Source organism: Hylobates moloch, unplaced genomic scaffold (genome assembly GCF_009828535.3).
Source record: "Hylobates moloch isolate HMO894 unplaced genomic scaffold, HMol_V3 SCAFFOLD_20, whole genome shotgun sequence".
NCBI classification, from domain to species: Eukaryota; Metazoa; Chordata; class Mammalia; order Primates; family Hylobatidae; genus Hylobates; species Hylobates moloch.
The window spans coordinates 11593910-11665998 of NW_026652295.1; the positions used below are offsets into that span (position 1 = coordinate 11593910).

At 39.2% G+C, this 72089-nt stretch overlaps 1 protein-coding gene across 2 annotated transcripts; it reads left to right on the plus strand.

The window, feature by feature from the left end:
* Nucleotides 1-17892: 17892 nt before the first annotated feature.
* On the plus strand, nucleotides 17893-48481 carry EDN1 (endothelin 1). Of its 2 annotated transcripts, XM_058432357.1 has the most exons (6): nucleotides 17893-18044; nucleotides 18718-18871; nucleotides 44208-44376; nucleotides 45808-45963; nucleotides 46127-46267; nucleotides 47808-48481. In XM_058432357.1, exons 2-6 carry the CDS (start codon nucleotides 18775-18777, stop codon nucleotides 47911-47913), a joined length of 669 nt encoding a protein of 222 aa, XP_058288340.1. In that variant the 5' UTR covers nucleotides 17893-18044; nucleotides 18718-18774; the 3' UTR covers nucleotides 47914-48481. The 2 variants fall into 2 exon arrangements, with proteins under 2 accessions (XP_058288340.1, XP_031996995.1); XM_032141104.2 differs by lacking the exons at nucleotides 17893-18044; nucleotides 18718-18871 and adding an exon at nucleotides 42229-42572.
* Nucleotides 48482-72089: the final 23608 nt, after the last annotated feature.

A 72089-nucleotide genomic window follows, 5' to 3' on the forward strand; every position in this document is an offset into this window, starting at 1 on the left:
CAAGATTTCTAAAGTTAGTTTGGATAAATTGATTTTGTTTACACCACTGCTGTTGCTAGTTGGGTGTATTAATTGATATTATAGCATACATGCAAAGGGAAATGATAATTTGGGACAGTGAAAAAAACTGTATATACAATGTGATGATAGAACAAGTGTGAAGGCTGAGTTTGGCAATTTTGGGTTTGATCCTCAACCTCTAATTTTTGCAGGTTTGGAGCCATGATCTTCTAATTATTTAGCACAAATGTTGAAGAAGTTAGACATAAATGAGTCAACGTTAATCTATCACATTCATTTTTAAACTTTGTGTTTCTACGAATCACCTGAAGAGCTTAAGAGCCAGTGAGTTTTGGGGTGAGCCCCAGGTTTTGTATTTCTAACAAGTTTCAGCTCATATCAACGCTGCTGGTCCATGAACCGCACTTGGAGTAGCAAGGGTCTAGAATACCGCGTGTTAGATGGAAAGATGAGACGTTTAGTTTTTCTCCATGAATAAAATATGTGAGATTCAGCTGTTGCTTTATTTTGCGATACTATGGGATTCCTCTCTAAAAATTGTTCAAAATCTCATGCTTTGAAGAACTACATTATATGGATTGTAAAATGACTTAGGCAGGAAGTACTTGACATGAATATGTGCTTAATCAATATTGATCGATTGGTTGATTTCTGAAATGTAGGTCTTCAGAGATGTAAGGCAAATGTCTTCAGTAATATAAAATGATACATCCCTACTTAGGGGATGTAGGATGCTATGCATTTAGAGACAAGACAAAGTTTACAGTGTCAGAGCCAGAGAGAAAGCAAGGGTGATCTGAGCCCAGAAACACAGCTCTATTGTAAATAGCTGCTCACCTGGGGCAAACAAGTGCTATAGGATAGGATAAGGAAGGTTCATTTCATCATTTTATGGCTGTGTACATCCTGGAGTGAAGGAAAGGCATTAACGAGTTTGGTAAGAGCTGGCAAAGCCAGAGTCCTTATTTGCAAGGCATGGTAAGCCTATGGGTGTGTTATCATTTACTTCATTGTGATTTACCACAGTCCTACTGCTGATGATACCTCTCTGACCCCCTCAGGGTTGGTTTTAAGTTCTTTAGATCCTACCTTTTTCTCTCCAGACACCAGAGACTGCCAGAACCACACTCATCTGTGAGTGAAACAAGCAAATTCCCTGGCATCAAGGGGAAGCTAAAACTTCTATTTCAAACAACTTTTTGAACACTTTTGGCATATGTGGAAATGTACATATACACACACACATATGTATGTGGATTATGTAAGGGGTTATGATAAAGTAAAATTAAGATTCAAGAGCATTTTTGACTTTAAGAAAAGTGTTCCTGACCCATGCACTCTTATGTAACCTGATCCCTGAGAAGTATACATGATAAATCAAATTTACAGAGTTACAAAAAAGTGTTCACTGACTGCTGGAAAAAATATGATGTCATATTTGTGGTTAATGGCCTAAGTTAGATTAAAGAGGTGCACTTTTTTGTATTTTGATGATTTGTCCTTTTTTTTTTCTTTTTTAGTTAGACTTGACCATGGAATTGATACTCTATCAATAAATTCTTTATCTTTCACTGTTGCCACTGGTAAAAACAGCTAAAAGTTTTGCAGGATAATTGCCTTGAAGCAGGTATCTTCACAATCCATTTATTTCAATTATTTGCCAATATTATTAAAAATTTCTTGTCTTCTTATCACTATCAATGAGTAGAAATTTTCAGGATTGCTAAAAGTTTGTTATGCTTCGTGGGAGAAATTTTGTGTAAGATTGAGTTTTGAAAAAATTCCATGTTGCATAATCTGGGGAAATGCCTGTTCATGCCTATATCTGAGCAAACTTTGTAACTTGTTTATAAAGGAAAAAAGATTTGAAATTTAAAATTTGGTAATTAGGAGCACATTAACTCTCCTTGTCTACAATTTTTATCTCACCATAAAAATACACTTTCAAGAAAAAAAAAAAGCATTCCTTTTAAAGGTTTCTTTCAAAAGATATCCCTTTAGGAGATGGGAGTTAAATAATAAAATCAACTGCTCTCTTTGTTGGGTAAGTCAAGGATTCCCTAAGCCCAAATTTTGAGAGCCTCTTGGCATCTTTGTATATAACAACTGGAGGTTATGCACACATTAATTGCCTCTAATACTATTCAAATGCATAATCGAATCCAACAAGTCATTTCTGCTTAACTGATGCAACACAGATGATGCCATGCTTCCTGAGACTGAAAGGTTTGCTAATGAAATTGCCTCTAAAATTATGGCAAGTATGAAATAAAGGACTATTAGAGGAGATACCACCTTAGCTGCTGTACCTAGGGATACTGATAAAGGATATATCACAACACTCATTCATAACTGAAAAGATATTAAAATCCAAATAAAGCAAAAGACCACTCAAAGATAACTTCAGCCATACCCCAAAAAGCGAATTAACTAATAAGTTATTTTACTGCTTAATAGAATGAAGAGATTAGTGGTAGACACCTCTTTAGCTGGAATATTGGGAAGACTGACACAATGAAAGCAAAATGACATAGATCTTGCTAAAAATCAATAAAGCAAGTAAAGCCAGTTGGCACACTATTTAATGTGGATCAATGTGAATGATATCTCATCAAACTTGAGGTGTCATTCAAGAAGGAATACTTGCTATTTCTGTCTCCTAAATTTCCAAGAAGACATTAGAAGTGTCTAAAATGAGCACACTCTTAGGTGACCCTGATAGAAGTGCATTTTATATTTACTTGTGAAACGTGCCCCAAAAGTTAAAGAAACCAATAACTCATATAAATTCTTGAGTTTGCAGGATGTCAGATTAAAAACAAGAAAGAGCTTCTGAAACACTAAAACTCCCTCCACTTGTAAGATAACAAAACTGGTTGAAATCTCTTCGAACTGAAATGGCCAACTGGAGTTTGCACAGAACAAGCTTGCTGATGTCACAGCCTGGATTTCCACTGCACGTTTTATATTAACTCCTCCCCAAATTTGCACATGGGACCTATAAGGAAGCACAAAGAGATAACTGTGCATGCCTGAGGGTCTTTCAGACCTCTCCTTTCCTTCCACCAATTACCTGCTAATCTCAGAATCCACCCTCTTAAACCTTTTCTAGTAAAAGTACTGCCTTAAAACCAGCACAGAGAGATGGATCTGAGCTTGACCCATATCTCCTTGTAAGTCAACTTGCAATAAATAGCTTTTCTTTCTCAAAAACTTGGTGTCATATTATTGGATTCTAGCACATTGGGCAGCAAGTTCCTTTTGCTTGATAGCACTTTTGTATAAATGTGTGTGTGTAGGCATGCAATTAACAGTATCCTTTTAGGTTTCTGCATTTATATTAGGCCAAATCGATATACGTTTTAGGTACTGTTTGACTTGGATTCAATTTGCTTTGTTCTCCATTTCATTTACTAAAATCTGGGTCTAATATAAGAGCTCTTGGTATATTACATAAACATAAATCATTGCTGCTGAAATTCTAATAGGACTCTGTTGCTACTTGCAGAAACCAGCTTCGAGGTAGTCAAGGAAAGAGGATAAAGAAAAGAACAAAACTGAGGTTTTAATTTCATACATGATTTGTGTCTTTGACAGTGCTTTTGTTTCATACAAAACACAAACGAAATAAAAATTTAGGTTCCATTTCTGTCCCTTGCCATGTTAACTGTTCAATATAAAAAAAATTGAGCACTATGAAGTAGGGTTCTGCAGCTTGCTAGATAATAAAGATATTGAAAGAAGCGTTCAATTTGGGTTGGATTCCAATAGTGGTGAAGCGTCCTGCATGTTCACGTTGGCTCTCCAGAACTTTCAGGACTTGATAATTCTGCAGGAATGCAAGGTGGGGACCTGACTTCTCTTAAGCCACACCAATGCCAGTTAAATTTGGGATTGACAGAAAAGTAGAGAAAGAATAGTTAAGTTTGCATGAACTTCATTTAGGTCTTTTTTTTCATGCATGTATTCATGCAGTGTTCACTCCCTACTCACTATAAGCTATGTGCTCTGCAAGATACTAGGTATACAAAGATGAATAAATTTGTCCTTGAGGAGCAAGTAATTATAAAGTTAGAAGATAAAGAAAAAATATCCAACCTGTATTGAAAAAGAAGAAAAAGAAGAAGAGGAAGAGGAGAGGTGGAGGAAATCACCTATGAAGAAACAAATCCAACTAACCTCAGAGGAGTTCTTTAAAACTACATGCCAAAGACAATGAAGCAACTAACAGAAATATAGGGGAAAAGTTTGTGAACAAACTATAATCTATGTTTATTCTTTGTGGCGAGGACCATAAAATATAACCCCACACACTCTTTCAACAGAAAAAATGCTTGAACACATTCTATAGCCTACCAAGATTTGCATAAAATGAAGAGCTTAAATTGAGTTGGAAACAGACTCCCAATGAGCAATGATATTAGCAATTTGAAATCTGCATGCAACTGTCAAAAAAGGGAGAGAGAAGATACATAATGAAAAAATAATCACTTTTTCAGTAATATTTATCGGACCTCCTCCTATATGCTAGACACCATTCTAGTAAATGAGATTACAACAGTAAATTAAACAGACAAAAATTAAACAGAATGCAAAGTCTGCCTTTATAAAGCCTATATTCTACAGGAGAATCAGAAAATAAACAAGATACAAAAAATGCATAGTATGAAATCACATAATACCTCAGATATTAATAGCAAAAACTAGCATACGGATATAAAAGTATAGAAAAAGTGCGTAAAAAAGGGATAAATTTTTTAGCTTATGTAGAAGAGGAAGAAAAGACTTTAATTTCCAGGAATTTACACACACATGTGCACATGCAGAATGTAGGGTAGAAAAATTATTGCTTAGACAAAATAGAAGTCAAGGGGAACAGCATTAAATAGGACAAAAAGAATAACTCATACTACTACTACTACTACTACTACTACTACTACTACTACTACTACTACTACTACTAAAAGTCAACACATTCAAAGTCCATCTTCTTATTCTTCATCTGACTCAGTTTCTGCTCTTGCCTCTCTAAGTGAGGATATTGCCCTACTGCCCCCAAAGCCAGGCCAAAAACCTGGGCATCATTCTTTACTCCTCTCTCCCTGCACACACCCAATCTACCGCCCATGACTTTTTGTTTTTCCACCTCCTAAATACATCTCAATCCGTCTCCTTCCCTTTGTGCTTTCTGACATTTTGCTCATTTAGAACACCATCATCTCTTACCTGGCCTTCTACCACCACCCTCTAACTGGTTCCCTTGCCTCCTGCTTGTTTTCATCAAATCTACTATCTATGGGGAGCTCAAAACTATCTTTCAGTCTACCAATCTGATTATAACATTATTCTGTGTAAAACACCCTTGCCATCCCATTGTCCAGACTCCTTAATGTCACCCTCTGTAGTTTAATTGTTGATGATCTCTCCAGGCTGGTATCTCATTTGTTGCTTTTTATATCCAGCCGTGTGAGCATTTGCAATTCCCGAATACTGGGTCAGCCTCTTTCTCACCTTGAGGCTGTTTCCCTCTGCCTGGTACCCTCTCTTCTTCCATCTCCCTTTGCCTGGCCAATTCCTATTGAGGTTAGACACCACTTCTCCTTGTAAACCTTTCCTCACTCCCCACTCTGCCAAATCTGGTCGAGTTCCTACTCTGAGTGTTCCAAAAGAACCTTGAACTTCCCCCATCACAGTACCTTTCCCACTTGATTATAACAGCCTGTTGATATGTCTGGAGTCCACACCAGATTGTAAACCCCATAAAGCTGTGGACCATATCCTCAGGACAAAGATCTATCCAGAAGGGGTTTTAATATTAAATGAGAAATATTATTTAAAAAGAAGTAAGAATGTAACCTAAGATTTGGAAAAGAGAAAAATTAGCTAAAGGAAATCATCAGAAGGATTTGACCAAGATTAAAAGAAAATAAATCAGAAAGTAGAAAAATTGTATTTCTTTGAAAGAAAACATGCACATAATAAAGTGCATAAATCTGTAGCACATATAATCGAGAGAAGTTGTACACACTCAATCGAAAAATTTATGAGAAAGCACAACAGATATCGAGGATATTACAAATTACACTTATGATTTAGAATAATTTTTAAAACATCAAATTTCCTATCTAAACATAAATGATCAAAATTGTCTTAATAATTAAGAAATCTGAAATCTCCAGTAACTCAGAAAGAATTTGAAAAAGCACTCAAATAATTATTTCAAAAAATGGATACTAACCTGGGCAACTTTACAGCTTTCACGTTTTCAAGAAGCAGGTAATTTCTTTCAGATAAATTGTTCCATGGGATAAAACAAGATCAAAGAAATTATCAAATTCATTTTACGAAGATGAAATGATTCTGTTTCAAAAAGCCAAGTAAATAACAAACACAAAACTCTTGAATTGACTAGTAATCTTATTTTTGAATACAACTGCAGAAATCCTTAAAAGAATTACAATTTCAAAACAATAGCACCTTCATAAATTATCCACCACATCCAAGTAGGGTTATTCCTGGAATTCAAGAATAGCTCAATCAGAGAGAAATAGGTTAGCATACTACATCAATGGATCTAAAAAGAAAAAAAATTATAAAGCTCATAAAGTCATTTCAATGCCATTTGGAATGATAATTCTTAGAAAACTTAAACACAAATGGCATTTATTCAAATTGCCAGTGATATCTGATGGCTAAAGAGTAGAGGTACTCTCATTAAAAGCAGGAACAAGACCAGGAAGTCTAATATCACCGTGACTATTTATAAGAATGCTCTGAACATCAGTTTGGGCTTATATTTGACCAAAGCCTGCCAATGTTTGCTTTGATTTTGGCTGTGGAAGTCTGAAGAGACAAATGCCTGCTTCAACCGGCTTTCCAGCGTCCCTGAGATAGTTCCTGGTCAAGGATCATGTGACTATTTAGGTTACCATCACATCTAATCATTAATGATTGGGAGTTCCAATATTAACTGACAGACCAATAGTCTAAGCCCTATAACATCTTCATTTTTATAGGTCAAAACAATTGAATATCAGCTATTTCTTATGACTTAGTCTAAAACAAATATTGAGAGAGAGTGTGTTTGCTAAGTAGCTTTAAAGAGGACAGTAAATCTCTCTAAAGATAGGTTGGAATGTCTCACAAATAAGCCAGATTGTTACAAGGTACACAATAAAGAGGGATCTGCTCCTAAATTCAACTTTTCTTATTCAACCTGGATAAGGTTCTTAGGAACCACTGTAACCCACTGTAACCACTCCTCTAAAAAGCTGCCACGGGAAACAAGACTGCTTGGCCAGTGCAGTAGCTCACGCCTGTAATCCCAGCATTTTGAGAGCCCAAGGCAGGAGGATCATTTTAGCTCAGGAGTTTGAGACCAGCTTAGGCAACAAAGCGAGAGTCCCATCTCTACAGAAAAATAAAATAAAATAAATAGCCAGACATGGTGGTGCACATCTACAGTCCCAGCTACTTGGGAGGCTGAGGCGGGAGGATTGCCTGAGCCCAGGAGGTCAAGGCTGCAGTGAGCTATGATTGCACCACTGCGCTCCAGCGTGGGCCACAGAGTGAGATCCTGTCAAACAAAACAAAACCACAAAACAAACAACAGACCCCCCGCCCCCTAAAACCCAAAAAAAGACCATTTGGCACCTGAACTCAAAATGTTTAAAAAGTTCTTCCTCACCCCCGACCTCTACCCTCCACAGTGAGCCATCAACCTAATAACAACAGAGAGCAACAAGGCCTGGGGTCCCTTTGCTGGAGCACAGTCCCAAGGTGCATCCGTCTATGACCCAGGTAAGCAAGTGTCTTCCCAAGAGGCCAAAAGCATGGAAACCAAACTGCGGACTTTCTCCCTATGAGCTCCCGCAGGCACCAAGTGATGCTGGCTGAGCTTTTCTTGGGTCTGTGACACGACAATATCCATTTGAACCATCCAAGGTTTATAAAAAACATTGATAACAATATAATAGAAGGATAGAATTAGATTGTATAGTAGTAGTAATCTTTGCAGAATTGTTTGCATACTAGTACTCATTGTCAAATAAAATAATCATTAAGAATCATATTTAATTTTCAGTTAATGAACTTTACTTAAGCTGTGACAATTTCAGGAGTAATGGTCCTGCTTGGAAATTCTTCACATTCTGTAAAGACGTATTAAAGGCAGAATAGCAACATTATCACCTCAAATTTTCATGAGGAGGTAAAACTAAAATAATGCACAAAAATCTCAATGACTTATATCGATATAATGAAGAGTATGAAAAAGAGAGTAAGAGAAAAATGAGGAACCAAAAACACATTTGATGTTGCTGATCTAATTTTAAAATAGCAGACTTAACAAGCATGCTTTAAGAAATTAATCCTATATATCTCTGAGTCTTCAAGGCCAGATATATTTAAAAGCCTGTTGAAATGATTTATTTAAACTGACAATTGAAGCAGTTGAAGATGAAGGATTATTCAGATTTTCACAGTCTACGATGCCTAGGTACAAATCTCTTTGCATGCATTTTACTAGAAAAATTTCCTAAATCCCATTTTGCTGGGCACAAAAAGTTATTGACAAATTAAATGTGCCCTTTCTGCATCTTGTGTATCAGTTGTTGGGACAAGCAGGACCCACCAGAAGTCCTTTTAAATTTAACAGGATTCATGGGGAGTTTATGCTGAATTCGCTAAATTTCTCTTTTACATGCTTAATGAGGGATTTGGGGGACGCAAGCTAACAAAATAATGAGTCTGGCTGTGGAAATATCTGTAGAATGGAAAATCAGTAAAGACAATTACAATCAACAATGAGTACACACGATGAAGACCTCAAGTGATTTAGGAATTGTAAATATACACTATTTTAATCATAGTTTCCAGTTGTGTTTGGAAAATAATTATGACACAGCGTATTTTAACAGAATTACCTATCTTAAGAAAGATTACAGGACTCTTCAAATCTTACTCTTTGATTGAAGACAAACTATACGGAGTATAAGAGGTTTTGGAACTGGTTTGTCATGCTTATAAAAGATAAGAAAACCCCTCTCACATGTAAAAAGGCTGCTTGAACAAAATAAAGCCTCAATATTGCATGCCGCACATAATAGTCCCAGTCTAGCAGGGCGTATTACCCACCAACTATTTTTTCAGAGAAAGTGGTTTGTTCTTTGCAACCTGCTCAAGAAATAATCAAACTGAGGAGTGCAAAATAATTCTGACATATTTGCACGAGGAGTGCAAATAATTCTGACACCATTACTACTATTAAAATACTCCTATCACCCTGCTTTGTAAGAAATGCTGCAATTAGTATTCAGACAGTGTATACTAATTAGTATAATTGCAAGTGGAGGTGCAGAGGGAAAATCGGACATTATTCTTTTATTTGAAAAGCTGGCTGGGTGTGGCGGCTCATGCCTGTAATCCCAGCACTGAGAGGCCAAAGCCGGCAGATCATCTGAGGTCAGGAGTTCGAGACCAGACTGGGCAATATAGTGAGACCTCCATCTTAAAAAACAAAAAAATTAGCTGGTGTGGCGGTACATGCCTATAGTCCCAGCTACTCAGGAGACTGAGCAGGGAGGATGGCTTGAGCCTGGGAGGTCGAGGCTGCCAGTGAGCTGTGATTGTACCACTGCATTCCAGCCTGGGTTTCGGAGTGAAATCATGCCTCAAAAAAAAAAAAAAAAAAAGCCAATTACATTCAGTTGCAACATTTCTAGATCAAAGGTGTGAGGACATATTTTCATCAAATGATTCATTTAAATGTGAAATATACTAGACATCAAAGTATAAGTGAAGGTAAAAATCCGAAGCGTGATTCTGAAAGTATTCGGAAAGCATCTCCTTTCAACTGTGTGTGAACCTTACACTGGTGAGGCTGTATCAGTGGAACTGCATCATCACCATTGGCCAAATCTTCAAGGCTAGGAGTTTAAAACAAAGTGTCTTTCCCTTCTTTGGTACTGCTAGAGAGAAAGGAAAGCTCACTGACAACATCTCTATCTCTATCAGCAGTGCCTATCTTGATAGAGCTAGACAAGATAGCTCCCTTTCACCATGATGAAACTGAGCATTCATTCAACATCATCTGTGTGCAGCATGGTACCCACAGGAGCTATCTAGTGACTAACAGGGCCATGGAATTGCCTGTCCTCAGCCATAACATCAAATTTAAAAAATTAAACTACTAAAAATGTTAATAACATTTATAATGATCATTATAATTCATAATATAATTATGGTAAATTTTGGGTTAATTATATATTCCTGTTATTTATTTTATGTTGATAATACATGGTGTTGGCCAAATATTAATTCTTAACATTTGGCCTTTCTGTATTTCTTTAAAATGTATGGTCACTATCCTTCTACTTAATAGTATCCTGAAAATACTGGCTAATGCATTAAATCATGAAATAGAAATGAAGTATAATTCCTGAAGGAGAGGAGATAAAATTAATAATATTTACAGATGACATAAATATAATGCTAGGAAACCTATGAGCATCAACTGGAATAGTTTTAGAGTTAATAAGCATTCATTAGCAACCTAAAATGTTATCACCATAGAGATGTAAAGTAAGATTTAAATAATTCATAATATTAAATAATAAAAAATAAGATTTAAATAATTAGAAAGATTATTACAAAAAGAAAACTTTTACTAGTGAAAAAAATTGACACTGTAAAGATGTAAATACTTCTTAATTAATTTGTTGGTTTAACAAAACTCCTGGTCAGATTTCCAGCAGAATTTATTTTAGAGCTTAAATATCAAAATATCATCCAGAGAAATAAGTGGGTAAAAGTGGCTAATTTTTAAAAATTAAAGTGATGGAAAGAGAATTAATCTTTCAGATAGATACTATATTACAAAGTAACATTAAGTAAGATGGTATGATTTTACTGAAAGAAAAGGAAAGACAGCTCTGAAACAAAATAGATAGAAATATATTACAAACCTATGGAGAAGGGAAGGAATTTGTTGTAAATACCTTAAGGATAATTAGTTCTTTAGGGAGAAACAATCAAGAACCTCCTCTCTTTCATATACCATTAGTTAATATTTAATAAGAGCTTGTAGTAGTGCCTAACACAAATATGCTTTATATAGGTATTTATTAAATAAATAAAACAAATAAGATACCAAGATAAATCTAAAAACTTTAAAGTAAAATAATTAACCCTATAGAAATAAATACTGGTGATTTGAGAATTTCTCTACAAAAAAAGGTAAAAATTGATTTATTTAGTACATTTGTTCCATGCCGGAAACAAAATACAAAGCAAACAAACATCTGGGTAAAGTATTTCTTAGCAAACATGGTAGACAAATATATAAAAAGCTCTTACAAATCAATAAGAAAATTAGTAAGAGTTCTTGTTAAGAACACAAACAGACAAGTGACAAAAATATGACATTCTGATAGATTTATGATAATAATACTTATTCAAGGTCATACAGTTTTTAAAAATTGGTAAAGACTTCAAATAACCTCCATATTTTAGAATATTGTTAAAATTTTAAAATCAAAAATAAGGAGCTCATGGTTAAAAGGATCTCATAATGAAAATCAAGTTTCTTGCCTTCTCCTCCCTACTCTGAGTTCAATTCTCTGAAAGCAAGCACTTAACTTTGTTGCTTCTTATATTTACCTTCATGTCTGTGAGTGGTAAATATGAACTGCTTTTCGTATTTTATCAGTTTTGTACCTTAGATATTGATTTCTGCAGTAACAAATGAAATTTCAGCTCTCAGCTCATACCTTCCTCTTTTTCCCATTCTACCCATGTAATTATATCACTTTCAAATCACTGATGTCATATGACCATGTAAATATCGTTCCCTGCGAAACTCACTAATGTTTTATGATTATATGCCTTTTACTGTCTTTTGCCCCCCTGTCCCTCTGGAGTTTCTGATTGCCTTTATTTTTTTATAGCACTAATTGCCTTTATCATATTGTTTTTTTCAAACTCTTGATTATATCAGGTGTGTTAGCAAATTATCTCCTGGACTTAGACCACTGTTCCATAAACCTAGATCTTTTTGCACCAATCTTGGCTACTTGCTCTGCAAAGATTTGTTGAAGTGTTATAAGAAAAGAGGGTGTGGTGAGACACTCAAACAGTGCTGGTAGAGTATAAATTGTTACAACCACCCTAGAAAGCAAGTTGTCACTATATGACAAAAGCTATAAACATTCAAAGACTTTGACCCTACTTTTCACTCTAGAAATTGCTTCTAAGAAAATAGTCAGAAATGTCATTCAGATTTATGTGTAAAGATGATAACTGTAGTGATGTTTATGTGAAAAAGTGGAAGTAACTTGAGTGCCCAGTTATTTGTGAGTTGTTAATAGATTGTGGAGTATGCTGGATTCATTAAAATTCATTGGTAGAGCACTTTTTGAAATCTGCTTCAGGGAAACACCTCGAAGAGAAAAGTAGCTATCTTCAAGCAACTAAAACTGAAGTATAATAAGAGAACCATGTGATTCAAGCAAGTCCTCAACAGAGCCAACAGAGTCGGCTTTCAAAGGAATCTGCAAATTGAAGGATACAAACGGGTATGCTCCGAAATCTCAAGTGTGGAATTAATTGCTGTAGTGTGGCTGTGCACATGGGCAACCCTATGTAGCATGCATGTTCCAGATGGGTAACACGTGCTTGATTTTTTAACGTAATGATGGTTGTGCTGCTCCCAAGCAATGAGAAAGAGGGCAGCTATGGATGAACGGGCGAGAGGATAGGTAAGGATGTGAAACTGACAAGGAAGGGAAGAGGTGTTACTAAATAAAAGCTGAATATTCACACAGGGGATACAGAACACTTCCCCTAATGCTAAGGTGCTGAGGAAAGGCTGTGTGGGAGATGAGTAGACGCACCTTGAGAAATACAAGGGGAATTATGTCATCAGGGGAAATCCAGGTTTCACCTGGGATGAGGCGGCGGAGGATGTATTTAGAGAACAGATTGCAAATTTCCGAGCTCCTTGGCAGCAGAACAGGGTTTCCAGAAGACATATGGTTAGAGTTAAGGAAGGGTCAAAAGGGGAAGGATGTGTCACAGAAAGGTCAGGCTGCTCTCAATGGAATGGAGACTTATAATATAGACAGGGAGAGAGGGGTCCCCAGAATTAGTCCCTTAGATAACTAGGGAGGAGAAATTCTGGGAGTTGAGGGGTACAGAGCAAAGGCATCAACAGAACAAATGGGACAGAACTGGCAGCCCCAGCATTTCAAATGAAACTTTGGAATGAACTTGGGAAGATGCCTCCACAAACTATTGTTTCAAATATCTCAGGTACACCTAATTGCCATAGGCCTATCAGCATTTTTGAGGTTGACTTCATGCACAAATATTTTGGGGAAAACCTGATGGCTAAGTAATTTGAATAAATGCCTTGAAGGGAATGAAGTGGTAGGGAAGATGGATTTGGAATTATCTGTTCCTTTTTTGTAAAAGCATAGATGAGAGAGGCTTTGGGGTACACCAACAAAATATAGAAAATGCAGTATTAGCTCCAGAAACCTGGGCCAGGTTGTTTGCCTTGAGGGAGCAAGAGGCTTGTGTGGGAGCCTTCTGGGGCTGTGTGAAATCTTGGCTGAGTTTTGAGTCAAGGTCTACCAGATGCAGGTCTGGCTTCCCAGAGAGTAGATCTCACTCCCTTGCTGAAGCACAAATCTGCTGGGAGTGGCTCTGACTTTGGACTCAAGGAAGAGTGAGAGTAAATTAGTAAACAAACTAAAACGGGAAATAAAAGTGATTTATGGTTTGTAAGTAGACACATAAAAATTTTCAAGGCCAGGCACAGCGGCTCATGCCTGTAATCCCAGCACTTTGGGAGGCCAAGGCGGGCGGATCACTGGAGATCAGGAGGTCGAAACCAGCCTGACCAACACGGTGAAACCCTGTCTCTACTAAAAATATAAAAATTAGCCGGGCGTGATTGTGGGCACCTGTAATCCCAGTTACTCGGGAAGCTGAGGTGACAGAATCGCTTAAACCTGGGAGGGGGAGGTTGCAGTGAGCCGAGATTGTGCCATTGCACTCCAGTCTGGGTGATAAAAGCAAAATCCTGTCTAACAACAACAACAAAAAAATTCAATTAACCACTTGACAGTGTTTTGCTCTCCCAGTTCTCCAAATGTTTATGTTTAACCTAGGGCACAATTTCAAAGTGGGTGGGGTTGTGGGAGCTCAGTGTTTACATGTGCTTCCTTATTTCTGGGTAATTATAAGGAGTCAATGTGCACATTTTCTTTAGAGCAGAACACATAACTGTGAAGACAGCCCTATCATCTTAAAAATATTTGCATTTTAAATATTTTATTGGCTCAAATTTTGAGAAATGGAACACACAGATAAAAGAAAATCTACTGCATATTCTGACAGACAAAGAAGATTCAGGTAATCTCAAATACTTTTAAGCCAGCTTGTGATCTCATTCCAGATTTCTAGGTAGATGCAAGCTGCACTTGAGTTTCCAAATTTCACCTGCTAAATGTACAATTTTGAGTAAATCTAGGGAACACTGTCCAGTCTTCAAAAGCAGTAGAAGCAACTTCTTTGAGGAATTAGGATAAAAAGGATCTGTTACAAAAAGTGGGTGTACAAATGCAAATTTTTGATGGAGAACAAAAATTCACCCAAGATCTGGTTTTTAGCTCGGCTTTCACACAGGGTACTAGGCATTCACAAACCAGCCTCATTTTTCATTCCTTTGACACAGTCCAGCCCCACCAGTTTGGGTTTGTAGAGAGACTTCTATCTTCCTAATACTCATTTATGGACTTCTATCATCAGAATTCTCACGGAAAAACCTTTCACCACCATAAATCAACTTGGATGTTATTGATACTTGGCCTGGAGTTACACAAACACAATGAGATCGTGGAAGAGAGGGTTAAATGGATTATTCTGGACATCTTTCATGAAAATTGAGGCTCCTCACATTTCTCTCCTGTGTTTTCTTTTTCTGAGTGGCTTCTTAATTTCAGTATCATTTTCTTTAACCTTTCCAGTTCCTTGTTAAAAAAAAAAAAAGGAATATGTTTCCTAGAAACTGTCTTTGTCAACTAACCTTTGCATTTTAAGTGATACTTCTGTTGTCTTGATTTCTAAAGCTCATGAAGGTCTAGCTTTCCTAAAACTTGTATGAGTTCATGAATTGTTATTTTGAACCTCATTGAAATGTTCAAAATTATTTCCATTGAGAAAAAAAATTTCATTCTACCAATACAACTATTTTTATCTGTAACACTTAAGGAGTTTTATTGAGTGAACAATGAAGAGTACTTCCTAATATAAAATTAATAGGCACGTAAGCTTTCATAATAGTACAAATATTCTCATTTTTCCTGTGGGTAGGTCTTTGCTCATCAAGATCCCAATGGCTCTAGTAAGAGAAGAAACCCAGGCACCTGAAGCAGTACAGACGGTAGCAAGGGCTTGTGACTAGGAGCTTGGAGTCTAAGAGAGAGCAACTCTGGCTTGAATCTTTAGCTCCAATAACTGTATAGACACGAAAAAAATTCTTAACCTCTCTGATCTTCAGTGTTTATGGGTGACTAAAGTAGGTATGGAAAAGTGGGTTTCAGATAATGGTTCTGAAGGATAGAATAATCATTTTTCCAAAAATAATAGGAGCAGATATATAAGAGAATATTATTTGAATTTCTTGTTTAAATCTAGTAAGTGGGTTGGAAGGGAAAGAATTGAAGAGAGAGTGCTCTAGACCAGGGGAGTCCAATCTTTTGGCTTCCTTCAGCCACATAGGAAGAAGAAGAATTGTTTTGGGCCACACATAAAACGCACTAACACTAACGATAGCTGATGAGCTAAAAAAAAAATTGCAAAAAAACTCAGTGTTTTAAGAAAGTCTATGAATTTGTGTTGGGCCGCATTCAAAGCCATCCTGGACCGCTTGCTGCCCACGGGTCATGGGTTGAACAAGCTTGCTCTAGACAGAAGGCATGGCATGAAGATATTCTCAGAGCCAGAAGATGGGGAGAACTAGAGAAGATGAGCTGGGCAGTAGGAGGAGATGAAGAAAGCAAAAGATGACTAAGACAGTCCTCTCTGCCCACAAGTTCATAATACTAATAATGAATCTTTTTTACTAGAATTTGATATCACAGGTCACTTGATTTCTTAATTGGGGATTTCTTTTATGAGCCATATCCTCAACTTTGCTGTTTCCTCTCTATTTCTTTGAAGAGACAAGTCCAACACATAAAAGAGAATAAAGGGCTATACCATTTAGCCTAATGTTAAGTGCAAAAGGATTGCAGAGTCAGAGATGAATATGGGATGGGGTATGGCTGCAGGCTCCAAGGAAGAAATCAGGGTTTGAAGAAGTTTCCGAAATGCCAGCAGCAAGTGGAGGTCTTGTTGTTAGCTTTGACCAGGTTGTAGACAGCTTTGTACTATACCTGTCCAATGCCAAGTGATATGTGCCTGATATGTAATAATTTCTGAATTTGTTAAGGGAATGAAAATAAGAATCTACCTGCCATGGGCTGTACTGTGTCCCTTTCCTCCTCAAATTCATTTGTTGAAGCGTTAACTCCCAGCACCTCAGAATGCCACTATATTTGAGATAGGGTGTTTAAAGAAGTAATTAAGGTAAAATGGGGTTACTAAGGTGTGGTCTAACCCAGTGACCAGTGTCCTCATAATAAGAGGAGTTTATGACACAGACAGAAAGACACTAGACATATGCATGCACCGAGGGTTGCCCCTGTGAAGACAGAGGGAGATGGTGGCCATCTACAAGCTAAGGAAGGAGGCTTCAGAAAAATAACCCTGCTGGCATTTTGATCTTGGGCTTCTATGCTCTAGAATTGTGAGAAAGTTCATTCTGTTGTTGAAGCCACCCAGTCTGTAATTATTTGTTACGGCAGCCCTAATAAACTCACACACTATCCATTTTGTTTTACTTTCACTTCAAATAACAATGGTGTCTTAGTTATACGTGTTGTTTAGTCCTATGGTAGTAACTCATTTTTTACCAGCCCTAAATGACTTATTTAGGGAGAGAGGAGAAAATAAATTTGGAGAAATGCAGAACATAAATGAATGGGGAACAGAAACAAAAGTATACATGAAAAAGTCTACAGTTGCGATGGTGCAAGGCTACCCTGGTTAAGTTGAGGGAACCCTTCCCTTCTTTCCCAGTTGGGAATTTAGAGACTGGTCACTGCTTGACAAAGTTTCTCCCTAGAGAATTCACTAGTATTAGAAGAGGACACAGAAACCAGGGCCACCCGCTTAAGTCATTGTTTCAGAGAAAGACCAGTGCGGGGGAAGATGTGATGAGGCATAGAAGCTGGAATTTGAGCCTTGGTTAGGGAACTGACGAGACCATAGGAATTGCTTGGGTGGGGAAAAATTAATTACGTGATTTTGTCTCACACTTTGATACATGCAAAATGAGTTTAGAACAAACATCAAGGAAGAAACAGGAGCTAATAATGATTGAGTCATACCTTTTAAAGAATATGTGTCAAAGATAGCCTTGAAAGAGAAAAGAAGTGGAGAAGATACTCCAAAAGCTCAAAATGGAATGTCAGGTGTGGGCAAAAAGAGTTTGAGATAACAGGGAAAGTGTTTAGAGCAGAGCAGGAGGGAAGAACACAATGGCACTGGTGCTATTCCAGGTGCTAACCAATGCCCTGGAACTGCTCTCACTGATCTAATGGGGATCCAGGCAGGAAAGGCACAGTCCCTCTTCCCCAAAATCTCCCAGCCCAGTGATGAGCACTGACAAGTTAATTGTGACTTGTAAGTGCTGAGGTGGGAACCCATGGTGTGCACTGGGAGCACAGAGGAGGGACCTCTTGCCTGGTGCTAAGGGAAGGGGGTCAGAGGAGGCCTCCCCAGGAAAGGTGACATCTAAGCAGAGTCCTGATTGAGAGTAGGGGCTAGGCCAGGAAAGGATGTGTGGAAGTGCATTTCAGGCCTGCGGAAAGTTTGTGAGATGGGAGAGCATGACTCATTCATGAAACCACAGGAAGGTATTATGGCTGGAGTAGAATTTTTCTGAAATGTGGTCTTTTCTCCATGGTAGGGAAGGAGGGCAAAGGGAGAGATGTATAGTGTCTCTCTCAGAACTTAAAAATTCTTTTTTGATAATGCAATTAATATGTGTGTACCATGAATCATCTGGATGATTTGCATATATTCATGAGTGATTATAGTAAAGAAGAATTTAGGACAACACCAAATCCAGCAATATATTTTTAAAATGTTGTTTTTAATTAATGCATAATTGTACATGCAGGTATACCTCATTTTATTGTGCTCTCCTTTATTGCCCTTTGCAGATATTGTATTTTTTATAAATTGAAGGTTTGTAGCAACCTTGCATTGAGCAAGTCTATTGGCACCACTTTTCCAACAGACGTGCTCACTTCTTATCTCTGTGTTACGTTTTGGTAATTCTTCCAACATTTCAAACTTTATAATTATTATTATTCTGTTATGGTGACCTGTGATCAGTGATCTTTGATGTTAGTATTATAATTGCTATGGTTTGAAGGTCCCTTCCAAAACTCATGCTGAAACTTAATCCTCAACGTGGCAATATTGGGAGTTGGGGGCCTTTAAATAGTGATTGAATCATGAGGGCTCTGCCTTTCTGAATTGATTAACCCATTCGTAAATTAATGGATTAAGGGGTCCTCACAGGAGGGGAACTTGTGGCTTTCTAAGAAGAGGAAGTGAGACCTGAGATAGCACATCAACATGCTCAGCACCCTCAGGATTCTGCAGAGTCCCCACCAGCAAGAAGGCCCTCACCAGATGCAGCACTTTGACCTTGGACTTCTCAGCCTCCATAAGTGTAAGAAACAAATTCCTTTTCTTTATAAATCACCCAGTTTCAGGTATCCTGTTATAAGAAACAGAAAACGGACTAAGTTAATTGGGACACCACAAACTGTGCCCATATAAGACAGCAGACCTAACCCATAATGTGTCTGCTCTGACTGCCCTACCAACTGGCTGTTCCCTCTCCCTTTTCGTCTCTTCAGGCCTCTCTATTCCATGAGACTAAACAATATTGAAATTATTATAATTAATAATAATAATATAATTATTTTTAATTGAAAGGCCAATTAATAACCCTACAATGGTTTGTATGTAAGTGTTTAAGTGAAAGGGAGGGTCACACATCTCTCACTTTAAATCAAAAGCTGGAAATGATTAAGCTTAGTGAGGAAGGTATATCAAAAGCCAAATAGGTCAAAAGCCATGTCTCTTGAATCAGACAGTTAACCAAGTTGTGAATGCAAAGGAAAGTTCTTAAAAGAAATTAAAAGTGCTACTCAAGTTAACACATGAATTATAAGAAAGCAAAACACCAGATGGTTGATATGGAGAAAGTTTTAGTGGTCTGGGTAGAAGAACAAACCAGCCACAGCATTTCCTTAAGCCAAAACTTAATCTAGAGCAAGGCCCTAACTATTCAATTCTATGAAGGCTGAGAGAGGTGAGGAAGCTGCAGAAGACAAGTTTGACACTAGCAGAGCTTGGTTCATGAGGTTTAAGGAAAGAAGCTATCTCCATAACATAAAAGTGCAAGGTGAAGCAGCAAGCGTTAATGTAGAAGCTGCAGCAAATTATCCAGAGATCTACTTAAGATCATTGAGGAAGGTAGCTGCACTAAACAACAGACCTTCAATGTAGATAAAACAGCCTTCTATTGGAAGAAGATGCTATCTAGGACTTTCATACTAGAGAGAAGTCAATGTCTGGCTTCAAAGCTTCAAAGGACAGGTTGACACTCTTGTCAGAGGCAAATGCAGCTGGTAAGTTTATGTTGAAGCCAATGCTTATTTACCATTCCAAAAATCCTAGGGCCTTTAAGAATTATGCTAAAAGCTGCTCTTCTTGTGCCACATAAATGGAACAACAAAGCCTGGATGGCAGTACATCTATTTACAGCATTATTTACTCAATATTTTAAGCTCACCATTTAGACCTATTTTTCAAAAAAGAAAAAATGGCTTTCAAAATACTACTACTCACTGACAATACACCTGGTTACCCAAGAGTTCTGATGAGGATGTACAAAGAGATTAATGTTTTCCTACCTGCTAACACAACATCCATTCTGTATCCCATAGATCAAGGAGTAATTTTGACTTTCAAGCCTTATAATTTAAGAAACTTATTTTTTAATGCCATAGCTTCCATAGTCAGCGATTCCTCTGATGGATCTGGGCAAAGTGAATGGAAAGCCTTCTGGAAAGGATTAACCATTCTAGATGCAGAATAATCCCATTACTTTTTCTTTTGTTGCCTATGCCTTTGAGGTCTGAAAAATCCTTGCTCAGACAAATATCACAAAATGTTTTCCCTATGTTTTCTTCTAGTAGATTTATCTTTTTAGGTCTTACATTTAAGTATGTAATCCATTTCGAGTTGATATTTGTAATGATGAGAGATAGAGGTCTAGTTTTACTTTTCTGTATGTGGATATCCAGTTTTCCTGGCACCGTTTGTTGAAGAGATTTTCCTTTCCTCAATATGTGTTCTTGGCAACTTTGTCAAAAATTAGTTGGCTGTAAATGTGTGGATTTACTTCTGTATCCTCTATCCTGTTTCATTGTCTATGTGTCTATTTTTATGCCAGTACCATGCTGTTTTGGTTACTATAGACTTGTAGTACATTTTGAAGTCAGGTAGTGCGATGCCTCCAGCTTTATTCTTTTTGCTCAAAATTGCTTTGGCTATTTGGAGCATTTTCTGGTTTCATATAAATTTTAGGATCAACTTTTTCTATTCCTGTGAAATATAATTTTGTGAAAAATATCATTGGTATTTTGATAGGGATTGTATTGAATCTATAGATCACTTTGAGTAGTATGGACATTTTAGCAATATTAATTCTTCCAATCCATGAACATGAGACCGCTTTCCATTTATTTGTGTCCTCTTCAATTCCTATCGTCAATATTTTACAGTTTTTATTGTAGAGAGTTTTCACTTCCCTGGTTACATTTATTCCTGGGTATCTTAATTTTTGTAGCTAGCCTAAATGAGATTGCTTTCTTTCTTTTTCAGAGAGTTCTCTATTGTTTTATAGAAATGCTACTGATTTTTGGATGTTGAAGTTTGCATCCTGAAACTTAAATGAATTAGTTTATCAGTTCTAAAGGTTGTTTGGATAGAGTCTTTAGGTTTTTCTATATGTAAGTTCATATCATTTGCAGACAGACACAATTTGACTTCCTCTTTTTCAATTTGAATGACCTTTTTTCTCTTGCCTAATTGTACTTGCCAGGACTTCCATTAATGTTTTTAATGAAAGTGCTGAAAGTGGGCATCTTTGTCTTTTTCCAGATCTTAGAGAAAGAGCTTTAAACTTTTCCTCCTTTAGTATGACTTAACTGTGGTTTGTCATAAATGGCCTTTATTGTGTTGAGGTATGTTATTTCTGTTTGTTGAGAGTTTTTATTATGATGAGATGTTGAATTTTATCAAATGCTTTTTCTGCATCGATTGAAATGATTATATGATTTTTGTCCTTGATTCTGTAATGTTTATTGGTTTAGGTATGCTGAACCATCCTTGAGTCCATGGAATAAATCTCATATAATCGTGATAAGTGGTCTTTTTAATGTGCTGCTGAATTCAGCCTGCTAGTATTTTGTTAACTTTTTTTTGCCTCTATGTTCATAAGGGAAATTGGCCTGTAGTTTCTTTTTTTGGTTATGTTCTTCTCTGGTGTTAGTATCTGGGTAATGCTGGCTCTATAAAATTAATTAGGAAGAATTACCTCCTTTTCAATTTTTTGGACTAATTTGAAAAGAATTGATGTTCATTAAAAAAAAAAAGTTTGGTATAATTCAGCAGTGAAGCCACTTGGTCCTGGGCTTTTCTTTGATGGGAGATGTTTTATTATTGATTTAATCTTGTTATTTGTTATTGTTCTGCTCTGTTTTCTACTTCTTCATAATTCAATTTTGATAGCATATGTACCTAGAAACTTATCCATTTCTTCGAGATTTAGCTTTTCATAAAACTCACTTATGATCCTTTGTATTTCTAGGATCAGTTCTAATGTCTCTTTTTTCACCGCTGACTTTATGTATTTGGCTTTTATCTTTATTTCATAGTTAGTCTGGCTAAAGATTCGTTGATTTTGCTTATCTTTTCAAAAGAACAATTATTGGTTATGTTGATCTTTTTAATTTTTTTCTCTATTTTGTTTATTGCTGCTCTGATCCTTATTATTTCTTCCCTTCTACTAATTTTGGCTTTGGTTTGTTCTTGTTTTTCTAGTTTTTTGAGGTACAATGCTAGGTTTCTATCTGAGATTTTTCTACTTTGTTCATATAGATGTTAATTGCTATATACTTCCCTCTTAGAATCGTTTTTGCTGTATCCCATAGGTTTTGGTATAATGTATTTCCATTTTCATTCGTATTAAATTATTTTTAAATTTCCTTTTTAATTTCTTTATTGATCCATTGGTCTTTCTGGAACATGTTTAATTTCTATATATTTGTATGATTTCCAAAATTTCTCCTGTTACTGATTTCTAATTTTATTCCATTGTGATCTCAAAAGTTACTTGACATAATTTTGATTTAAAACTTTTTTTTGACACTTGGCTTGTGCCCTAACATATGATCTATCCTGGAGAAGGTTTCATGTGCTGTTGTGAAGAATGTGTATTCTGTAGAGGTTGGGTGGAAGGTTCCATAATGACTGTTAGGTACATCTGGTTTAGAGTGCAGTTTAAATATGATGTTTCTTTGTTGATTTTCTGTCTCGATGATCTGCCCATTGCTGAAAGCTGGGTGTTGAAGTCCTCCACTATCATTGCATTGAGGTGTCTCCCTCCCTTTAGATCTAATAATATTTGCTTTACACATTTGGGTGCTCAAATGCTAGTTGCACATATATTTGCAATTGTCATATGTACTACTCCTGCTCTCTTTTGGTTTCTCTTTGCATGGAATATAAGCTTCCATCCTTTCACTTTCAGTTTATGTGTGTTCTTACAGGTTAAGTAAGTCTCTTACAGGCAACACATACTTTTTTTTTTTTAAACTCTATTTAGCCACTTTATATACTTTAATTATGAAATTTAATCCATTTACAGTCAAGATTATTATTGATAGGTAAAGACTTACTCTTGCTATTTTGTTAATTGTTTTCTGGTTGTTTTGTTTATCTTTTGTCTCTTTCTTCCTCCCTTATGGCTACATTTATGTTTGGGTGATTTTCTGTAGTAATAAACTTTGATTTCTTTCTCTTTCTCATTTGTGTATCTGCAGTAATATTTTTCTTTGCAGTTATTATGGGGCTTACATAAAAAATTGTATAGTTATAATAGACTATTTTAAGCTGATAATAAGATAACTTTGGTTGCATACAAATATTCTAGACTTTTACTATCCCTTCTACAATTTTTAATTTTGCTGCTTAATTTACATCTTTTTATATTGTGTGTTCCCTAACAACTTATTGTAGCTAGACTTATCATTGACCATGTTGACTTTTTAACTTCACAGTAGAGATATGAAAGATTATGTACCAACCTTATGGTAATGAAGTATTTTGAAAGTGATAATAAATATACTTCTACCAATGAGGTTAGACTTTCATATGTTTTATGATAGTAATTATTGTCCTTTTGCTTCCAATTGGAATACTTCCTTAAACATTTTTTGTAAGGCTGGTCTAGTGGTGATGAATTCCCTCAGCTTTTGCTTGTCTGAGAAAAAATGTATTTCTCCTTCATTTCTGAAGATAGCTTTACTGAGGATAATATTATACATGACATTTTAATGACACTTTGAATACATTATCTCATTTTCTTCTGGCTTGTAAGGTTTCTTTTGAGAAATCTGCTAATAGTCTAATAGAAATTTTTGTGTATGTGACTTGATATTTTTCTCAAAAAGCCCCCAAATCCAAAAACATTTTTTTTAAGAATGTCATAAATGACTAAGCTAGAAAGAGAGAAGAAAGTAAAGTTGGAGAAATGCAGGACAATACATAGATGGAGAACAGAAACAAAAATCTACATAAAAAATACAGTTGAGATTGTGTAAGGCTACCATAATGTAAGGTTAAGGGAATCCTCTCTTTCTTTTACAGTGACTCAGAGACTGGTCACTGCTTGATAAAATTTTTTTTCTAGAGAATTCACTACTATTAGAAGAGAACACAGAAACCAGGGCTACCTTTTTAACTCATTGTTTCAGATACAGGGTGAGGCGTGGTGTAGTAAGGCAGAGAAGCTGGAATTTGAGCTTTGCTTAGGAAAATAAAGAGACCATAGGAAGAGCTAGAGTGAGGAAAAATTAATTATGTGACTTCTTCTCACACTTACATACATGCAAAATAAGTTTACATAATAATTATTGAGTCGTACTCTTTTTTTTTTTCTTTTTTAGACAGAGTTTCTCTCTTGTCGCCCAGGCTGGAGTGCAAAGGCATGATCTCGGTTCACTGCAACCTCCACCTCCTTCATTCAAGCAATTCTCCTACCTCAGCCTCCAGAGTAGCTGGGATTGCAGGCATGCACCACCATGCCCGGCTAATTTTTTTTTGTATTTTTAGTTGAGATGGGGTTTCACCATGTTGGCCAAGCTGGCCTTGAACTCCTGACCTCAGGTGATCCACCCACCTCAGCCTCCCAGAATGCTGAGATTACAGACATGGGCCACTGTGCCCGGCTGAGTCATACTCTTTAAGGAATATGTGTGTCAAAGATAGCCTTGAAAGAGAAAAGAAATGGAGAAGATACTCCAAAAACTCAAAATGGAATGTCAGGTGTGGACAAAAAGAGTTTGGGATAACAGGGAAAGCATTTAGAGCAGAGCAGGAGGGAAGAACACAATGGGACTGGTGCTATTCCAGGTGCTAAGCTATTCCAGGTGCTAATCAATGCCCTGGAACTGCTCTCACTGATCTAATGGGAATCTAGGCAGCAAAGACACAGTCCCTCTTCTCCAAAATCTCCCAGCCCAGTGATGAGCACTAAGTAAATTGTGACGACTCTACAGACTTGCAAGTGCTATGGTGAGAACCCATGGTGTGCACTGGGAGCACAGAGGAGGGACCTCTTGCCTGTTCCTAAGGGAAGGGGGTCAGAGGAGTCCTCCCCAGGAAAGGTGACATCTAAGCAGAGTCCTGACTGAGAGTGGGGGCTAGGCCAGCAAAGAGATGTGTGGAAATGCATTTCAGGCCTGTAGAAAGTTTGTGAGATGGGAGAGAATGACTCATTCGTGGAACCGCAGGTAGGTATTACGGCTGGGATAGAATAATTTTTCTGAAATGTGGTCTTTTCTCAGTGATAGGGAGGAAGGGCAAAGGGAGAGATGCACAGTGTGTCTCTCAGAACTTAAAAATTTTAATAAGGCAATGAATGTATTTGTATATATACTATAAATCATTTGGATGATTTACATATATTCAAGAGCTGTAACAGTAAAGAAAATTTAAGACAATACCAAATTCAGCAATTTTTTTTCCTTGTAAAAGGATATATTTAAACACTGATGAGAGATGCACTAGAATTGTAGGCAAGACTTTTTTTTTTTTTTTTTTTTTTCCAGTTGCAGCTTACCTGTAAAGTTCCTAGTCCTAACAGTAGTTCAGGAATCCACAAATTTCTGAAGTGCGAGCTAGCACCCCAATTCATCTGCCCATAGGAAAGGCTTTAGTGGACTCATACAATTCAAGTGTGATTCTTGCACTGTCCTTGAGTTTCAGTAAGTGCCTTTCCTTTCAGAGATACTGGAGAATTAGAACTGTGAAGAAAGTCTTTCAGTATACAATATAGAAGCACAAATAGAGCCATTGACCTTAATGGGACATTTGAGGAGGTCATACGATAAAAGAGCAGTCTCTGTTAAGAAATAACACTAATGGGCCTGGGGGTGCTAAATAGAGGGTGGATTCTTTTCTTACCCATATATTGTACTTGGCTTCCACATCATCTGGAAGAAATTTCATCTGTTACCTTCACTTGGTCTTCATTCTTATTTTAAAAAACCTTCTCTTCAGAGCAGAGCAGGTATCTGGTGAATTATCACTGTGACTAAACAAATTGTCTTTTGCCCAGTGAATTTTAAATATGTCCACAGTCCACCATGGAATTTATTAGGCCAGCTAAAACTTGAGTAGGAGATGTAACTAATTCTAATGGATTTAATTTTGATGTAGATAAGCACTACAATATAGAAAAGCATGAGGCAATTAGCAACTTAAGACCTTGCTAATAAAATGCTATTTCACTTTCTGGCAGAGAGTACAATAGACAGAGATCAATTCTAAGAGTAAATTGGTTGAATATTAGTGCAGAGCCCTGTGATGCCATCAAAACATATTAGGCATATTTACTATATTATGGAAAGTCCTCAGTGATAGCATATACCTCCCTGATGGAAAAAGTGGCCATTTATTTTTAAAACTTTTATTTATCTCAGCTCAAATTTTTAGATATGTTTCTCCCCCAATTAGAATATGAGAATAGGGACTGTATTGTTTACAACTAACAGTATTGCCAGCATCTAGAACACTACCTGGTCTCTAATAGGCTCTCCATAAATATTTTCAGAATAAATTAGAATCATCTACACACCTACTTTGACATACGCTGTCTGGTGCTTTCAGATCTGTCTCACTCGCTTTTTGTCAGAGCTAGTCAGATGTCCCATTGGTCCATGTGGAAGCTGAGCTCAGAGAGGCTAACTGTCCAAGGACAAATAGCTAGCAAGCGTCAGATGTGGGATTCAGCCCAAGCCTTCTAACTTCACTCTCAAGAATGTTTTCTTGTCTACCTTGGATTTAAGGAGCAATTCTGGTTCTTTGCTGGGAGGACTGGGCACTGGCTGCTAGAAAGCTTTTTGAATTCTTTCTTTCTTCCTTCCTTCCTTCCTTCCTTGCTTCTTCCTTCCCTCCCTCCCTCCCTCCCTTCCTTCCTTCCTTCCTTCCTTCCTTCCTTCCTTCCTTCCTTCCTTCCTTCCCTCCTTCCTTCCTTCCTTCCTTTCTTCCTTCCTTCTTTTCCCCCAAAGACCTCTGGTATGAACTGGATGAGTTACTAGTGGATTTCCTTCCAGGTTTCAATGTTTACTGATAGACCAAGACATCATGCAACCTCAAAACACTTCTAACCCAAGAGCACCTCTAGTGGTACCCGTGGTGGTCCCTCAGGACTCTGGCTCATAAATGGGCTGTCAGGCCTCAATAGACATGCTTCCTCGTGTCACATGGACAGACAGAAAGTACTGTCTTGATGAGTCATTTTTGGCTCTGAAGCTACTTGTCACTCAGGAGGCAGGAGCGGGATGTGATAGAGTCTTTGCCTGAATTCTTGAAGGGAGAGGCTTGGCCTGGTTACACATATTTCTTTTGTTACAAAATCCTGATTAAAATAGACATCTTCTACTTGACCCAGCAGATCTGTAGTTGTTTATTTTCTCTCTATTGTAACCAAAATTTAATTTTTCCCCAACCTTTGGACTTGACCATGAAGATGATAACCATTTTTAGATATTTATATAATATTTGTAATAGATTTCATGTAATGTTTATATTATATATATTTTATAAATGTAAAGTTTCTCACTTTCTTCATAACAAGATCTGGGGCAAACAATTTCAGGTAGGTTAAACAAATGGTATTTTTAAAAGTTGTAGGGGACACTTTATGGGTAGAGGACTTGCACCCGTGTCTCCCCTCTTAATTAGCTGGCTAGATTGCAGACTCACTCTTTGAGCGAGAGGACTTGGTTTGTGTGTTTGGGGGCACCGTGTGTGTGTGTCTGTGTGTGTGTGTGCACGCGCGCGTGCATGCACGCACGCCCATTTGTATTTGTACACAAGTTAAAAAATAAGAATCGTGCCGGGCGCGGTGGCTCACGCCTGTAATCCCAACACTTTGGGAGGCCAAGGAGGGCGGATCACAAGTTCAGGAGATCGAGACCGTCCTGGCTAACATGGTGAAATCCCGTCTCTACTAAAAATACAAAAAATTAGCTGGGCGTGGTGGTGGGTGCCTGTAGTCCAGCTACTCGGGAGGCTGAGGCAGGAGAATGGCGTGAGCCCGGGAGGCGGAAGTTGCAGTGAGCCGAGGTCGCGCCCCTGCACTCCAGCCTGGGTGACAGAGCAAGACTCCACACCCACCACCACGCCCAGCTAAAAAAAAAAAAAGAAAGAATCCTAACACACAAAGAGTTTTATTATTTACACAAAGATGTTGGTAGTTTCAGGGAAATTTCTAGGAAGGGGACTTCCATCCAGATGGCATTTTCCAGTAGCAGAAAGAGAAAGGAATGATGTGACTGTTAGTGCAAGCACTGTGCTGGGAACTCCACGTACGCTATGAATTCAATTTGTACTTAAAAATAAGTTTTACTGAGTACCTTCTAAAAGTAAGTTACTGTGCAGAAGCTGGGAAAACAAAGATGAATAAAGTACATTCCTTTACGCCAAGGAATTTACAATCTGGAAGGTGAGGCAGGTGAACAACTGGTGATTATAATTGGGTGTAATAAGTGTTATGCAAGAAGTTTGTACCGAGTTATTGTGCAGGAGGACTTAGGAGAGGCACCCATATTTTGTCTTAGCCAGACAAGCCTTGATAAATATGTATGTTGGAGGGGTTTTAGGGAAGACTTCCCCAAGGAGGAGATATTCACCCTGAGTCTTCAAACACCAGTCCAGAAGCATAGGGACAGCTTCACTGCAGGCAGAGGGAAAAACATGCAAAGCTCCCAGAGGCAGAGCTGGACAAGTTCAAGGCCTCTGCTCAAATACCTATGGCTGGGAGGCAGGGCCATTTTGAAGAGTTCAGATTCATTTTGATGGCTGTGGTTAATGGGTCAAGGATTTAAAGCGGGGGAGAAATAGAATGAGTTTTGCACTGATAAATACAAATCTGTTAGCATTTTGAATATAGACAAATGATTATTTTTGTTTGCTTTTTTTGGACATTTGCTTCTTCAGAATGATAAGAAAGGAGGAACAGGGACTTTGCTATAAACAGACATTCACAGGATCACCTGATTATTATGCTGGTTGTTGGTCTAATTCTCTTCCCATGAAACATTTTTTTGGAAAAATCTAGGGTGTTATGAAATTAACTGACTTAAGTTGACTGTCTTTCAATATGATGAATGGATTAAGGAGAGAATGACACTAGAGGCTGGAAACCAAGCATGAGGTTGTTTGAGCAATCCAATGACTGGAAATGCTACCAGGAAATAGAATTCATAAGATTGGGAAGGAGGGGTTGAAGAGACACAAGCGTCAAGGATGTCTTGTGAATTTCTGGCTTGGGCAACTAGGAGGACAATGATAAAACAATAGTGAACATTTATTGAGCACCAGCTATGCATCAGGTACTGTTCTATATCGCTTACATATCTGAGTTCATTTCATACTTACAGTAATGCGTGATGTAAGTACTACTCTTTTCACATTTCGCACATGAGGAAATGGAAACAGAAAGGATAAGTAGCTTGCCCAAGGTTACACAATTAGTAAGAAATAGATTTGGGAGTCGTCAGTTCATAAAGGTCTTGCAGACGAAAACAATGGATAGAATTACTCAGGAGGTATCTGTTGGTTGAGGAAAGGGCCAAGGGCGAAACTCTGGGAAATTCCAGTGTTTCAGGAATCGGCAGAGGAAGAGTCGTATATTTCAATATGTCAGGAGTCAGCCTGTGAAAGAGGACTGAGTTGGACCAGTACAAGAGGTTGGAGACCCCAGGAAACAATGGCGTGATAGACATCAAGGGCCTCCAGGGCGGGACTGCCGCCTGCTTATTCTGGATGAGGAAATGGAACCTGGGGAATGGTAGACCTGAGATGTGCTGGAAGCCTTGTGTTCTTCCCATGGCTCCACAACCCCTTTGGGATTAAGGCATCATTTGTAGGACAAGCCTGTGGTTTTTATTTTTGGACTCGATAATCTGGATTGATGAAGAATGAGGTAGTGGGACTTGGTTATGAATTAAAAATCATATTATCTCCTTCTTAGAATGCTGGTAGGGCCGGGCGCGGTGGCTCACGCTTGTAATCCCAGCACTTTGGGAGGCCGAGGCGGGCGGATCACGAGGTCAGGAGATCGAGACCACGGTGAAACCCCGTCTCTACTAAAAAAAAAAAAAAGAAAATTACTTGCTTTAAATTATAGCTCTTCTTTACTCTTTGGTAAGAATTAGCTAAAAAGTATCTAGGAAGAGAAGCAGAAAACCCCAATTATCCCCCAAAAATTCATTCTTATAGTGAAACTTCAGAAAGTTTATTGGAAACCCTTATTATTTACAATAATTGTTAAGATAAGCTTATCGAATATTCTTCCCAGATTAAAATTCACCAAACCTCATCAGGTCTCAGAGATCTCTGCCTTCCTCAAGCCACTAGATAGCCAGTAATTTCCTTTCCTTTTATTGAATTGTGTCAGCTTCAGAAGATGCTATATAATCCTATTGGTTTTTGTCCTCACAATAACACTGCTGGGACCCATCCTGAAGGTCCTTGAGGGTCTTTAACCCCTAATGTCTGGCCGCTCTTTCTTCTTAGTCTGAGCCATATATATTATTTTCATGTATGCCACACATACCATACATGTCCCATTTGTTCAAATCCTACATTTAAAAGTCTCTGGCAAAACCAGCTTGGGCCAGGCATGGTGGCTCATACCTGTAATCCCAGCACTTTTGGAGGCCAAAGGGGGCAGATCACTCGAGGTCAGGAGTTCGAGACCCGACCAGCCTGGTCAACACGGTGAAACCTTGTCTCGACTAAAAATACAAAAATTAGCTGGGCATGGTGGTGTGCACCTGTAATTCCAGCTACTTGGGAGGCTGAGTCATGAGAATTGCTTGAACCCTGGAGGTGGAGGCTGCAGTGAGCTGAGATCATACCACTGCACTCCAGCCTGGGTGACAGAGCGAGATTCTGTCAAAAAAAAAAAACAAAAAAAAACAAAAAAACCTATCTCAAATACTTGAGTCCTTTATGAAGTTTAGCACTTGTCTTATTTTTTGAAAGAATACTACCTTCCTTCCTGAATTTATATTTTCCTCCCCCCTCCTCCAACTTTCTCTGGCAGTGCTTTTTGCAGCTGGACTCCCAATTTAGTCATCATTAAATCACTGTAGTCAAAAAACCTGCTTGGATAGCCCTGAGCATAACTTGTCAATTTTTATTTATTTCTTTGTTTACTTATTTGGCAGTCTCTTCCACTACCTTAAAGATCTAAGGGGATAGGAATTGTGTATTTTTTTATTTACCATTGTAAATCCTATTTGATTTTAAGTCCAGTGTTCTTTTTCCCACAATATACAGGTAGCAGAGGCAGAGAGGGGAGGTATGTCCCTGACACAAGGACCCTGGAAAAAAGATTGGAAAGTTAGGAAATTTACCCACTCCTAAGGCTAACCAGAAAACTCCATGTTAGATACCTGGTGTAAGGACTGGGTCTGTAGGGAAGATGAGCTGGGAGCCAGACGATGAAGTGTTGAGATGGAGGATAAAGGAAAGTCTAAGCCAAGACAGGAGCTGGAGCTAGCTCTGACACACATGGGAAGCTGGCAGGATGCAGTCAGAGGTCAGAGAGCGATCAGGGTAGAGTTGGCTTAGGATAAATTTTGCTAAGTCAGGGTATCTGAGGACAGATCTTTTTTTATTAACCATTTTGCACATTCATTTTGCAGAAAGATGCCACTAGGAAAATTCAAACTGAATAGGAAAAAAACTATCTGGTGAAATGAAAATGATCAGAACCTTAAATGAAACCGTGGCTTATCATTCCTTTCAACAGCCCAAAAGGGAAAATTCAGCATGAAGGCAAACAGATACTAGAGATTACCAAAAGCAGATTACAAAATGTGCAGTAAAAATTAAGTAGAAACCTTCAGAGATTGTTGAAACGGAAAGTGTTCAAGAAGAATGGGAAGCTAAAAATTGAAACCAAAAGTAGAACTATAAGCAATCCAATGAAAAGCAATTTTGATGAAGAAGAAAAAAGATAACTAGAGATCTGTATAACTATGGGGAGTAGTTTTATTAGAGTTGCTTTTTTTAAAAAAAACTTACATAAATAATGTAAGGAGGGGAATATAAACAAGTTCAGATGTAAACATGGCTTTAATTTATCTGTGAAAAACTAGCTCTGTGACAAAATAAGAGAAAGGAAAAGCTAGTTTCTAAAGTGAGTTGAAGATTGCAAAAATACTTAAGCTGTGGGAAATGGGTAAACAACAAAAGGGTCTTTCAAAGCCATATTCTCAATGAAGACGAGCAGCAGGAGCCTGCTTTTTTCCAGTATTGATGTAACTTTTTAATAATATAAAAACATAAGGCCTGGAAAGAAAATATCTTCCTATATATTCTATAATAACTCAGACTTATTAGTAGCAATTCTTTTGTTAATAACTTTATACCCCACAATAAGCTTTTATATGTACTATTTTACTTAATAATATTTAACTATTTTCTCCTAACACATTTTCATAAATTAGAAAATCAACATTCTTCCTTCTCTACCTTCTTAAGACATTTTAGTGGGTTGCTTTATCTCTACACAATCTTTAGTGCTTTGCTTTATATCTACAACTCAAAAGAAAATTTCTGTAGTAAATGTAGTCCCTGGCTGGGTACAGCGATTCACGCCTGTAATCCCAGCATTTTTGGAGGCTGAGATGGGCGGATCACCTGAGGTCAGGAGTTGGAGACCAGCCTGGCCAACATGACAAAACCCTGTCTCCACTAAAAATACAAATTAGCCAGACATGGTGTCCTGCACCTGTAATCCCAGCTACTCAGGAGGGAGGCTAAGGCAGGAGAATCACTTGAATCTGGGAGGCAGAGGCTGCAGTGAGCCAAGAACGTGCCACTGCACTCCAGCCTGGGCAACAGAGCAAGACTCCATCTCAAAAAACAAACAAACAAACAAAACCAAATGTAGTCCCTAATAAAGAAACAATGATAGGAAATTAAAGTAAAAATGACTTTTTTTCTCAGATCAATTTTTTCCTTTTAAGATATTTGCAAATTACATTTTCTCCACTGCCCACTTCACAGCTCAAGTCTGGCAATTTCAGCTGGAATTAGGAAGAGCTCAAGTGCTCAGCCTCAAAACCATGTCTACATTCCGACTGCCTGATTCTCCCTCTTTCAGACCTCTCTGTACAATGTCTGTTGTGTTTCAGCTTTTTGACTCTTCAAATTAGCATCTCTTCCATAAATTGGATTTTGATATTGTTTCGCCCCAGTCAACATTCAGTAATAGAACTTATATGAAACAGTTCTTCCTCTGTCCTTTGCACATTTTCTTTTATGTTCTGCATTTGATGATACTTTGCTCTTTCCTTTTCTTCTGAATCCTTGATTTGAAAAAAACTTTGTCTAGTTCTCTGTATATCTTACTAACTAAACTTTTCCAATTGATATGACTGTCTCCGTCATTTCACCTACAGCCTCAACGAAACACTTTCCCCTAGGCATCTTGAGATAAGTGGTGCATGATATTTTCTCATTTTATAATGGGGAAAGGCAGAGAGAGGCTAAGTGCCTTGACTATCTGAGTGAGGAGTTGATCTCCAAGGAGCTGTTTAATGAGTAGACATTAGTTTCTGTTGAGTTGGATGATCTATATTTGGACCATGTCATTATTAATAGTTTCACTTTCCTGAAAATTAGGTGTTCTCATAATTTGGAGTTCTGGCTAAATTAAAGATTGTCATTTTCCTTAGTTATGTTCTATTTTTCCGATATGTTATTTTTGCTCCCACCTCTACGTTAGTGGATGGTGGCTTTTCCAAAGGTTGTTGCTGTTTTCAGATTCTGTAATCCCTAGAAGGGATCAAAGCCCTTGAAACATCACTGAGAATTTATTACTTATTGATTATTTCTTTCATTTTGTATCTAGGGTTTTGAATTGATATCATATCACTTTCAATGTAAAGAAATAAGGTGAGTATAGATTAGATTAAAAAAATGAAAAGCATAATTAGAATTAGGATGTCCTAGATATTTTCTGGTCATCTTTTGAGAGCAGGAAAAAATCAATATGTAGATCTACACATACAGGAAAAAATGCTAACCAGTCAAAGAGGAGAGGTGGGCATTTGCTTGAGTTTCTATGCATGTTGGAAACAGTTGCTCTTTGCCCCATTTTGTTGAATCCAAGTCATAACAAAGTGGTAGAATGTTCCTTGAAAGGGGAGGAGTATGGGAGAGAATTGGGAAAAATGAAGCCACTGGTACAGAGACCTGGTCATTAGTCCAAAAAGATAGTTTCTTCCAGATAAGGTACAAAAATAGAATGGATGTGGGGGGAGAAAGAACAGCCAGAAAGAAACAAGGCTGTTCAAATGCTTTATCTAGAAAATGTTAGCCCTCCCTGGCTAATCTTGAAACTGTTTGGAAAAAATCATTTAAACAAGCTACTTTCCAGTTCATGAGATCCTTTCCACTTTGTAGCAAGATTATGTGCTTTACATGCACATTAGCAGTTTTGAGATTGTCTAAATCATGCTTCATTGCTTCTCTCACACTCCAGGAAGAAGGGAGGTTGAGAATGGGGCCAGGGCTCCAGGCCTGATCCTTTCTCCTCTTCCTCCTCCTCCTTCTTCCTCTCCTCCTCTTCCTTCCTCTTCTTTAAAAGTAAGCCTTCAGTACTGCTTCCCTTAAAGTCTTGCAATAGCCTTATCTTGAGCTATAAGCACACACACTGTATATTCTTTCATTTGATCCCATTTTTCTTTTTCCCACATTTCTCTAAAATAAATCAACATAATAAAGTCGTAATTTGGAGTTCTGGCCAAATTAAAGATTGACACACAATGTCATTACTCTTCATTCTTTGCTTTCGCAAGTCACATGTGAGAAAGAAACATATTTCAATTCCCTTTTGACTGCCCTTGATAAAATCTGTACTTAGGGAAATAGCAATAATCAATAAATGCTAAATAATATTAACACAATGTATGCAGGGGTTTTTAAGCTTCACAGAAAAAAAAAATTAAGACATGAATTTCCAGGAAAATTATTCTTGTAACTATCCCAAACGTTTTTTTTTTTTCCATCAAAAGAACAAATGGAAAAAAGTGCAAAAGCCAAATCAAACAAAATCCTTAGTGTGAAATATATTTTGGAGCATGTGGAATTAAATTTGCATTTTCAAATAAATCCAAATGCCCGTTTAAAAAGTCATCTAACTTTTGTCCTATGAAGACAACCAGTAAAATCTACACTTTCCCTTTTCCCAGCATACTCATGTTTGGGAAAACATGATTATCTGAAGAGAAATTTACTTTTAGTAAATTAGAGTTTGAGGGGGGAGTATGGAAGGAATAATTACAGATTATCCTTTTTTTTTTTTTTTTTTTTTTTTTATTCAATCTCTTCTCTTGGAAAGGAGAAGAAATGTTGAAAGCCAGAGAACTTTTCTAAAACGCTGTAGGGAATTTTTTTTTTCTGTAAATATTCAAGTCCAAAAGGAGATCTGCAAAATGTGGAGGTGGAGATTTGAACTCACAATATTTCCTAATACAAATAAAAATCTGAACCTTTTAATGGTGACATAGTCCACACCATAAATGGTCAAAATCATTGGAGCTAATGTACAGGAAGGGGTTCCTCAGGGAACTGTGGCAAATTTTAGCATCTTCCTTTCTTTTTAGGGACTGGACGCTCATCCTTAGGACTTGAGAATCATATGTGAAAATTATATAGACTTCCCACAGTCTACCGACACATTACAGACATACTGGAAATATTAACCACACACGTTGTCTACATACTCTCTTTCTCATCATCATAAGCCACCTGTGTTCTCACTGACACTGCAAATCCAGTAACCAAAACATCCTGTTAAAATTCTCTGGCCCTTCTTATCCATGTGCTGTCCTTTGCCACAGCTCCTAAATCCTCTTACCTTTGAAAATCTTTCCTGCTACCCTTTAAAACCTCCATTCAGCCTCTTTCTCAAGTGGCTTTGTACATTGTGTCTTCATAGCTGCCTCGTAGGAACCTCAGCTTCATCACCCCAATCATTGTTCTCTTTTCTCCATTTGTATCGCTTTTCCTCCAGGGATATCTGTTAATCCTCCATCGGTCTATTGACTTGTGAATATAAAAATCCATGCCACCTTTACATTGGAACACATAATGTACCCAGAATTCCTTTTGACACCTAGCGGTGGCTCGATAAACATGGATGCACATCACATTAGAGAAATGAAGTAAAGGGAGTTTTCTGAGTCTACATTTCTTACATGAAAACGAATTTCAAATGAATCAATTTCTCACTGTTATTTTAGGATAGCTCTCTGCCAAAGACCTTTTATTATACAAAAGTTAACAATGATTGAAGTTATTTTGCTTAATTTTTTGCCACTAAATTTGGTGTGCCAAAGAAACTTCTAAAAAACAAAAAGAAATGCATAATATTCCCAGCTACTCAAGAGGCTGAGGTGGGAGGATTGCTTAAGCCCAGGAGGTCCAGGGTGCAGTGAGCCGTGATTGCACTCCAGCCTGGGTGACAGAGTGAGAATTTGTGTAAAAAGGAAGGAAGGAAGGAAGGAAGGAAGGAAGGAAGGAAGGAAGGAAAAGAAAGCAAGCAAGAAAGCAAGCAAGCAAGAAAGAGAGAAAGAAAAAGAAAGAAAGAAAGAAAGAAAGAAACCAACCATGAAGGTAGCTGCCATATTTCTATGAAACCTGCCCACCAGAATTAGTTCCTTTTACCATCTCATTCAGACACATGGAAAGCTTGTTTAAAATGACTCCACAAATTAGACTTAATGAAGTGACTTGACTCAACACCCCTCACCCTCAAGTGGTCTTTCCCAGCATCAGAGTCCCTTTAGTTTCAGATGTCACTCATGACATAGAATGAACATTTAAAAGATGAGGAGGCAGCCACTGGCTGTCACATTTTTCTGAGATGTGTGAAATATGATTCTAATATTAATAATAATTATTATCAACAAACAATAATGTCCTAATATAATTATTAATTTTGAATTATTAATACATATGCATATCATTATCTTCTCTTAGTCTAATTTATAGGTTCAGATGTGTGCATGCATGTGTGTCAGTGGCACTCAGAGAGGAGATTGAAATAGAGAGTGGGAAGGGAGATAAAAGATAACTGCTGCAACACTGGCGCAAGAAGCCCAGGGGAGGTATCCATTAAAAACTTTTTGGGATGTGAACCTTTTGTTTTTCTAGATTCTGGATGCCAGAACATCTCTTTTTTTGAGATGCATTTGTAGGGAGCATTTTTGTGTGGAATATTTGAAAGTCGTCTTGAAAGTAAAGGTCAGAGACAGGAATTGAAACAGGGCTTAATTCTTAAAGAAGAAGGTATAAGGTATTGCAGTTGATGGAACTGTGGTGAGCATGTTCCCCAAGGGTGGCGAGCATGTCTGTGTGGGCATATAAGATACATGTATGAACATTTTTATTTTATTTTATTTAGATGGAGTTTCACTCTTCTTGCCCAGGCCGGAGTGCAGTGGCGCAATCTCGGCTCACCACAACCTCTGCCTCCCAGGTTCAATGATTCTCCTGCCTCAGCCTCCTGAGTAGCTGGAATTACAGGCATGTGCCACCACACCTGGCTAATTTTGTATTTTTAGTAGAGATGGGGTTTCTCCATGTTGGTCAGGGGGGTCTCGAACTCCTGATCTCAGGTGATCCACCTGCCTCGGCCTCGGGATTACAGGTGTGAGCCACCATGCCCAGCAGAACATTTTTATTTTTAATAGCTTAATGAATTTATAATGATTAAATGTTTAGCATGTATTAAACTATGATTTCATGTAGATTTTTTTAACCACACCAACCATGATTTCATATGGATTATTTAACCATACCAACCATAATTTCATGTACATTATTGCTTAAGATAGTAATGATATAAAATTTTCTTAAAATTATTCATGTAAAAGAAACAAGTCAGTTAAAAGGAAAATATTAAGTAAAAATGTAGAGGTGCCACCCAAATACGGTAAAAATTGTGAAGCAGTTTAATGAATGACTGAACTTTGGGAAATGCTGGGTTAGAAATTTGGAAATACTCTTTTAAATAAACACTTGCTATCTACTATCATCCTATGGATGAGAGTCCAGGAAATAGAGACGCATATGTTGTATGTTTTTAAAATGGACAGGATGAATTTACATTGACCATCATATTTCCTGTGCTAAATCAACCATTATTATTTGGACTATAGGGAGAAGCTGTGTTTGTTCATAGCTCCTGGAGATGTGTGATGTGTCACAGGCCTAATAACTATATTACACATTTTTTCACAAAAGTGCTACATAAAGTAGAAATGTATAATAGTTACCAACCCAAGACTGAACCAGGCCTAGTGGTGTGGATAGCTTCACTTTGCCTACAATAAAATACTTCCTCATTCTTTGTGTGATTTTCAAGCAACTTAACAACTGTTAGCTTTGCTGAGCTAAATGCAACATCTCATACCAAATTTATTGGCTTGGCAAAGTTACAAATTTTATTACGCAAAAGTTGAGAAAGGAAAGTTGGAGAATGCTAAAAACAGTACACTTTGCTACTGTGTAGTATCTGTATTGGGGGCTCAGCATGTTTTATTTATAGATATCTATTAATACAGAGATACAGAAAGAAATACATAAAAAAGTTTTATCAAATAATTTCCAGCATTCAAGTGTAGCCTCAAAAGCAAGAATAGGCCAGGAGTGGTGGCTCACGCCTGTAATCCCAGCACTGTGGGAGGCCAAGGTAAGAGGATTGCTTGGGGCCAGGATTTCAAGACCAGCCTAGGCAACATAGTGAGATCCCTATCTCTACAAAAAAATTTTAAAACTTAGCTGGGCATGGTGGCTTGAGCCTGTTGTCCCGGCTACTCAGGAGGCTGAAGTAGGAGTGTCGCTTGAGCCCAGGAGGTTGAGGCTGCAGTGAGCTATAACTGCACCACTGCACTCCAGCCTCGGAGACAGAGTGAGACCCTGTCCCTAAAAAAATTAAAATTGAAAAAAAAAAAAAAAAAGGCAAGAACAGCCACAGCAAACTTTCTATTGGGGAAAAAAAATCCTCCTCTTTACATCTCTCCCTTCCTTCCCTTGCCTTTCTGAGAGTGACTGTGGCCGAAAGGAGCATTTTCCCCCTGCAGTCCTCTGAGGGGTGGGGTGGGGCTATGAAGCTACCCTTCATATTCACTCCTTTGTCCAGCTCTTTTAACCTCTCCTTCTTCTCCCCGCATCTCTATCTAGCAGTGCCTTAAGTCGAGGAGGGGTGGGGGCATCAAGCTTGTGAAACTGGTTTGTTGGGGTTCTCCTTCTCCCCTCATTTCTTGATTCTTGGGAAAATGTCTTGCTGGGAGGCTGCCTGGCAGTGCCCTAGCTGCCTTCCGTGGGCTCGAATCGGGCTTCCCTCTGCCCCTACAGGAGGAAAAGGGAGCTACTGCCAGAGGGAGAAATGGACAGATGGACAGAGAAGGCAGGTGCCACCCCTCGCCCCTCACACACAAAGAAAAAGACATGGAAATTCTCTCTCTCTCTTCTCCTCTCTCTGTCTCTCTCTTTCTCTCTCTCTCTCTCTCTCTCACACACACACACACACACACACACACGCACGCGCGCGCGCAGGCACACGTGTTGCAAATTCAGTATTCAAAGAGACAGGGGCAACATTATATTTGGCACGGTGGGGCCCTTCCAGGTCTGAAACCCTGCATTCTTCCTTACTGTTTACTTTCCCCGAGCTCGAGAAGGGCCAGGTGTGGGCGGATGGCTGGCCACGTTTTGTGTTTCCAATTCATATTCACGGGATGACACAGACGGGGTGTGAGTGCTGTTGGAGGCGCGTGGGCAGTTTCATTTTGCTCCACTTCTCCACCTGAAGGCTGGGCGTTGCTGGAACCTGCAGGGGCAGCCTCAGCAAGGTGGGGTGGCGTGGAGTGGGGTGGAAGACGGGACCCCAGCTGAAGTAGAACCCAGGCTAGACCTGAGAATATTGGGGAGGGCGTGGGCGGTGGTTTCCGGGTAGGGGTCTTGAGGACAGGTTGGTCCTGACTGTTGTCAGTGTTTAGTCAAAGTTGCCAAAAGGTTAAAAAAAAAAAAAAAGTAGGGGGGAATCCCTGCCAAGACATATTTCCCAGGCCACCTTTCTTCCGCGGGGGTGTTGGGGGGAGGCACCGCTTGGATCCTGTGAATGTGACATCAGCTCTCCTCTCCTCTCCCAAGGTCGGCTTTGGAGAGGGAGGTCAGGGCACCCCTGCCTGGCACAGGCGGCAGCGCTGGCTTCCGGCTCGGTGCCGCCTGTCCTCGGGGAGCTGTGGCCTCCCTGGGCCCCGGGGCTAGGCTGAGGTAAGCGCACAGCCGGAGGCCAGGGGCCCAGGCGGAGGCCCTGGGGATAGGGTGGAGGCATCTCTGGGTGTGGGTGTGGGTGTGGGAGGGAGAGTTCTTGCCTCTCTCTCTCCCATCTCTAGCTCTTGCTTCAGTGGCTTTTTTAGAGGATGCCTGTCATTATGGACCTGTCGCTGCCACTGTCCCTGTTCCCCCAACTGTGACTTCGAGGGAGATCTGGGGGCCTGAGTGTGTCCAAACCCACGGCTCTGCTGTTGGGATAGAAACTGTCCTTTTGATTTTAGAAGGAGGAGGGAGAAAAGGTTTCCCAGCATGTGTGTTGTGCCAGTCTTGGAAATTCATCCGTGCTTGAATTCCACCCTCCATCCCAAGAAAAACTGGAGTAAAACAAAAAGAGGAGACGGACAAAGTGTGTATTTGATGGCATCCCCTGGGAAGAGACTCTAAATTTATCCCATAGGTCTTACTGGGCCACTGTGAGCGCTTTGGTGGAGAACAAACAAAAATTCTGGGCGCTCAGTTGTCTAACCTGAAAAATGGGACTAGTGGAAAAAGCCAATGTGTTCCATACACGTTTTGCTTTCTTTATTAAGGCATGATGTCACCTGTACAGTAACCGCCCTGTACGTACTTCAGGGGGGATTTCAAGGTTAGATAGACAGGAAATTGTTTTGAAAATGTAAACACATTATTAAATATGAAGTATTATCTGATTCCTTGTTCGAATGGCATTTCCTTCGCAACACCACCTTCCCTGCATATTCACTTAACCTTGTACAAGAACACCTTTCTGCCCTAAATGAAGACCCCCCCACCCGCCAAAAAAAGTCCCAGAAAATATGTCCCTGCTTGTGCGAGGAATAAAAGGAATATTCTGAGGTGCATTCCTCCTTCCTATGTTAGGCACAATTCCTTGACCCTCCTCGGCCCCCAAGCCAGGTTGCGTTTTCTTCTGCCATTTAGAAGGCTTTTCTTTTTTGTCCTAGTAAAACATCAGCCCTTGTAGCTCTTCATCTCCCCCTGGTGTTCTTCTCCCGCCATGTCTTAAGATTGGTGGCACCGACCAATCTTAAGATTTAAGTTCTGTACGAAAAACACCTTTGCTTTTCAATCAGTTTATCGGCCTCCTCCGCAGGGGAAGTGTGGACACACAAAAGAACTTATCCGGGCTTCTGATCATTGATAGGGAAAAGATTGGGCATGTGCCTAAACGAGCTCTGATTTTTTTTAAGCTCCCTTTCTTGCCAATCCCTCACGGATCTTTCTCCGATAGATGCAAAGAACTTTAGCAAAAAAGACCCGCAGGAAGGGGCTTAAAGAGAAAAGTACGTTGATCTGCCAAAATAGTCTGACCCCCAGTAATGGGGGAGTGACGAGGGACAGCATTCCCTTGTTTGACTGAGACTAGAATCGGAGAGACATAAAAGGAAAATGAAGCGAGCAACAATTAAAAAAAAATTCCCCGCACACAACAATACAATCTGTTTAAACTGTGGCTCATACTTTTCATACCAATGGTATGACTTTTTTTCTGGAGTCCCCTCTTCTGATTCTTGAACTCCAGGGCTGGCAGCTTGCAAAGGGGAAGCGGACTCCAGCACTGCACGGGCAGGTTTAGCAAAGGTCTCTAATGGGTATTTTCTTTTTCTTAGCCCTGCCCCCGAATTGTCAGACGGCGGGCGTCTGCCTCTGAAGTTAGCAGTGATTTCCTTTCGGGCCTGGCCTTATCTCCGGCTGCACGTTGCCTGTTGGTGACTAATAACACAATAACATTGTCTGGGGCTGGAATAAAGTCGGAGCTGTTTACCCCCACTCTAATAGGGGTTCAATATAAAAAGCCGGCGGAGAGCTGTCCAAGTCAGACGCGCCTCTGCATCTGCGCCAGGCGAACGGGTCCTGCGCCTCCTGCAGTCCCGACTCGCCACCGCCGCCGCCGCCGCCGCGTGCGCCTGCAGACGCTCCGCTCGCTGCCTTCTCTCCTGGCAGGCACTGCCTTTTCTCCCCGTTAAAGAGCACTTGGGCTGAAGGATCGCTTTGAGATCTGAGGAACCCGCAGCGCTTTGAGGGAACTGAAGCTGTTTTTCTTCGTTTTCCTTTGGGTTCAGTTTGAACGGGACGTTTTTGATCCCTTTTTTTCAGAATGGATTATTTGCCCATGATTTTCTCTCTGCTGTTTGTGGCTTGCCAAGGAGCTCCAGAAACAGGTAGGCACGCTCGTTGACTTGTAAGTCTCGGAATTACAAGTTAATGTGTTCTTATCCACCTTCATGCTTTTCTTGCTTCTATTTTTCCCCGTTCTTTTTATGACTGCAGCTTAGAGAGCAAGTGTCTGAGAATTATTGCTGAAAGCTACTTAAGTCTTCTAGTGTAAAATGTAAAATTCCTCTATTGAATACAATTAGATGCAATTGACTATAACATGGCATTAAAATAACTTATCGTTTTCTTATTATTATTCCATTATGTGTTTCCTTGGCTTTCAAAAAATAAGAAGTGTAGGGACATATACAATTTAGCCAAATGTGTGTTTGTAACATATGTGTTTATACAGGTACACAGGACATATAGGAACTTAAATCTTATTTAAACACAATTTTAATAGTGTGTTAACGTGTAAAATATTTAAGCATTCCAGCTTGAAGCCAAGGAATTTTATCCAAGTCGTTCCAGCAATATATGTGCAGTAAAATCACCTGCAGAACAAACGTCTGTTGACTAACTACCGCCCCCCACCCCACCACTCCCCGCAGGCGGTTTCTGGGTGAAGCAGATGTTTTCTTTAAAATTTGTCATCATTGACTTTAGGTTTCTTTTGGCAGGTTTTTGGCACCCAAAACAGTGTGAGCTCTCTTTTCAGTTTTATTCACCTGTGCTGGGAGAGCTAGGATAATTCGTGGCTGCTTAAGGATTTAGGCAGTGTGTGTGCATCTGCCCGGGTCCCCCCCGTTTTTAGGGTCAGTGCACTTTTTTTGTCTTTTCGCGACCCTGACTAAAGAGAAAGGATGTCAAGGGAATGAAAATCCTGGAATGTGTCTGATCATTTGAAATGTACAAAATTGGGCAGATAAGCTGCATGGCTAAATTGTCAGGAGGAAGAGGCAAGGCAGTAGCGGAGAAGGGGGAGGCAGCGGATCCCACACAAGCCTGATGCCCAGGGATTCGGAATTCAAAATCCACCCAGGCTACCTTCGGTCCCCTGACCTGCTTCTCAGCTCCACGTTAGGTCACTGGTTTCTATGGAGTTACCCTCCTGAATTGAATATTGTATAGTTAATTTCTCTCTCCAATCATTTTCCCCACCTAATTTTGAAAGATATATATCATCTGGGGTACCCTGTGCCCTACACAGCATGTGAAGTGGATGGGTACCTCCTAAAGAGAGGGTCATCCTGAATGGGGACGTGGCCCCAAAGCTAGGAATAACAGTGTGATTTCTTGTCTTTAGTCATGTGCCAATGTTAAGCTTCAGTGGATTGTGCTGTCCTACCAAGTTCCTTGTAGAAGCCAACCAGATTTTCAACAGGCAGCATTCCACAGCATTTCCCTGAGCCTGCTTCAGGAGGGCTGGGGGAAGTCCCTTTTCAGGTGTTTGTCTCCTCTGCATTTGTGTAATCTCCCTGAAGGTGGATAAGCCAAGGGCATGAGGGGGAGGCAAAAGGTGAAGTCATGTTAAGGAGGGAAAAAAATAAAGAGCCTTTTTTTCTGTGTTTCTTGCTGATGGCAGGCTGTGTGCTTCATCTGCTTTTATCTGCTCTGCTAGCTCTGATTCTACTGTGATCCAGCATGTCTCTCAGCGTTTGAGGAGACATCCCCCACTGACCTGCTCTTTCTCTCCCCAGCGGTCTTAGGCGCTGAGCTCAGCACGGTGGGTGAGAACGGCGGGGAGAAACCCACTCCCAGTCCACCCTGGCGGCTCCGCCGGTCCAAGCGTTGCTCCTGCTCATCCCTGATGGATAAAGAGTGTGTCTACTTCTGCCACCTGGACATCATTTGGGTCAACACTCCCGAGTAAGTCTCTAGAGGGCATCGTAACCCTAGTCATTCATTAGCGCTGGCTCCACCAGGAGCCCAGTTTTACAGTCTCTTTTCTATGGACTCCGAAGGTAGCCCTTCTAACAACATCCAAGCACCTCAGTGGGGACAGTTTCCCTCTATTCCTGAAAATAATGACAGCTTGGTTCTTAGCAACCAAGGGGAGGGTCTTCTGAGGCTCCGTAGCTCAGGCTACTCATGATGGGACAAGCAGGAGGCCGCTGCAGATTTCAAATGAGGAACTTTCGGTGAGAGGGCCTCAGGGGGACACTCTCACAGTGGCATCTGATGGGGTTTCGGGAATAATTGTGGTCAGATGTGGGTTAGTGCAACTGTGCTTCTCATGGGAGGGTGGAGACTGAGAGGCAGAAGGATTATATAGAGGGTTAGAATCTCTTAATTTTACTTATAGAAACACCTAGGCTCAAAGTGTGGAAGTCATTTGTGCAGGAGTGAGTTTGTAGCAGAGCTTGAACTGGAGCCCGGATTTCCTCTGCTGCTATATTTTCCCTTTAGAAATGCCCATTTCAGAACCGAAATAGAAATACTGTCCATAGGCTTCTCTTTCACCTACAGAGAAGAAAAGTAGTTTTTCCCCTTCTGCCCTGGACACTAGTTCATCATCTATCAGAAGCAGTTATAAACAAGCACACATTTACTATGCATACAATGTCCCGTTATGGCAAAGGAAGACCAAAACCCAAACAATATCAAACCACACCCAAAACCACAAGGAGCCTAATGATTACTAAGGTGGTACTTCCAAAGAGAGGCCTTTATTTCTGAGATGAGAATGAAAATGGACACATTGGAAATTATTGGAGAGCCCTCTGGCAATGAGTCTTTCCACAATCATATGATATCACCTACTGGCAGGAGAAATGTGTGAACATGTGCCTCCTCCTTCTCCAGCCACCGGCGTTGGTGGGGGGATGGTGGCACTTTTAGCAGTATCCTACGTGGTTTGAGTTGAAAATGGGTTTTAAAAATCCTGTGAGTCATGGTTTTGCATTAAAACCCTGTTCCCACTGCGTACCCATAAATAGTTGTTAACTAAATAGACCATTAGAAAAGGAAGAAAATATAAAGCAGATGCCAAGCAGAGATGTCCTAATTTTTGACAAAAAAACAATGTTGCTTGTGTCAAGAAGAAACTAAACTTTGTGAAGAGTTGAAATGGAATTCCACCGAATTAGAAAAACTTGTTTTCTCCTGCCTGGATACATACAGTCAGGGCCATTGATGCACAGGTGTCCCTGGCTGTTGTTACACTTTACCCTCTGAAATGACGCTCCCAAGTGCTATGTGATGACCTCCTTGTGTGCCCAGTGGAATGGGTGCGCCCATGTGTCATTTTAAAGACTATTAATTATGCTAATACAGTTTCTTTCTCTCTTTGGATAATAGGCACGTTGTTCCATATGGACTTGGAAGCCCTAGGTCCAAGAGAGCCTTGGAGAATTTACTTCCCACAAAGGCAACAGACCGCGAGAATAGATGCCAGTGTGCTAGCCCAAAAGACAAGAAGTGCTGGAATTTTTGCCAAGCAGGAAAAGAACTCAGGTGAGCAGAAACACCTTTGCTTTTCAATCAGTTTAACAGCCTCCTGAACTCCTTCCTATCATGGTACTGCCTCCTGTTTTAGAGAGACTAACAGAGACATTGAAAGTCAGGGCAAAGCCGAATATAACATTGCTGAAATGTTTTTCCTCGTGTATTTTAACAGGGCTGAAGACACTATGGAGAAAGGCTGGAATAATCACAAGAAGGGAAAAGACTGTTCCAAACTTGGGAAAAAGTGTATTTATCAGCAGTTAGTGAGAGGAAGAAAAATCAGAAGTTCAGAGGAACACCTAAGACAAACCAGGTAAGAGGGAAGGAAGAAAAACTAGGTAAGAGGTTCACAAGAACAACTAGCCCCGGTCAGTGATGCCAGCAGCCTGTTCCTCCAGCCCTTCTTACCTGGGCAGGCGAAAGACTTAGAAAACAGTAGCAGAGGAGATCTATGCATCCTATAGATTAAAAGGAGCAAAAGAATCCCTCTTAAATATTTCCACGAAGCTCTGGAATGCAAACTGATGTCCACTGTACTTTCAACACATACCATTTCATCTACAGGTAGATTTCCCAACCAAAATATATCCAGAGATGCCTTTGTCATTTGGTTATATACAGCCTTTGCCTCTCTGAGTCAATGTATTTACCACTTTCCCTGAGAAATCAAAAATCATTTTGGGGACAGGACATTTAGAAAAAGAATCAAAATGTCATGGATAATCAAATTCTTCAATAAGTTGCAGTTATTCAGATGGCCAAAGGAAAAATAAAGTCATTAGATAGGGTTGGTAGAATTTAGAACATGCCGTTTTTCAGGTTTATGATTTTTTTTTTTTAATAGGGAAATGTGTTTGGTGCAGAGCCAATGTCATTCCAAAAAGCTCTGTCTGTTCCTGGTCAGTCGTGTGCTGGGACAGAGAAGGGATCTAGATTAGGCAACATCATAGAGTTGCGCTGAGCTGCTCTTTGGTGATAACCCTTCCAAATCCTAAACTTTTTGGAATTCACAAGCTTGAAGGAGGAAACCTACTGTCTGATCTATCACATGTTCTGCATTTTTCTATCATGGTCTATGGAAACTTTTCCTAGAAATCCAGTGGCAAGAAGTTCTATGATTAAAGTGTTCTGAGCTCAGGCCAGGCAGTCATGAACTACTTCTGAGTTGTTTATTACTGATTTGTGGGGCAGCCTTAGCTATCGGTTTCTTCACACCTGCTTATGAGAGTTTCCATATTTATGGTCGCAGGCCAGTAATGATCCCCACAAGATCAGTTTCTGAACTAACCTAGAATTTTTTATGAGTTTTTATTATGCCAACTATTAAATCAACATTTAAGTTCCTCCCTCTGTAAAAGGAAAACATTAGGCCTGCAAAGAAAAAAAATCTTTTTAAAAATAATTGCCATAAAGTATTTGCTCTGGGCCTACCTTATGCTTCTTTTCTTTTTCTGTCTTTTCAACTAAGTCACTGTCAATTTATTAAGATGGCCATAACTATTCAAAACCTGTGCTGAGTTCCTCAAGGCAGGGTCGCATAGTGATGAAGGTTGGGATGGGGCTGTGGAAGAAACCAGAACACCTCTAGTTTATTTAAAACCTGTATTTACTGCCCACTTCCCCTTAGACTTGACCATATGACCCCTCTCTCCCATTCTAAGCATAGGGGCAGGCTTTATTTTTACAATGGTAATAGATATCACTTGAGGTTTTATCAAAGAGTTGCGGTGGGTGGTGACAGTTCACAACCAGATTCAGGTTTTGTTTGTGCCAGATTCTAACTTCAGATGTTTCTTTTGCCAAAGGGTGATTTTTTTAAATAACATTTGTTTTCTCTTATCTTGCTTTATTAGGTCGGAGACCATGAGAAACAGCGTCAGATCATCTTTTCATGATCCCAAGCTGAAAGGTGAGCCCTCCAGAGAGCATTATGTGACCCACAACCGAGCACATTGGTGACAGACCTTCGGGGCCTGTCTGAAGCCATAGCCTCCACGGAGAGCCCTGTGGCCGACTCTGCACTCTCCACCCTGGCTGGGATCAGAGCAGGAGCATCCTCTCTGCTTGTTCCTGACTGGCAAAGGACCAGCGTCCTCATTCAAAACATTCCAAGAAAGGTTAAGGAGTTCCCCTAAACCGTCTTCATTGGCTTCCATCGGTGGTAACTGCTTTGGTCTCTTCTTTCATCTGGGGATGACGATGGACCTCTCAGAAAGCAGAAACGCACAGTCATGTTCGAATTTGGGTGGCATCCTCCAGAGAGAGAGGAAGGAGATTCCACACAAGGGTGGAGTTTCTGACGAAGGTCCTAAGGGAGTGTTTGTGTCTGACTCAGGCGCCTGGCACATTTCAGGGAGAAACTCCAAAGTCCACACAAAGATTTTCTAAGGAATGCACAAATTGAAAACATACTCAAAAGACAAACATGCAAGTAAAAAAGAAAAAGAAAGACTTTTGTTTAAATTTGTAAAATGCAGTGTAACTGAATGAAACTGTTACTTCCATAAATCAGGATATGTTTCATGAATATGAGTCTACCTCACCTATATTGCACTCTGGCAGAAGTATTTCCCACATTTAATTATTGCCTCCCCACACTCTTCCCACCCCTGCTGCTCCTTCCTCCATCCCCCATACTAAATCCTAGCCTCGCAGAAGTCTGGTCTAACGTGTCAGCAGTAGATATAATATTTTTATGGTAATCTACTAGCTCTGATCCATAAGAAAAAAAAGATCATTAAATCAGGAGATGCCCTGTCCTTGATTTTTGGAGACACAATGGTATAGGGTTGTTTATGAAATATATTGAAAAGTAAGTGTTTGTTATGCTTTAAAGAAGTAAAATTATTTTCCTTTATATAACCGGCTAATGAAAGAGGTTGGATTGAATTTTGATGTACTTATTTTTTTATAGATATTTATATTCAAACAATTTATTCCTTATATTTACCATGTTAAATATCTGGGCAGGCCATATTGGTCTATGTATTTTTAACATATGTATTTCTAAATGAAATTGAGAACATGCTTTGTTTTGCCTGTCAAGGTAATGACTTTAGAAAATAAATATTTTTTTCCTTACTGTACTGACTTTGAATCATTACTGAAATTTGTAAGGAGTGGGCCAAAGTGATTACGTATTACAAAGGCAAATGGTTAAAGATGGTTTCGTAGAAAAGTGACAATTAGAAGGATATTACAGTCTAAGCTAATTATATAAAGAATTTTATCTGTATCTTAAATGTTGATTTTATATTGCATTGAGGTAAAAACACAAAACAAAAAAGCAGCTTTAACGCCTCTGTCTTCTCTTGGGTAGCAGCCTCCTGCTTCGCCTTCACCTGAAAATTCTCCAGGGACTTCATCCATTAACTTGGCTCAGGCTGTTAGGCAGGGTTCAGCAGTTTAAGCTGATGGTGTGGTGAGAGATGCTTTATCCATATTAATGGACTGAAGGAAGTAATGGCAAGACAACCCCCCAAAACATACCTAATTATGCAAAGTTACATACCAAAGTTGCTTTTAGAAAATGGCCTGCTCAGAGCAAGTAGAGGTTTCCGATGGCTTTTTATTTTCTCACATTAAGGATGTTGTTACTTAAGGAGCATTGAGTACCATTGCTTCTTCGTGATAGCCTAGGGCTGGCCATGTGCCCATGGAGGTAGAGACACCAGGTACTGATTCTAGGTCATCTGCCACAAAGCACCACTTCCTCTCCACTTTGCCTTGGCTGGCCTTGTCAACTCACTGGAGAGTACAGTATTGCAATTGCAGTATTGCAGATGGTCACTACTAACTGAATTCTCTGAGAGCTTGATCAGCCCTCGAGAATCTTCCTTGCCCTTCTCTAATAGTGTCTGAAGGAATTCCTGGCATTTATGAAATATTAGCTTGTAGTGATCACTGTCGTCCTAATAGTGACACATCAGAAGGGTTTCAAATAACAGTCTCAGGCGTACGTAATCAATGTCCTGGGCAGAGTCTCCGTCCTCAATGATCCTCATTTTTCTCTTTAAGGCAGAGTCCAATGTCTTTGGGGAATTGTTTATAAAGCTTACTGTATCTAGTAAACTGTTTCTCAGTGTGTGACTCTCAAGAAAATTGTGAAGGTTTGCCCACGTTGACAAGGTGCTTGGTCTGAACTTGGCCAGTATTCAATCTTGAGCAAACGATTCAATTTCCTTCTATCGTGAGTTTTCTCATCTGTTAAACAAGGGAGTTGAGGGGAGTTTATTTCATACCTCTGAGAAAGAGTTTGAGATTACATAAAGAAGTTGAAGTGGCATGAAAAAAAATGAAGATCTGAGCTTAGAAGACATGGATCTAATACATTTAAGAGGAAGTCAGAATGAGAGAAGCCACTGAACAAAACAGTCCAAAGGACAACATAGTAAGTCAGATTGATGAGTTTTGGTTGGGTTTTTCGTCAGTCAAACCCTTAAGCCCTCTTTTCCCGTGCTTCCTGCTTAGTTTCCAGTAGGAAAAATGAAAGGGATGATGTAGACACTCTAGGGCATGAGGATTTGCAGTAAATAAGTTGGGAGACTCACAGAAAATTAATATTTTTCAAACATGAAGAGGAAACATGCAATTATATTACAGGCCATGTCAGCTTGAAGGGTAAACTGATGGGATGGTCTGTCACATTTCTTGCTGTTTTTCCAGTAAAAGCATGGTTTCTGGAAAGCCACATAGGACAGCTTTGTCTCTTTACACCGATAGCCCAGGCAAGCTCTGATCTCAGAACTCCAGAAACCAGAGAATTCTAGGTGGAATGTGGTAATTTTTGCCAGGGCAGAGGGAACACCTATTAATGGGTACTTCATTTGCACCACCAGATATTGGCATCTTTTTTGATGGATCCACTGGCTTTGATACTGTCTGTACTCCCCCAAAACACAGCTTGGGCATTGGACTAATCTAGAGCTCCCTCAGGAGAACTCTTGCTAACATTAAGAGCAACATTTTGTCTTTCCAGGTGACAATCCAAGGCCCAAAAAGGGAGGTGACTGACCTAAGATTACAGAAGGAGCTGTAGCATCTCCGGAGCCTGAACAGTTAACTTAAGCACGACTATTTCAGCCAGAGGGCCCCTGGAGGTCTGCAGAAACAGACGCCCAGGCAAACCTTGCTAGAACGCTCTGGGTACTAAAGCCAAAATCAGTCTTTATGAAAGCTTTGCCTCCCAGCCTTGTAGACAGTGCTTAGCAGACCCATCTCCTCAAGAGGAAAGAGAAGAAATGTAGGGGAAGAAAAAAGGACTATAAGGAGTCTGACTGTCTCATGGCATCATTAAGTAAATGTCTATAGGATAAAATAGAACATAACCAAGAATTTTTAATTATTATTTTTAGACTTGACTCACCAAAGAATCTATCTGAGTGAAGGGGGAAATCTCTTGGTCAGTTCTCTCTCTTTTTTTTTTTTTTGAGATGGAGTTTCTCTCTTGTTGCCTAGGCTGGAGTGCAATGGCATGATCTCAGCTCACTGCAACCTCTGCCTCCCAGGTTCAAGCAATTCTCCTGCCTCAGCCTCCTGAGTAGCTGAGATTACAGGCATGCGCCACCATGCCCAGCTAATTTTGTATTTTTAGTAGAGACGGGGCTTCCCCATGTTGGTCAGGCTGGTCTCGAACTCCCGACCTCAGGTGATCCACCCATCTTGGCCTCCCAAAATCCTGGGATTACAGGCGTGAGCCACCGCGCCCGGCCTGGTCAGTTCTCTTTTACTCTACAATGCAAGGCAGTGGTCTGGTTTTTTATTTTTTATTTTTTTTTCCTCTGTGTCTAAGGTCTTGAAAATGCCTGTTTTCAAATTTAAGTTCTCAATGTGTAAAACACTGCTTTCAAGCCCATGTTCTTAACAGAGTCCCTTCTGCCTTGGCTTTGTCTCACCTTTACACTCACAGTTCCTGGGGACCTTGGGTCTGGAGCTCAGAATTTATCTATTGCAAGTGAATGTTACACATTTCACAGTAACCTCTCATCTTTGTAGAGAATTTGGTTTCCTGTAGCTTTTCACATCCCTTCTCTCATTCGACCCCTACCCTCACACAACAGTCCTTTCAGGAAGCTGGGACCATATCATGTAACCATCTGCCCACCAAGGAAAGAGACATATCGCAAGGGTGAGTGACTCATCCAGAGTCCAACATCAGGCAAATAGCAATACCAGAACCCAGGACCCCTGACCCTTTCTTCTTAAACTCCTCCAGAGCCAAGGGCATACACCGGACCTGCAACTTGGACTAACGTAGATTATTTCCAGCTTGTGAGTGAACTGTGAGTGGAACGAACTTGTTCTTATTCTCTTAGGAAGATCAAAGCTCCGTATGTACCCTGAGCCCTAGTTTTGAACGTCTCTGTCATATGATTTTTTGTTTACTGCATCATTTGCATTATGACAATGCATGGTTGGCAGAAAACTTGCTGGCATTTACAAGGGTTGCCTCAAATCTGGTGCCATGAAGCCATGACAACTTCATTGACAACTACTGGCCATAGAGCCAATACATCGGAGGAAGTAGAGTGATGAATGTGATGGCAGCGGCCATCAAATTTCCTCAAATCTTGGGCAGTAATCAGAGAGACAGCTAGGGCTGGTGCCACTAGATAGTAAAAAGAGAGGGGCTTAGGCCTTGGAGACAATGAATGATGGAAATGTTGGGTCCCAGGGACGGCAGGCTGCCTGTAGCTCAGAAAGGCAGCACATCGGGAGTTCAGCATGCAGTTTTGCCCGTTTAGAGTCTTCTGGGTTTCTGCATCCTATTCTTATTCTTCACACTCCGAGTCATTCCAGTCCCCTTCTGTGTAAGTTGCTGTGGAAGTATTCAGGGATAATAATCACAATATTAAGCGACCATTGACATGGCATGGGCACTGACCAATTAGAAAAGGCTGCGACAGAGCTGTGGGGCAGGCTCCTGATGGACTCTGGCTGGGCTAGGTGTTCAACCTCCTGATGTTGGCCTGTAGGGGGCCTTGTGATCTGGGGCAGGGGTGGGCAGCCAGGATGGAATTTCCAAGCTTCTTTTTGCTAGGGCTATTTACTAACCAGGATGAAATCATTTCAGTGTTTTACAGACCAGAATAGTCTCACTGGTATGAGCTCCTGTGTATATCAGATTTAAAAGTATCGAAACCATTCTCTGCTTGATAAATTATTCTCTTTACAGCTTCACTGAGTGAGATGACATTATCTTCATGCCCGTGGAGGTTTGGCACCAAATATTTCTGCCCATGCACCTTTGGTGTCCTGCTGCACAGTCATCTCTGGGCAATGCCCCTCTCTCTGCACGTTCCCCTCCCTTATGCTCTGGTGCCCTTTGGGAGAAGTAAAAAGACCTTAAGGGTCACCTTGTCTCCTTGGAGATTTTACTTAAAATTTTTTTTTATTTTACATGTTTTCTATTTCAATAGCTTTAGTGGTACAAGTGGTTTTTAGTTACATGGATGAATTGTATAGTGGTGAAGTCTAGGATTTTAGTGCATCCCTTACTCAAGTAGAGTACACTGTACCCAGTAGGTAGTTTTTCAGCCCTTACCCCCTCCTATCCTCCCCAACTTCTGGGTCTCCAATGTCCATTATACCATTCTGTATGCTTTTGTGTACCCATAGCTTAGCTCCTACTTATAAGTGAGAACATGTTGCATTTGATTTTCAATTCCTGAGTTACTTCACTAAGAATAATGACCTCCAGTTCCATCCAAGTTGCTGCAAAAGACATCATTTAGCTCTTTCTTTATGGCTGAAGAGTATTCCATGATATATACATACTACATTTCCTTGGCCTACTCATCAGTTGATGAGCACTTAGGTCGATTCCATATCTTTGCAATTGTGAATTGTGCTGTGATAAACATACTCATGCAGGTGTCTTTTTGATGCATTGACTTCCTTTCCTTTATGTAAATTCCCAGTAGTGGATTGCTGGATAGAATGGTAGATCTACTTTTAGTTCTTTGAGAACTCTCCATACTGTTTTCCACAGAGGGTGTACAAATTTACATTCTTCTTGGAGATTTTTAGCAGGGCAATTTTATGGTTGCCAAAGTCAAGAAGTTACCTGTAAGATTAAATCTTGCCCTCTTAGATTAATTTGTGACTAGGAAAGGGTGGCCCCATAATTTATTATTTAAACTGTGACATATTTGACAGTACTTAGTGACACTCTTAACAATTCTCATGGAGCTACACACTGGACTGTTGTGGACAAACTTGGACATATGGTCCTCTTAGATCAAAATAAGCCTTGAATCAGTTCAGAATTTCAGAACCGCCTTTGCTTCTTGGATGTGCTGGAGCTTGGCACTCTGTAAGCACACGCGATGTCTGTATACCTTTACCTGCAGACCAGGCTGCAGCAGAGCACCTCCCCCTTTTCTGGTGCCTACAGCCTCAAGCTCAGAGCTTAGGGCATAATATATCATTCAATAAATGCTTATTCAATGGATGAATAAATACAGAGGTGAGTTCCAGTGTTCAGTAACAGCAGGGTGAAGGTGATACTCTTCTAGCCAGAATACGACTAGACAACAGAAGATTTATAAGACCCGTTTCCAGGGCTCTCTTTGCAGAGCTGGCATAGCTGAAATCTTCTTTTATTGAGGCTCCACGCTAGTGGTAAATTATTTGACACAGTGGGGTGTTCTTTCTACTTCTTTCTACTCCAATCCATCCTGCATTTCACCATAATAATAATAACAATAATCTTCAACAAATGCTTTAATTATAATTTCAATAAATACAGAGCTCAAAGGAAATTAAAAATAATTTTCGCTATTACCCCCGTCTCAAAAACCTTCCATTGCCACTCTGCCTACACAATAAAAATATGCTATCTACTGAGACAGGCACCAGACTAGGAAGAAAGGTTGGGAAATGTTACAATTTCAGTATTGAGCATATTAAGTTTTAAATTTTTCATCATAATGTAAAAGTTGTCAGAATCAAAATGAAGTCACCTGTGTTAAGAACCCTGAAAAATGGAGCCAGGAAAGGCCATAAAGGGAGAATTCTCATGCACAAATGCCTGATAACCAAAGCTATCACAGAATACTTTGCAAAAACCCAGTCTTGCACAAAGGCCATCACGACCTTACACAAAAAGTACTTCAGTGAAGTCATCTGCCCAGCAACTGCCTGTCTAGCCTCGGACTGGTGCTACCCTTGTTATTGATAATTGTAGCCAAGAATAATGATCTCAAAACAATTATGTTATCCTCCTCATTTTTCCTTTAACAATCTTTGTTTTGCTTTACCTCCTTGAATATGCACATTGTTTACTGTGGCATGTGTATTTTCATTGCAATGTCCATCCCTGAATAAAAATAATTTTCTTTTCATTTATTAATGTATTTGTTTTTTGAAACTGGGTCTCCCTCTGTCACCCAGGCTGGAGTGCAATGGCACAATCATAGCTCTCTGTAGCCTTGACCTCCCAGGCTCAAGTGACCCTCCCACCTCAGCCTCCTAAGTAGCTGGGACCACAGGTGTGCACCACCATGCTCAGCTAATTGAAAAACATTTTTGTAGAGATAGGGTCTCCCTATGTTGCCCAGGCTAGTTTTGAACTCCTGGGCTCAAGCAATCTTCTTGCCTTGGCCTCCCAAAATGCTGGGATTACTGAAGCTATTGTGCTTAGCTCAATTTCTTTTAGGGAGTCTCTATCTGTCTGTTATCTAGGTTGACAGTGGTTGTCTTCAAATATATCCAACATTTGAGAGAATAGTATAACAAAACCAATATACCTAGCATATAGTTTATATAGTTGTTGAGATATGACAGGTGTTGCTTTATCTCTACTGCATCCTGCCCTCCTTTCTTGAATTACTTTGAAGCCAATCCCAGCTATCATTATCATCTTACCTATAAATATTTCAGTGTAGATGTAATAAACTTGATATGCTTTGTTCGATCAGGTAAAATGTGAAATAGTCAACTAGATATGTGGGCCTAGAGCTTAGAGTGGATGAAAAACTCACAATAACAAATGCCTCATGGAACTCACAATAACAAAAGAGACAGTGCATGTTGATAGCTTGTGTTTATGTGGTGCTGACTAATATCCCAGACAGTCTTTTGAGAACTTTGCATGCATCAGCCCATTTCATTCTTACTAAAACCCTATGAGGTATTTATCCTATGTTGTAGATGAGGAAACTTGAAGACAGAAATTCATTAGTAACTTATGCAAGGTCAGGCAGCTAGTGAAGAGGTAGGAACCAGGTAACCTCATTCACTATGCTTTTTTGATTAAGAAGAACCCAAAGTGATAAAGGTTACACTATGGGATAATCAAATCATATGATGGTATCAAAGTGACAGTGATCAACTCTGCCTGGGGGCAGGGAGGGGAAGTAGTGGTTTCAGGGAAGGTTTCATGTAAAGAAACAGTGAGAAATCAGCCTTGAATTCCTAAGCAGGATACCATTCGAGAAATTTAAAGCTGAATCAAAGGCGTGAAGAAGTCTCAATAAAATCCTTTGTTGATAGATGACTTGATAAAAAGAACATAACCTAACATGCTCTTGTGACAGACTCATAAGAAAAGTAAACAGGTATCTAGATCATTAAAAGATGATTTATCTTGCAATAATTCAATGATATTGAAAATCTTATAGCAACACAACAACAATAGGACAGAAATCTCTAATTTTCAAGTGACATTGATTGAACTGAAATTTTGAGGTATGACTTTAAAAATAGAAAGAAAGCAATTCTAACAGATTTTGACTAAATTTTCAGAAGTTAACTACATTTGTTAACATTATAATACAATGAAATAATTCCACTGAAAATTACTGCACTTACTGAATGTAAGCTTATTTTATAGTTCAAATGCCCTATCAACCTCCTACTCTTTAATGCATGGTCACAAATGTCCTCTCACCATGTCAAGAATTCCCTCTTGACATATGGACAAGAATAACCCACCTGTTAACTTAGGCGTCTTCCTTGTGTTTGAACAATTTGCTAAGGTACCATTACCAATTGATCCTGCTCTGACATTGGTCACTGGTTATACAGTCTTTCCATATAACCTCATCATTTTGCCCTGATCAGCGGCCACAGGCAGGCAGTACCCCTTGGTTTGGTGAAGCACAAAATGCCCTAGACAATTAAGGAGATGATCTTATTCAGGCTACTACAATAAGGAAAATGTTCATTAATGAAGACTGTCTCCAGGAAAGGAAGGAAACCTGGAGTTTCATAGAGACAGTAAACAAGGGAGCAACTGTGAATCTCTTGGTAGTCATGAGAACGGAGATGGTCTTTTCTTAACCATGAAGAAAGGGTGGAAAGGAAGAGGCTAGAGCAGGGTGTTTCCTTGCAGTTAGCCATTTCTCAGGACACAAAGAATGAGGAGATATTTTGAAGGACACAGGACTCAGATAAAGTTCTTCATTGTCAGTCCCTGTTTTTTTTCAAGATGAATATCATTCATCGAGGAAACACTCAATGACAATCATAAATCTCCTGAGTGGGGTGAAGTAAGGTCTCAGAAATCATTTCTCAAAGAGTCTTAGTATTATTCCTACAAAGACAGTTGAAGCATCTATAGAAAGATAATGGCAAGGTCAGTTGTGTTGGGATTCTGGGGATTAGTCACCTTAAAAGAGGATTGCTTAAAAAGAAAAAGAGAAATATAAGTATAAAAGGTGTACTAAAGAGCCAGAAATTGAATACTGAGAGTAACCAGTTCAGTTGATTCCAAGAGGTCAGTGGAGGAAAATCTTTCAGTTTTGCAACACTGCTCTTTGAGTCTCTTAGAGCTACTGAATAGGAAATCAATGCTTTCAGTAGTGCTGTCCACAGGGCATGTCTGACTCTAGCATTCCACAGGCTTCTTAGTGGCCCAGACAGTGCCTTTCCAGGGAGAAACTGGGCCCATGAATGGTCTGCTACAGTGGTGAGTCCTTTGAAGTATATATAGCAAATTTTAGCTTATAATGCTTCTTCAGATCCTAGGGAAAAGGATCCAGATACAAGATAATCTAGAGTCCTCATAGGGATCCGGGTAGTCAGATTTTAGTTCTCAGTGACACTGAGTCAGGCAGCAGTGAGAAAAATTGAAAAAAATGTTGGAAACCGGAAAGATTGAAGATCTGATAAGGATTGATAATTTGGGAGGGTTACAGGATCCAGTCCAACTTACAGATAGGTACAAAAACTGACAGCTAGGGAGAAAGTCAATTAAAATTCCACCAGACAAGACAGTTTGCCTATTAATCATTATTCACATTAAAAAAAAAACCAAATAGCTCAAAAACAACGAACAAGGTTAGAATGAGGTAACCTGGAAGACTGTGCTATCTGATGTATAATTTTTCATTAACATGTAAAATTTATTTGTGTAATCACTGACGTTTGATCAAGAATAATCTCAAAGAAAGATTATTCTTGCCATTACAAGCCATCTCATTAGATCTAGTGTGGCTATTCAGATCGGTACAGCAAGAATGGTAATTTACCATATTGGCCTTTTAAGTTTGCTTTTTGGAAATTTTCATAAGGAGGCTCAGATTGGACTGTTAAAAAAAAAAATCTCTCTAGGCAGGAAGCGAAGCCAAGAACTTGCTACCAGATTTCACCTGTCAAGTACCTATAAATCTGGGAAAATTTATTTTTTCTCCAAGTCCCCCAAATATCCTAGGATTCCTAGGCCTGCCAGAGAAGGACCTTCTTTACCTCTTTACTCACCTAAAAGGAAGAGGACCTGTAAATCAGGCATCAGTCCTGTTTTCCCGGGAAGGCTTTGTAAGCATCATTTCCATAAAGCCAACCTTAGTTTCTTAAAAGCATCTGGTCATATCTGATTAAATGAGCATCATTCTCAACTATGACATTCCAAGCAGTGCCTTAGTTGCATAACCTGTATTTTCAATTTTGTCGTGGTAACAAGGACAGATTCTCATTGAACCTATGCAAATGACTATGTTGCCATGAAAATAAAAATACTCAATAAGAGTTTCCAAATTCTGGAAGAGTCAGGCAGAATCAAATACCACTATCGAATATTTCATTTCGTAAGTGATATCTTATTCTCTGAGTTTACAAACTGAGTTTCAGTTTATAAAAGCAAAATCTAGATTGCCATGTATTACAGATAGCTTAAGAGGAAAAAGAAAGGGCTTCCCTATATATCCAGAAAACAGAATATCAGAATGATCATATTCCAAACAAAAAACACAATCTGTCCTCATCAGCTCATTCAGTGCTATGTAGTTAATTCGTATTCCACTCAGTCTTGAGTGAAGAGTCTCATGAACCCCTTTGTCTCTTGGCTAGAGTTCTAGGAATCCCAACTCAGTCCACTGGTATGTTCTCAATGCTGTTTAAGTGACACCTTCAGAAGCCTGTACCCAAAAGTATCTGGCAAAAGTGAAGGATAATCTGGCCTCATCCTTTTCTACAGGGCTTTGAGAAGATACCATGCCGAGGACAAGCACTATGGCCTGTAGCTGATCTGCAAAGACTGAGATGCATCAGAATAAAACAAAGACTATCTGTAGATGACAAAAGACATAAAATAGCACTGTGGTTAACCTCTTACTGATAATTTTCAAAAGTGAAAGATCTCGTGACAGGTCATTAGAACAATAATGCAAGGAAATCTGGCTGTTCGTGTGGCGTAAAAAACAAGATCAGGAAGTCGATCCAAAAGGTTTTAGACAAGAAGATAATTTCCCCTATTTTCAGAGAGTGGCTATTACATCTGATTTATAAAATTGGGTTGTATTAGTCCATTCTCAGGTAGTGCTATAAAGAACTACCTGAGACTGGGTAATTTATAAAGAAAAGAAGTTTAATTGACTCTCCACAGGCTTAACAGAAAGCATGGCAAGGAGGACCCAGGAAACTTACAATCATGGTGGAAAGTGAAGGGGAAGCAGATACTTTCTTCACAATGGTGGCAGGAGAGAGAGAAAGCCAAGGGGGAGGTGCTTTTAAAACATCAGATCTTGTGAGAACTCACTCACTACCATGAGAACAGCAAGGGGGAAGTCTGCTTCCACTGAGCCAAACTATATCATGGATAAACATTATTTTTACAGAGAAAAAAAATCTTGATAAATAACTGTAATAATCCTAACATAATATACCATGGATATATCAAGCATATAGTTAGAATATACCAAGAATATATCAACAATATATTCTGAATGAGTCTGGAGTACATCCTAAATATCTATATGTTAATAAAACTCCATGGGGAGGTGATATGTATCCCCAGTTGAAAATCACTGGCCTAGAAGATTCTAGGTTCAAATCAAAGAAGCAAAGTTGTGACCAGGTTAATATTTTTAAAAATAACTGAAATTATGACTGATGGCACTGTACTACTGTATAACATTAGGCACAGCAGAACTAGGACTGTGACAAATAGAAACATATAAAGAGTGATGGTATGGACAATTCTTTAGGTATGTCTGCAGCACACCTAGAGAAAGCTAAGCAAATCTGATTTGCTAACTCATCAGTTGTAACATATCAAATACACCTAATTATTTCCAGCATCTCTCTTTTTCATCTTTGGAGATAAAAGTACAAATCTTGTTACTTTTCCAGGCCCCCTGCCCTTGAAAAATTACAGAAATAGTTTTGGGTGCAAAAGAAATCATCACGATTGTGTTTGGGGAAGACAAGCATCACAAATCTTGTTACTTTTCCAGCCCCTCTATCCTTGAAAAATTTCAGAAATAGTTTTAGGTGCCAAAGAAATCATTAAGATTGTGTTTGGGGAAGACAAACATCAAAAGTTGTTCGGCAATTTGAACACTTGGTCAGGTAAGACTATGGGTTACTGAGAAACAATACTTGGCTACATATTTGACTAAAACAACAGTAAAAAATTTAAAAAGTGTAAGAGGTAACATGATTTTAAAGAAGCTTAGCTCTTTCCTAAGAAACTCTGTTTTCTTAAATAATCAAGGACATTGTTGTGGTTTGAATGTTTGTGTCCCCCAAAAATTCATATGTTGAAATCTAATTGCCAATGTGACGGTATTTGCAAATGGAGCCTTTGGGAGGTGATTAGGTCATGAAGGCAGAGCCCTCATGAACGGGATTAGTGCCCTTGGAACAGAGGCCCAAGACAGCTTCCCTGCGCCTTCTACCATGTGATGACACAGCGAAAAGACACCATCTATGAACCAGGAAGGGGCCCTCACCACCAGACATTGAATCTCCCAGTGCCTTGATCTTGGACTTCCCAGCCTCTAGAACTGTGGGAAATAAATTTCTGTTGTTTATAAGCCACCTAGTTTATAGTATTTTGTTATAGTATCCCAAACAGACTAAGACATAATAAAATCAGCATAAACCAGTTTATTCTAGTAAGACACAGACACTTTGTTTCCTAGGCAGATTGCACAGAAGATAAAGAATAACTATTTACAATCTTTTATCAAAAGCAAACCAATAATCCAAGAAAAAAATTCATTTAAGAGAAAGAAAACAAAATTCTAGTTTTCCAAAGCTCTTTTTTTTTTTTTTTTTTTAAAGACAGAGCCTCACTGTGTTGCCTAGGCTGGAGTGCAGCTCTGTGATCTCAGCTCACTGCAACCTCCACCTTCCAGTTTCAAGTGATTCTCATGCCTCAGCCTCCCGAGTAGCTGGGACTATAGGCGCACACCACTGCACCTGGCTAATTTTTGTAGTTTTAGTAGAGACAGGATTTCACCATGTTGGCCAGGCTGGTCTTAAACTCCTGACCTCAGATGATCCACCCACCTCAGCCTCTCAGAGTGCTGGGATTACAGGCATGAGCCCCTGTGCCCAGCCTCTAAAGTTGTTTTTGAAAATTTTATATGTATACCCATTAAACTTTACCTAACTTTGGCCAAGACAAAGAAAATTCCTCTTCTGAGAAGCTTCTACACTTTTCTGTGTTCATATATATCCCTACTAGTGTAACTTCTCAAAATGCCAGAAATTCATTAATAGATATATACAGATTTTTACCACATAAATAAGAGGCAAATTATATAAGCTTAAAATGATGTTTAGCAATTAATGTTCAGTATTCTACTTTTCTCCGAAATGATCTAGGCAGCTACTGGATATCAATTCATTAACTCAATTTATTATTGGCCCAAGGTTTTAAGTTTCCTAAAGACTTTGCAAATTATGTTCAAGCTGACACATTGTATAACATAATTACTGCTGAAATAAAATTTGTCAAAATAAGTCTTCAAATTACTTAAACACAAATTTATATTTTTTCATCATTTTAAACGTTTAGTAGAAGTGATGCTATTCCTCAATTAGTAAATCTGTGTAAGTTTAAAAAATATTTACAAATATAACAAAATCTGTGCTTATACAATATTTAACACTGATAAATCAGAGAAAACTTAGCTGTATTTATTAAATCAAAATTATTAAGCTAGACCCATTTGCCAAAAAAGTACCTAAATTACATAAAATTAGATTTCTAAATTGTTTCTGAGTTAATATCTATAACAATACCTTTTTAATCCCCACACTGAAAGTATTAGAGTTTCAATTTTCTTAATTTCTTTCTCATAATAAAGGGATATTCTTAATAAAGGAATACTTAATCAATATAAATGCTTATTTATCTCTAAGCAAATAAGACTAGAGCTTCTTTAAGAGATTTCATAATCTAGCTTATTGATATTATCAGGAGATAATAGAAAAATATTACACACTCACACAATGAGAAGTAAAGGACTTTCTAAATACAGACGTACTCACAGAGAAAGCTTATTAATTTCATTTCTAAAATTTCAGTCAGATGTCAAATATAAACCAACAAATACAAAACCCGCCAGTCCAGATATTAACTTCCTGGTTGGCATAATATTCTTAATAGATTTGAACTAAAAATAGACAGACAGAGAGGAGATTCTAGCTAAATTCTGTCACCTTTCACTCAACAGAGACAATTATCTCTATAAACCATCGGCTGCTTACAGAGATCATCAAATGTTCAGACCATGAAACTAAAAGTTGTCACTAGAAATTGAGTAAGTGCTCAGGAAAAGTAGCCATCGAATCTACTGTGCTACTGATGAACACAAGTCACATGAGTTGGACTCACCGGTGGGTCCCTGAATCTCTAGTCCGGAACACAAAGGGCTCCAGCTGCCTACACAGCCCTGTGGAGTAACAGAGGTCCAAAGTGAGGCCCAATCTATCCAGGTTATTGCACCCAACAGAGGGAGTCCTTGTAAGGAGACTGGGGTAAGAAAGGGAGCCTGGTCAGCACAAATGTATCAGAAAAGTGGCTCAAGTGCAGTAAAATGACTAAGAGTATGGTCATTGTATTGAGATATACCTGGATTCAAATCATGGGTCCACTGCTTACAAGCCCCTTGGGAAGCTATTTTACCTTCCCGAGTCTTCATCTATTCATCTATAATATGGAGATAATAATACCTACCACACGGTGTGATTGTAGATTACCATTCCATATGAAACTCTGGAGACCAGCCATTTATTCGTCACACAAACCCTTCACCATATGACCCTAACTTACTTTTCCTGGTTTTGTTTGTTTGTTTGTTTGAGACAGGGTCTCTCTCTGTTGCCCAGGCTGGACTGCAGTGGCATGAACACAGCTCACTGCAGCCTTGACTTCTTGGGCTCAAGCGATCCTCCCACCTCAGCCTCCTGAGTAGCTGGGACGACAGGTGTGCACCACCATGTCCAGCTCATTTTTTTATTTTTTGTAGAGGTGGGTCTCACTTTGTTACCCAGGCCAGTCTCAAACTCCTGGCCTCAAATAATCCTTCTGCCTCAACCTCCCAAAGTGCTGGGATTACAGGTGCGAGCCACCATGCCCAGCCCTCCTGTTTTATCTCCACCCTACATCTGTACTATCGTAGGGGAACACTTCTCAAATGTTGTGTGCAACAGAAATAACCTAGAAAGATTGACAAAATGAAGATTCCCAGGTCACAAACCCCAGAAATTAAGACCCAGTAAATGATAGAACCTAGAAATCTTTGTTTTAGCAAGAACCCAGGTGGTTCAGATATAGGTATTTTTTAGATTATGTTTAATTTTAAAAATATACCATGTTAGCAGCCGGGTGCAGTGGCTCACACCTGTAATCCCAGCACTTTGGGAGGCTGAGGTGGGCAGATCATGAGGTCAGGAGATAGAGATCATTCTGGCCAACATGGTGAAACCCCGTCTCTGCTAAAAATACAAAAATTAGCTGGGCGTGGTGGCACACGCCTGTAGTCTCAGCTACTCAGGAGGCTGAGGCAGGAGAATCGCTTGAACCCGGGAGGTGGAGGTTGCAGAGCCGAGATCGCGCTACTGTACTCTAGCCTGGTGCCAGAGTGAGACTCCATCTCAAAAAAAAAAAAAAAAAATATATATATATATATATTCACACACGTATATATATATACACACACACACGTATATATGTATACGTACACATGCATATATGTATATATGTATACGTACACATGCATATATGTATATATGTATACATACACATGCATATATGTGTATACACATATACACACACGTGTATATATATATGTATGTATGTATGTATATAATGTTAGCTATTCCTCACCCTGGCTGTGAACTTTCTCTCCAGCCGGGCTTTTGACATGCCACTTTCTCATAGAAGAATGGCTTTTCTTCAAGGTTCTGCTGGTGAGCTGTTTTTTAAATGTGTTCTCTTCTGTGAGGCTTTCCTGGACTTCTCAAAGCAAAAAGACTTTGTGGTCTCTACTCTGGTATTTGTTAACAAGTCTGATTCCCCACTTGACAGAGAGCTCTTGTAGGGGAGGCACGGCATCTTTTTTTTTTATCTCTGTGTTCTCAGCATCCAGAGAAGGCACACTTTGAATGTCTGTTAGTTGAAATGGCAATCCCAACCCTATATTGCAAGGAGAATGGTTGGAATCTCTCCCATACTTGGCTTTAAAGTCATTTACAAGCCTGAAGTGAGAGTCTTAGAGAGTTTCACGCCAGAAGGTACTAAGAGATTTGTCAAGTCACAGACTGAAGAAAATATTTGCAATACATATATCTGATAAAAGACTGGGCATCTCTCTGGAATATCAGTTTCTAAACAATGGTGCTAACACATCATTATTATAAATCAGAAAAATGGTGCCTGGTAACTCAGGCACCTGGTAACTCAGGTTTTCACATGCAACTCCTTTCATTACTGGAAAAAAAAAATTATTTTACTTTGACCAAAGTAGATGATGCCTTCCAGTATAAAAAAAAAACACTCCTCCCCAGCATCAACCTATCTCTGTTATTTTTGTACATGAATATGTTATTAGCGGCAATGACAGGTGGCTACCATCTGAGTCCAGCCACTTGACAATCATTCGAAGTCAGCAGGAACAGACGTGCTGAAATCAAAAAAGACAAGATGAAGTGCTCTACGTAGGGAAAAACGCTTTGCGATATATACGTGTCACTGACCTCTACTTAGGAATGTGAGTACAAATTGTCCTCTGGCTATGGGCAACAACATAAGCCATGAAATGAAAGAGCTCCAAATAAATTAAAATGACAAATTTAGCGATTTAGCGTGAACATAAAAAGCTTTACAACTTCACAAACTAAAAAACAGTTTCAATGTTAGAAGTCAAGAGAGCAGCTCCCTGTAGGGGCTGGGGTGGTAGTGGGTAGAGGAGAGCCTGGGGGACTTCTGATCTTCTGTTTCTTGATCTGGGTACTGAGAACATGGGCGTGTTTCCTTTGGTGGAATGCTCCAAGCTGCACATCATGATATATGCTCTTTCCCGTATGTGTTATGTTTCAAAAAAAGCTTACCCCTTCCTCCTCTCAAAAAGCACTTTTTCCCTTTTGTTTTTTTATTTTCTTCTTCTTCTTTTTTTTTTTTTTTTTTTTTACTAAATACACGCTGAACAAACAAAATACGCAAAGAATAATAGTTTGAAGGGGTGCCAGCATGCTAGCGTGCCTCCGGGAGCGTACATGCCTTGGTCTGGACTGGGCATCAGATGTGCATTTTCGCTTGATGCAATTCATTTCCTTGTTCCACGACTCAGCTTTCCTCTTTGGGGTAAAGGCCTCTCCAGCATTTTTCTTGGACAAGGTCCCCACCTTTGCTGCATCCAGGGAGACTCCTTCAGTGCCACGGTCCTGCCTCAGGTTAGTTTCCTTGTACGTGTTGCCTGGTTTTGTCAGGTCTTAATGCCATCCTGAAGCTGGTAAAATGAGCCAAGTGACTTCATCTCTCATGGCGCACCTTGAGGACATTACTTGGGCACGAGCCAATTCACTGCTCACAGCCTAAGAGACATTTTTTTCCCACGAGCTAGCTCCTCTCCTCCTCTCTCGCAAATAACTTCCTCTATGGGAAAGGGCACATCAGAGAACAAGGAGCATTGTAACGAGTGAGAAATATGCTTGACATGGGGAAGGAGATGCTGTCCTCACTCCCTCCTTCTCCACCCTCCCACACTGATGTGTCAACTCTAATTTCTCACTAATGCTTGGGTTTCACTCTAAGCTCCCTTTGCTTGCTCATGCCCATCAACAGAAATATCCAGGAAAAGAAAGAGCATCAGGAATGACTGGCCTGTGTGCAAGCAATTCCTTGTTGTTGCCGACTGCCTTCTGCAGCTTGGCGAATTTGACTCTTAGAATGCACGGACAGAAGTAGCATTTTTCTCTCCACCAGAAGTCTGACACTGACCATGTCAATGAGAGTCAATTGGCAGTACGTGTGTGTTGGTTGATCTTTGACATCAAGACCAAGCTAAACATTTGCTTTCCTTTAGTCAATTCCACTGGTCCTTCTGCTTGGTCAATCCCATCACTCTCTGACCCAGGGCCAGAGGAACAGAGCATTTCTCCTAACTTGGACAACATGGCAACACCAAAAAGGCTTCTACTGAAGTACGGAGGAGGTAGATGTGAAGAGTCATCCTTTTGTCAGATTGCAAAGGTGTTGCAGCCCATTAGTTTCAGGATGTTTTTATTTTGTTCCCTTCCAGTAAATGTTTTCAGAGATTTTGCCTCAGGTTTTTTAAAGATATTTTATAAGTTATGGGTCTCTTTAGAATTTTTAACCATCTTAATCAGGTATAATGTATATACAACAAAATGCCTAGACAACGATCCCATTTGATGGATTTTACAATTATAGATACCCATCCAAACCAAGATATAAAACATCTCCTTCACCCAGAAAACCCCTCATTTCCTTTTCCAGTCAATTCCCTCACACAGACTCACTCCTGCCCTGCCCCCAGCCCCACTAGAGACTAGGAGGAGTCACTGTTCTGATTTCTTTCACCATAAATTAGCTTTGCTTCTATAAAATGTAGCACCTCAGTATATATTCTTTTAGGTCTTGCTAATTTTGCTCAACATAATGTTTTTGAGATTTGTTCATGTTATTGCCTTTGTCAGCAGTTTGTTCTACTTTATTGCTGAGTAATATTCCATTGTACGAATATATCATAATATATTTATCAATTCTCCTGTATGAGTACAATGGAATTGTTTCAATTTGGAGCTGTTACTAAGACTGCTATGAGCACTCTTGTAAAAGTCTTTTTTATGTTCTTTTTTCCATTTCTCTTGCATAAATACCTGAGAGTAGAATTGCAGGGCCATAAGTAGGTTTATGGTTAACTTTATATGAAAGTTCCAAAATTTTTCCAAAGTGGTTATACCATTATTATACTCTTACCAGCCGTGCCTCAGATATCCAATTGCTTCATGCTTGGTATTGTCAATATTTTTATTTTGCATAGTCCAACATTTGGTATTATCACAGTTTATTTACTTCAGCCATGATGATTTGTGTGAAATGCCATTTCGCTGTGACATTAATTGGCGTTTCCCTGATGATCTATGGTGTTGAGCTTACTGGCCATTCGTTCTTCCTATGTGATAGGCACGTTCACGTATTTTGCCTGTTTTTACAAATTGACTTGTTTGTGTTTTTCTTGTTGGTTTTTAAGAGTTCTCTATGCATCCTGGATATGAGCCCTTTATTAGACATATGTATTGCATATGTATTTTCCAGTTTGTGGCTTGAGAATTTATTTTTTAACGATGGCTTCTGGTGAACAGAAATTATTAGTATTTATGAAGTCTGACATCAATTTTTTTTTTTAATTACTCCTTTTTATGTCCTGCTTAAGACATCTTTGTCTTCCCAAATGTTGTACTATATTCACAAGGTTCCTCTTAGCGACTTCAGGTTTTTAGTCTTTATGTTTTGGTCTGTGATCCATATCAGATTAATTTTTGTGCATGGTATAAGGCGGGGGGTGGTCAAGACTCATTTTTTTCCCCAAATATCCAGGTGTACTAGCACTATTTGTCTAAAAGTCTTTCATTTCCCCATTGGAATGACTTTGTGCTTTTGTTAAGAAGCCATAATATATATGTGTCTGTGTCTATTTCTGGGTTGTCTAGTTTGTTCCATTGATCTATTTCTGGACTCCTTTCATTTCCATAGATCACTATCACAATATCTATAGCTGTAGAGTATGTTTTCAAATTGATTAGTGTAAGATCTCTAACTTGGTTCTTTTTATCAAGATCGTTGGCTATTTTGTGCCCTCTGGGTTTCTATATTTATTTTAGAAACAACTTGGCACTTCCTTTAAAAAATTATGCTTGAATTTTGATTGAATCGGATTGAATTTATCCTTGATTTAGAGAGGATGGATATCTTAACAACATTCGGTCTTATAAAAACAGTATGCCTTTTTGCCGGGCACAGTGGCTCACGCCTGTAATCCCAACACTTTGGGAGACTGAGGTGGACAGAACACAAGAGGCCAGGAGTTCGAGACCAGCCTGGTCAACATGGTGAAACCCCATCGCTACTAAAAATACAAAAATTAGCCAGATGTGATGGTGCATGCCTGTAATCCCAGCTACTTGGGAGGCTGAGGCACAAGAATCACTTGAACCAGGGGGATGGAGGTTGCAGTGAGCTGAGATCATGCCACTGCACTCCAGCCTGGGCGACAGAGCAAGACCCTGTCTCAAAATAAATAAATAAGTAAATAGATAAAATTAGATTAAATAAAAGAAACCAGTGTGGCTTTTTATTTAGTTAGGTCTTCAGTTTCTTTTAACAATGTTTTGTAGTTTTCAATGTAGAGATCTTGCATATTTCATTATATTTATTCCTAGCCATTTAATTGTGTGGTCATATTTTAAAATTTTTATTTGCCAGTTTTTATTGTTAGTGCAGAATGTATACTGACTTTCACCCTGAAGCTTTGCTGCACTCTTTTATTGCTTTTAAAAATATTTGTGTAGATTCCATGGAGTTTTCTATGTCACATATTCTTTGAATAACAATGATTTTTTTCCTTTAGAATCTTTATGCTTTTTATTGCATTGATTTACTGTGTAAAATTACTATATCTTCTAGAATATTGCTGAATAAAAGTGTTCAGTGGATGTTCTTGCCTTGCTCCTAATCCTAGTGGAAAAGGATTTAATGTTACTAGTTTAAAGAATAATCTGTTATTTGATTGAGAAAGTTTCTTCTATTTCTAGTTTGCTGATAGTTTTTATCATGAATCAGTGTTGAATTTCATGAAGTTCATTTTCTGCATCTATTGAGATAATTTTTTTCTCCTTTATTCTCTTAATGTGGCAATTTACACTGATTTATTTTCACACATTGAACCAATCTTACATTTCTGAATATATCCCACTTGGTCATCACTTATTTTTTCATTATAGCTTTTTGTGTGTTGCCAGATTTGATTTGCCAATATTTCCTTAAGGCATATATACGTGTGTGTGTGTGTGTGTGTGTGTGTGTGTGTGTGTATATATATATTAGTTTAAAAGTTATTTCTGAAAATATAGGCTGAGTATCCGTTACCCAAATGTTTGGGACCCAAAGTGTCTTGGAATTTGGACTTTTTTTTGGATTTTGAATAGTTGGATAAATATAATAAGATATCTTGGGGATGGGACCCAAGTCTAAAGACAAAATGCAATTATATTTTATATACACCTTACATACATAACCTGAAGGTAATTTTACATAATATTTTAAATAATTTTGTGCATGAAACAAAGTTTTGACTGTGTTTTGACTATGACCTGTCATATGAGGTCAGGTGTGGAATTTTCTACTTGTGGTGTCCTGTTGGCACTCAAAATGTTTCAGGTTTTGGATCATTCTGGTTAAGATATTCAACCTATACAAACGTGTTTGCCATCTTAAGGTCTGGTTTTAATGACTTTTTTTTCTTTTTTGCTTGTTTGTCTTCTTGCTTTTTCGTGTTTGTTTTTAAATTTCAGATTGAATGCCAGACATTAAGTATTTTTTTAAAAAACAGTAGAGACTGAGACACCACTTATTTATCCTCAGAAAAGAGCATGCCTCGTCTTCTGTCCAATTATTCATACAGGGGTTTGGCGGATAAAGTCTGTCGTTGAGGTGGACCTGAACTTTGTTGTGGCTTTAGTTATGGTAATATAACCCAAGTTGGAAATGAAACTACACTCTGATGTCTTTTATTTAGTATAAGCACTGGGTGCCAGAGAGCATCCCTCAGGTCTCCCACTGTGACTACAGACTTCAGGAGGCCCTGTGCCCCTGCACCTCAGGAGAGGTCTCTCCCAGCATTCCTCCCCCTTGGCCAGTGGCCAACTGCTATTTCCCAGCACTTGGTGTAAAGTAGGGGTGTGGGAAGGTTTCACTGAGTACTCCTCATCCACTAAGGCAGCTCTTCTGCACCTGTGGCTGCTCAGCTCCACTGCCCCTCCCCCAGATGTAGACAAGGGTGCCTCATGCTTAGCACACAGTTCTGAATGCTGGACCCACTTCCTTGGCTTCCTTGCTCCACCCTCAACCTTAGGCAGGCCCAGTGCCCCTGTGCTCAGGGAGGTCGTCTCTCTCAGACCTCCTGAGCCTTCCTGGTGTCAGGCTGCTCTGCGTAATAGGCACTGTAAGTTCTGGAGCACAGCAAGATTACTTTTGGTTTTCCTGCTTTGCCTTCACTCTTAGGTTGATCATGTCTGCCTGCATTTCCCAGGACTTCTAATCCTTTCCCATTTGTGGATTGTTACTCTCTACCACTTAGTGTAAGGCCTGGAGGGTGAGAAAGTTTTCTCTCTTCTTCTGCCACTCCTGGTGCTGCCCATATTCTCGTTTGGTATGGACCTGGCACTTCTTTTGAGAAGCAGTAGCTAAGGAGACTTTAGAACTCACCATGGCCAAGGAAAGGTCCAAGGGTTTGTCAATGAGACATATCAGATTCCAACTGATGGGCAACCAATCAATAAAACAGACACACCCGCACAGTTGGAAATGGAGGATGAAGATACAATTGATGTGCTCCAGCAGCACGCAGGAGGTGTCTACTGAAAGGGGCACCTGTTGCTTTCCTCCAGAATGCTGTTCTTACAGACCAGTATTAAATTCTCAGTCAGAAAACTGCAATTTGGTTCCACCACATCTTGACTAATATAGTACACTTTTCTCTATTCTTTCATTTCCCTTTTCCTCATTCCTTTATAAAGTTACATAAAGTAACTAGTGTATTTGCACAAGCATATCACGTTTTTAAACTTTCTTATTATATTACGTGGCCAGTGGTATGTTTCAATTGACATCAAGTGGAGACGGGATGGGGAAAAACACTGATTCTGTGAAAATACCCCATTTCTCCACTACCGGCATGTTCATTCAGCTCTTATCTTTATATTCCAGTAAGTTATTTTGCTTTCACTGTTTTAACAACAACCACCACAACAGAAAAAAAAAACATAAAAATCTTTGCATACCTTGTTCAATTGAATAATTTTAATGATTTCTTATTTATTATTGTAAAACCAAGGACAATTTTATAACTTTTTTTGTACAAAGCTGTTACATGTAAAGCAATCTGTCTTTAAGTAGGGTTAAATTATTCTTAAAAAAAAAAAAAAGAATCCTAGACAGTTTTCTCTTCAAGTCAAGCATGTTGTTGTTTAAGCTTCTTGTTTAAAAATAAATTAAAGTTTTCTTGATTCCTCTGCTCTCTTTCTAGTGTAGGCAGCTGGCATACTGTGTTACAGTCTGTTCACCACTGATTTCAAATCTTTTTTTTTTTTTTTTTTTTGAGATGGAGTTTCACTCTTGTCACCCAGGCTGGAGTGCAATGGCGTGATCCTGGCTCACT

Coding starts and splice junctions, on each gene's coding strand:
- EDN1 (XM_058432357.1), top strand. CDS start 18,775: ATGCTCAGCACCCTCAGGATTCTGCAGAGTCCCCACCAGCAAGAAGGC. Junction 44,377..45,807: donor ATTTGGGTCAACACTCCCGA/GTAAGTCTCTAG, acceptor TTTGGATAATAG/GCACGTTGTTCCATATGGAC. Junction 45,964..46,126: donor CAAGCAGGAAAAGAACTCAG/GTGAGCAGAAAC, acceptor GTATTTTAACAG/GGCTGAAGACACTATGGAGA.